This window comes from Lepus europaeus, chromosome 11 (assembly GCF_033115175.1).
Source record: "Lepus europaeus isolate LE1 chromosome 11, mLepTim1.pri, whole genome shotgun sequence".
In the NCBI taxonomy this organism is placed as follows: domain Eukaryota; kingdom Metazoa; phylum Chordata; class Mammalia; order Lagomorpha; family Leporidae; genus Lepus; species Lepus europaeus.
Window position 1 is genome coordinate 105,732,502 of NC_084837.1, and position 67,721 is coordinate 105,800,222.

Sequence of the window (67,721 nt, forward strand, 5' to 3'; positions counted from 1 at the left end):
GGGCTCTGTGTGTGTGTGTGTGTGTGTCTGGGGATTTCAGCTTAACCAGGCTGGCCTTTGGGTAGGACTAGGGGTCCCCCTGGGGAGACAGGAGGGGAACAGGAGTGGGGAGCCAGAGGGTCCAGGGCCCTTGTTTAGGGGGAGCTGAAACCCAGGAGCTGAAAGCTACAGCAAGGAAGGGGCGATACGTTGGTCTTCAAGAGCCAAGTGCGGTAGAATGAAAAGTTAAGCTTCTTTTGATTAAAAAATTGAAATTCATGCATAATTTTTTCAAAACACACATTTTTATGAACTCTTTGAAGGCCCCTCATATGCATGGATTTCAAAAAGGCCTTGAATGCTGGACTAGTGCTGTGGTGTAGCAGGTAAAGCCACTGCCTGCAATGCTGGTATCCCATATGGCCACCGGTTTGAGTCCCGGCTGCTCCACTTCCAATCCAGCTCTCTGCTAATGCACCTGGGAAAGCAGCAGAGGATGGCCCAAGTGCTTGGGCCCCTGCACCCACGTGGGAGACCCAGAGGAAGCTCCTGGATCCTGGCTTTGGTCTTGCCCAGCCCTGGCCATTGTGGCTAGCTGGGGAATAAATCAGTGGATGGAAGATCTCTCTGTCTCTCTCTCTCTCTCTCTCTAATTCTTTCAAATAAATAAAGAAATCTTTAAAATAAAAGTTTTTGAACCAAAATAAACTTATCTTTTAATTTCACTTTCCATGAACTTTAAGAAAATGCATCTCTCCTCTATCTTTTTGCAAGCGCTTGAGCAGTCACCTGCTGCCTCCCAGGGTGCGCATCAGCAGGAAGCTGGAATCGGCAGCAGAGCCGGGGCTCCGACCCAGGCACTGCGGTAAGGCTGCAGGCCTCGCTGCGGGCAGCGCCGGCCCCTCCACACACCAGCACGCCGGCTCCTCCCGTATCACAGCGCCTGAGTGCCAGCGCCTGACGCCAGCTTCCTGCTGCTGGAGACCCTGGGAGGCGGCCGTGATGGCTCAAGCAGTGGGAGATTTGGATAGGGTTCCTGGCTCCCGGCTTTGACCTTGGCACAGCCCTGGCTGTTGCAGGCACTTGGGGAGTGAACCAGCAGATAGAAACTCGCTTGTTCTCTCTCTCTCTCTCTCTCATCTTTCTTTTTCTTTTCTTTTCTTTTTTTTTCTTTTTATTTTTGACAGGCAGAGTGGACAGTGTGAGAGAGAGATAGAGAGAAAGGCCTTTCTTTTTGCCGTTGGTTCACCCTCCAATGGCCGCCGCGGCTGGCGTGCTGCGGCCGGTGCACCGCGCTAATCCAATGGCAGGAGCCAGGTGCTTCTCCTGGTCTCCCATGGGGTGCAGGGCCCAAGCACTTGGGCCATCCTCCACTGCACTCCCTGGCCACAGCAGAGAGCTGGCCTGGAAGAGGGCAACTGGGACAGGATTGGTGCCCCGACTGGGACTAGAACCCGGTGTGCCGGCGCCGCAAGGCGGAGGATTAGCCTAGTGAGCCGCGGCGCCAGCCTTCTTTTCTTTTTAAAAAAGATTTATTTATTTATTTGAAAATCAGAGTTACACAGAGAGAGAAGGAGAGACAGAGAGAGAGAAAGGTCTTCTATCCACTGGTTCACTCCCCAATTGGCTGCAACAGCCGGAGCTGCACTGATCCGAAGTCAGGAGCCAGGCTTCCTCAGGGTCTCCCATGTGGGTGCAGGGGCCCAAGGACGTGGGCAATCTTCTATTGCTTTCCCAAGCCATAGCAGAGAGCTGGAGCAGAAGTGGAGCAGCCAGGACTTGAACCCGTGCCCATATGGGGGCAGTCTTACCCACTATGCCACAGTGCTGGCCCCTCTCTCTCAGCTTTCAAGAGAAAACAAAACCAAACCCAAGTGAGTGCAGGAAGGGGGAGGCCCTCCATGTGTTGGGGGTGGTGAGTGCCCTCAGTAGTGGTGGCACACAGCCCCCTCTCTCTCCTACTTTTTGCCTGCACCCCAGCCTGTCCCCTACCTCCCTTCGATCTGTGGGCGCCTCGCCTTTGTCTTTCAGCTGGAAGTTCTGGCCCATGGAGGACAGCACGCCCCAGCACCGAGAGGCTAACTCTCTCCCGCCTGAGATGCACGGCCTGGACAACATGGGGGCCGAGTTCCTGGAGAGCCTGGTCTGCTCCCTCCCCGATCCCTGGGCTTCCTCTGCCTCCCGGGCTAAGCGGGGAGGCCTTGGCTCTCTGCCTGACTTCACCCTGCCTCTTCTTCCTCCTCACCCACGCGTTGGCCCCCCTGCACAAAGCGACCCCCTTTATTCCACTCGCTTGCTGAGCACCTACTTTGCGCCAATACAGCCTGCCCGAGTCTAGAAGGTCGCGGAAGGTCCCAAGGTGGAAATGACCTTTGAACTGGGATCCAAAAGGTGGCTGGGGGTGGGTCTCTGGGGCAGGCTCAGCCTCTGAGGAGGGCAGGGTCGAGGCCACCACCCACAACTGTGACACCACCCCCCTTCACCGGGCCGCGCACGCACAGACTGCAGGGTGACGAGGCAGCCCTGCCTGGGCCCCTCCTCAGAGGCTTGGCTGTAAGCCAACCAGCCACCCGGAGTCACAAGTGCAGGGTGCGTCTGGCACGGAGCCCTGCACACAGTAGGTGCTCAAGGCAGGATCTACGGAATTTGGTGAGTCACCCTGCGTGACTTCTGGTGCAAAAGCTCACTCTCCCTCAGCCCACTTGGCAGGTGCGTAGGGCGGCCAGGGTCTGTCCCCTCCCTGGGCCATCAGCTCTGATGGCTGCTGGTGGCTTTAGGAGGAAGGCCAGCTCCCGAGCCGAAACGTGAACCGTGCAGAGGACGGCAGCAGCTGCCCGAGCAAGGCGGGGCCGGAGCCCCTCTCCCGATGGTGGGTGCAACAGGGGGTGCTTTGGGGGATGGGAAGGGGGCACCTGGCTCCTGACAGATGTGGGGGGGCTCTGAGAACCTTTGCTGAAGGAGGGGGCCTGGGGAGGGGTTTACTCAGCACACACGGGCAGGTGGGCCGTGCTGACCTCTGCCTCCTTGGTCTTTACTGCTTTTAAGCAACCAGAATGAGATTCCATTGGGATCCCCAGTACGGGACCCTGGACCAGCGGGGTCTCTCTCCCAATACCCCCAGTGCCTTCTACCCCAGCCCATCTCTGGGGCACCTCAGGGAAGCTCGAGACTCTGAAGGCTCCTGGGCTGGGGTCTGGGGCCACTCATGGACCCTCCCCTCCCCCACGCCCCAGGAAGAACCTGCAGCCAGGGCTGAGAGCCAGGAACTTCTGCTCGGAGCATGTACGGCTGTTGCGCTGGATCCTCGTGGGCCTGCTGTGTACTGGTGAGTACGGGCAGGCCCCCTAGGCACAGACACCTGCCCCAGCCAGCCTCGCCCCAGGCAGGCTCATTCACACACCTGACCCGCTGCAAGGCAGGTCTGCAGGGCCCTGCCTCCGTGGAGCTCCCAGGCCAGGTACTGAACACCAGGTAGGCCAGACTGGATCTTGTTCCCAAGATATCCCAGCTCATCAGCAAGATCTGGGGACAAATATTCCCACACAATGTAGCCAGCCATCTGGGAGCACCTGGGGGGTTGTGTGTGGTGTGTGGGGGGGTGTTCAGGGAGGACATCCTAGAGGAGGTGACCTTTCAGTTGCATGGATTAAGTAGGAGGTGGAGGGAGAAGAGAAGAAGGAAGATGGAGACACCCCCCATGCCCTCTCCCTGCCCTGCAGAGGAGTCACAGGAGCGAAGTGACACTTGGCAGGGTGTGGATTTCGGTCACTGGAAGATAAAGGTCTAGACAAGGAGGTGTCAGGAAAGGGGGCAGGAAAGGGTAGGGGGATGGGGGAAGGAGCGGATGGGGGCCGCTTCCTGGTCCCTCCCAGCTTCCTTCTGGAGAGCCTGCGGGTTCTCAGAGAGACAGGGCCGGTGGGGTGTGGCCCAGTGGGCGTGCAAGTGGAGCCCGAGCAGGGGTTATTCGGGGAACTCCCCCACAGCCGCAGGGCGAGCGGACAAGACAGGCACGTCTGCACGCTGCCAGGGGGCGTGGCCACCAAGTCCAAAAGTCTCAGAAGGGAGGAAGCTGATGGCGTCATTCTCAGTTTGGGGCCGAGAAGTCTGGGAGGCGCCGGTACACGTCCCTGAGTCCAAGGGCCAAAGATCCTGGTGTTCTGATGTCCAAAGGTGGAGGAGAAGAGAATCCTATGGAGAGAGGGAGAGGGGAAGGGAGAGGGAGAGATCTTCTACCCATTGGTTCATTCTACAAATCAGAGCTGTGCCAGGCTGCAGCAAGGAGCCAGGAGCTTCTTTTGGGTTTCCCACGTGAATGCAGGGGCCCAAGCACATGGGCCATCATCTGCTGCTTTCCCAGGCGCATTAGCAGGGAGCTGGATCACAAGTGGAGCAGCTGGGACTCGAACCAGCACTCATATAGGATGCTGGCATCACAGGTGGTGGCTTAACCCACTACACCACAACACTGGCCCCTCCAGTCTTGCTTTGATGCCAGGACTCAATCTGACTCAGGAAATTGCCCCTTGCAGTGTCGCCCTAGACTTTGTTCAGTTTCAGTGCCCAGGGCCCCTCTGGCCCTCCTAATGTCTTCGCTGTGTGCTCCCTCTCACAGGGAGGCCCTGGGTATTCTCTCTGGGCCTAGGCATGCTAGAGAAGTGAACCTGATGTTCTTGGTGCTTCGTGTCTGAGCTGTGGCAGTGGCTTCCTCACCGTAGGAAGGCTCTCTCCATGGACCCAAAGATCACCCTGGCACCAGCAGACAAACTGGGTGGTCTCAAGTCCTCAATCTTAGGGGAAGAGGGTGCCTCCTGTCCATCATTCCAACCAAAGTCCCAGGGAAGCCTCTGATTGGCCTAGCTCTGGTCACATGTCCATCCCTGAGCTGTGCTGGGAGCAGGGGATGTGGTGCTCACCAGGAACAGGAAAGCCCTGTGGCCCTTCCTCCCTAGACTTCTGGGTGCCCACCTGAGGCTCCGCCCAGGAGGCAGGACTTGGGGCTCCCTCTACTCTCTGCTGTCTCCTTAATTGTTTTTGGGCAGAAGCGAGAGTGTCTGAGCCGCTCACAGGAAAGAAGGGCGAGGGGGAAGTGGGAGTCCCAGGGAGAAGCCGGGCACAGATTTCCACCTCAGCGTGGGGCCCAGGCATCCACGCGCGACCCTCCTCCAGGAGGAACTAGCTTCGAGGCCCCATAACTTCATACTGTCCAGCCTCAGCATCCCCCTCACGTGTGGTCAGCACTTTAGAGTTTGCAAATCCCGGTCACACGCGTTGTGCCAGGCAACCGGCTATCACTTTAGACATGGTAAGGACGGTGTTCTCAGTTCCAGACGAGGAAACTGAGTCTCAGAGGGGCCGGGCTGCTCTCCTGACCCCCCCTTGTGTGGGGTGGGGTGAGGGGAGCCGGCGGAGTGGGGAAGGGGGCGGCTGCAGGGCTGGGGCGGGGATCTTCCTCCCTGATCCCTTTGCTGGGGGGGCATGGTGTCTTCGTCCCTGATCCCTTCGCTGGGGGGGCATGGTGTCTTCCTCCCTGATCCCTCGCTGCCTCCCCCCAGCCTATGCTGCCTTCCTGCTCATCGCCTGCCTCCTGGACTTTCAGCGGGCCCTGGCACTGTTCGTGCTCACCTGTGTGGCCCTGGTCTTCCTGGCCTACAGCCTGCTGAAGAGGCTCCTGGGGCCCAAGCTGAGGGCGCGCGTCAGGCTCCGCGGCCATCGTCGCCTGAGCCTCTGGTTTAAGAGGTGAGTGAGGGCCCCTATGTCAGCTCCAGGCTCAGAGCCAGGCCTTGCCCTGCTGCACGGCTCGCTGCTTGTCTTCTGCGGACCCAGGCCGGGGTCGCGGGGCGGCTTCCGACGCAGCAGACGGGGGTCCTGATGGGGTCTGCAGTTCTTGCAGGGTCTGGGGCGGCTGAGAACAGGGCTCAGCGGATGGCTGCATTCAGGGATCCCAGCCCAGCCAGGCAGGTTGAGCACACCACAGCACCCCCCTCAGGTCGCCTGGGACAGGTGTGCGGCCCCACAGCGCCCTCCCCCCCGACCCCGACTGTGGCTCAGTAGGGGAGACTGGGGGTCCTTGGTGCCAGGATTCCCAGTCTGCCCCAAGGGGGTTCTGACACAGCCAGCCCTGTCCCTGGACAACAATTCAAGATATCCTGATGCTCAAACAGGATTCCTTAGAGCGCTCGGAACCTCGGGGATGCACGGGGCAGGAAAGGGAGCCCCTCTCCCCGCCACTGCCACCAGGCAGCTCGGAATGTATGCATTTTATAAACTGAGGTTTGCAAAAAAGTTATCTGGGCAAAAAGGTTTCTGTGGCTTAAGGAAGAGTCTGAGGGTCACCAATCCACTGCACACCCTGTTTTGTTGGTGAAGAACTGGTGACCAATGATGTCCCACGACAGGGTTGGATTGGGGGAGGGCACAGTTGTGTCTCCAAGGTGACACCAAAGACCTCAGCAAAATGGCTTGAGCCAACTCATGGATGGACACATTATACATGCTATTTATACAGACACTGACTTTGACATTTGCCTTCTGCTTGTGAGAGGTGAAAGTAGTGATTTATTATTTAATTTTTATTAATATAAAGACAACAGATTTCAGGCATTTCAGAGGAACAGTTCTTTTTTTTTTTTTTTTTTTTTTTGACAGGCAGAGTGGACAGTGAGAGAGAGACAGAGAGAAAGGTCCTCCCTTCGCCGTTGGTTCACCCTCCAATGGCCGCCGCGGTAGGCGCGCTGCGGCCGGTGCACCACGCTGATCCAATGGCAGGAGCCAGGTGCATCTCCTGGTCTCCCATGGGGTGCAGGGCCCAAGTACTTGGGCCATCCTCCACTGCACTCCCTGGCCACAGCAGAGAGCTGGCCTGGAAGAGGGGCAACCGGGATAGAATCCGGAGCCCCGACTGGGACTAGAACCCGGTGTGCCAGCGCCGCAAGGCGGAGGATTAGCCTAGTGAGCCGTGGCGCCGGCCAGAGGAACAGTTCTAAGAAGATAGCCATATTTCCCTCCCTCCCTCCCTCCTTTTGTCCCTCCCCCAACCCCCTTCCTTCTTTCCTTTTTTCCTGTAACTTTTGCAAAAACATAATTGCAATCTTCTCTGTAATCACGGTTTTAATGGACCACTGACTGTAATATTCAACAGGCAAAGAGTAGAAAGACCAGTACCACAGGAGTATAAAAAATGGCTAAAAACAATAATCAAATGTCTGTTTCATCTCTACACATTTTCTGTTTTCTATATTAACTATCACATATCAGAGAAAGCGTATGATATTTGTCTTTGTGGGACTGGCTTATTTCACTAAGCATAACGATTTCCAGCTGCATCCATTTTGTTGCAAAAGACAAAATTTCATTCTTTTTTGTGGCTGAGTAGTATTCCATTGTGTATATATACTACATTTTCTTTATCCAGTCATCCGTTGATGAACTTCTGGGTTGTTTCCATATTTTAGCTACTGTGAACTGAGCTGCACTACACATAGGAGTACAAATAACTTTCAATGCTGATTTCATTTAGTTTGGGTAAATTCCCAGGAGTGGGATGGCTGGGTCACATGGTAGATCTATTTTCAGATTTCTGAGAAATCTCCATAGTGTCTTCCAAAATGGTTGTGCTAGTTTACATTCCCATCAACAGTGTATTAGGGTACCTTTTTCCCCATGTCCTCACCAGTACTTGTCATTTGTTTATTTCTGTATGAGTCCCATTCTAACTGGGATGAGCCGAAACCTCATTGTGGTTTTGATTTGCATTTCCCTGATGGCTAGTGATCCTGAGCATTTTTACATGTGTCTGTTGGCCATTCGTTTGGGGTCCTTTGAAAAAATGCCTGTTCATGTCCTTTGCCCATTTCTTAACTGGGTTGTTTGTTTTGTTATTGTTGAGTTTTTTGAGCTCCTTATAGATCCTGGATATTAATCCGTTATCAGTTGCATAGTTTGCAAATATTTTCTCCCATTTTGTCACTTGCCTCTTCATTTTGTTGAGTGATTCCTTTGCAGTGTGGAAGCTTCTTTTAGCTTGATGTTGTCCCATTTGTCTATCTTTTATTGCCTATGCTTCTGGTGTCTTTTCCAAGAAGTCTTTGCCCATGCCAATGTCTTGCAGCGTTTCCCCAATGTTTTCCTCTAGTAATTTGATTTTATCTAGTTGTAGGCTTAGATCCTTAGATCCTTGTTCCATTTTGCATTAATTTTTGCATAAGATGTTAAGACAGAGATCATTTTTCATACTTTTTTTGCTAGCACCATTTGTTGAAGATAATGTCCTTTCCCCAGGGATTGATTTTAGCTCCTTTGTCAAAGATTAGTTGTTTGTAGCTGTGTGAATTAATTTCTGGGGTTTCTATTCTGTTCCATTGGTCTACATGTCTATTTTGGTGCCAGTACCCCCACAAAATATGGATTTGTTTTGATTATAATGACCCTGTAATATGTCTTGAAATCTGGTATTATGATACCTCTGGCTTTGATTTTTATGTTTAAAATTGCTTTAGCTATTTAGGGTCTCTTGTATTTCCATATGAAGTTTAGCATTGTTTTTTTCTAGTTCTGAAAAGAAGGTCCTTAGTATTTTTATTGGGATTGCATTGAATCTATAAATTGCTTTGTGTAAGATGGACATTTTGATGATATTAATTCTTCCAATCCATGAACATGGAAGATTTTTCCATTTTTTGTGTCTTATTTTTCTAAGGTTTTATAATTTTCACTGTAGAGGTCTTTCACATCCTGGGCTAAATTTATTCCAAGGTATTTACCTTTTTTGGTAGCTATTGTTAATGATACTGATCTTACAAGTTCTTTCTCAGCTGTGGCATTGTTTGTGCTTACAAAGGCTATTGATTTTTGTGCACTGATTTTATATCTTGCAACTATACCACACTTTCTTTTGAGTTCCAATAATCTCTTAGTAGAGTCTTTTGGTTTTCCTATTTATAGGATCACATCATCTTCAGGCAGAGATAATTTGACTTCCTCCTTTCTAATTTGTAGCCCTTCAATTTCCTAATGGCCCTGGTTAAAATTTCCAGGACTATATTAAATAGCAATGGTGAAAGTGGGCATCCTTGTCTAGTTCCAGATTCGTGGAAATGCTTCCAATTTTTCTCCATTCAATATGAGTTTGGCTGTGGGTTTGTCATATATTGCCTTGATTGTGTTGAGGAATGTTCCTTCTATACTCAATTTGATTAAGGTTTATATCATGAAAGGATGATGTATTTTATCAAATGTTTCCTCTTTATCTATTGAGATAATTATATGTTTTTTATTTTTCTGTTTGTTAATGTGATGTATCATATTGATTGATTTGTGAGTGCTGAACCATCTCTGTATGCCAGGGATCAATCCCACTTGGTTCAGGTGAACAAGCTTTCTAATGTGTTGTTTGACTTGATTGGCTAGTATTTTGTTGAGGAGTTTTGTGCTCATCAGGGATATTGGTCTATAGTTCTCTTTCTCTGTTGTATCTTTTTCTGGCTTTGGGATTAAGGTGTTACTGGCCTCATTCAAGGAGTTTTGGAGGATTCTTTCCCTTTCAATTCTTTTGAATAGTTTTAGAAGAATTGAAATTAGTTCTTTTTTAAAAGTTTGGTAGAATTCAGCAGTGAAGCCATCCAGTCCTGGGCTTTTCTTTGTTGTGAGGGTCTTTATTACTGATTCAATTTCTATCTTGATTATTGGTCTGTTTAGGTTTTCTATGTCTTCATGACTCAATTTTGATAGATTGTATGTGTCTAGGAATCTATCCATGTCTTCTAGATTTTCCAATTTGTTGGTAAACAGCTGTTTGTAGTAATTCCTGATGATTCTTTTTATTTCTGCAGTATTCTTCGTTACACCTCCATCTTCATCTCTTATTCTATTGGCTTGGGTTCCCCACCTTGGTTAGTTGTGCTAACGGTGTATCTATTTTGTTTATTATTTTTTTAAAAAATCAGCTCTTCATTTCACTTATCTTTTGTATATTTTTATTTCAATTTTGTTTATTCTCTAATTTTAATTATTTATTTTTTAAAAGATTTATTAATTTATTTGAGAGTCAGAGTTAGAGAGAAGGAGAGGCAGAGAGAGAGATGTCTTCCGTCTGCTGGTTCACTCCCCAATTGGCTGTACCAGCTGGAGCTGTGCCTATCCAAAGCCTGAAGCCAGGAACCTCCTCTGGTCTCCCATGCCCATGGGAGGGCCCAAGCACTTGGGACATCTTTCATTGCTTTCCCAGGCCATAGCAGAGAGCTGGATTGGAAGTGGAGCAGCCAGGACTTGAACTGATACCCAAATGGGATGCCAGCACTTTAGGTGGAGGCTTTACCCACTACACCACAGCGCCAGCCCCTAATTATTTCTTTCCTCCTACTAATGTTGGATTTGGTTTGTTATTGTTTTTCTAGCCCCTTGAGATGCCATGTTACTTCATTTGTTTGAAGCCTTTCTAATTTCTTGATGTAGGCACTAATTGCTCATAACACTACTTTTGCTCATACGTTTTGACATGTTGTGTTGTCATCTTCATTCAAACCTGGGACTTTTTTGATTTCTTCTATGACCCTATGTACATAATAAACTATGTACCCATAATAGTATTCTGGATTGACAGTTTTTTATTTCTTTTAGGACTTAGACAATGTCTCTCCATTCTCTCCTAGCCTGTAGAGTTTCTGATGAGAAATCAGCTGTTAGTCTAATTGGGGTAACAAATACCTCTGAAGGTAATCTCGTATGTCTCTTGTGCACATTTTAGAATCTTTCCTTTATGTTTTGCTGTTGAAACTTTGACTAGAATGTGTTGTGGTGAAGATCTTTTCTGGTCTTGTCTATTAGGAGTTCTATGTGCTTCTTGTACTTGGATGTCCATATCCTTCTCCAAATAAGGGAACTTTTCTGCTATTATTTCACTGAATAGGCCTTCTAATCCATTCTCTCTTTCCACTTAAGGAACTCCTAAGATCTATATGTTGGGTTGTTTGATAGTATCCCATAAATCTAGAACCCTATTTTCAGTTTTTCTAATTTCTTCTTCTCCTTCTCCTTCTTCTTCTCCTTCTCCTTCCTCTTTTTCCTCTTCCTCCTTCTCTTCTTCTTCCTCTTCTTCCTCATCCTTGTCCTCATCTTTGTCTATTTCCAAAGATTTGTCTTCTAGCTTGGATATTCTCTTTCTGCTTCACTGAGTCTGTTGCTAAAACTTTCCACTGTTTTTTTTGTTTGACATATTGAATTGTTCATTTCTAATATTCCAGTTTGCTCTCTCTTCAGTATCTCTATCTCCCAGCAGAATTTTTCATCCATGTTGTATATGGATTTCTTTAGCTCATGCATTTGTTTCTCTGTGTTCTTGAGTAATCTTACCATCTTTCTTTTGAATTCCATTGCAGGCATGTTGTCAACCTGTTCATCTTCACATTTGAATGTTGAAGTGCTGTTGGGTTCCTTTTGGGGAGTCATATTGTTTTCCTTGTTCATGTTTCTTGTATTTCTACATTTATGTTTAGGCATTGGGGAAACACTTGTAGGTTTCCTCTTTGGAATATGTCTCCATGGCTTAGTGGAATATCTTCAACGGATATCCAGAGGCGTGTGCTGGGTGGGGCCAGGGAGCTCCAGCCAGTGCTCAAGGGCGGGGCGAGTCCAGGGTGGTACCCAAGCTGAGTGTGTTAGATCTCTGTCATGGCGGGGGCAGGGTATGCTCACATAGCGGCTGGCGTGATCACAGCCCCAAGGTGACGCAACCACCCAGGCTGAGCCCACAGTGCCCAGCACCTCACCCACTCAAGTGCATGAACCTCACAATGGATCTGCGTGGTCCTTAGTGTGAGTGTGAACCCTGAGCCTCTGCAGCCAGACACAGAGACTGCCCAGAGACCCAGCCACACCCTATCGCGTGTGCATGCCCCATCACACAGTCACAGAGCACAGGTCTCCCAGAGTCCCAGGGAGCAGATCTACTCCCAGCCCCACAAGCCTCCCCGGTGTGTGAAGGCATTCCCAGAGACAGCTGCGTCATCGAGAGGGATTGATCGGTGCTCTGCCTTGGCAAATCGAGTCTGGGAGCCTTGATAGGGTGAGGGGAGGGGAGCGCTTCATGGGCCTGAGTAGGCACCCTGCCCACTTCCAGGCCAGGCTCAAAGTCAGTGGGGACAGTGAATTTATCCCTCCAATAAGATCTCCCAGTTGTGCACCGACCACAGCAGCCTCTGCTCGCCTTATTAACATGGTGTTTCTTCCCTGCTGGTTGCAGTGTGCCTGCTCCAAGGATACACTCCCCCCCCACACACACACCAGCTGCAGGAGTGCCGGTGGTGTCCTGACGCTGCCGCATGGCTCTGTGGTCCCCACTGCTCCACGGCATTTTCTTCTTTTTGTAGAATTTCCATAGCAAGCTTCTCTCCAACTGTCCCCCGGGAATGCAGCTTCTCCCCTTTTTTCTGTTTTCTTCCTGTGGTCAGAGTCAGCTCGTCTTTTCCCTACTCAAAAGTATTTATTTTTGCAGTGATCAAAATTGCAAATGAGGAATCATGGCTAGTGGTTTTCCACTCAAGGGATTGATAGGAAGTTTTGTTTAGAAAAACGCCTGCAGGTCATCCGGGCTCATAGCAACTAAAACGTTTTTGATTCAAAGGTCACTGCCAATAAAGTAAAAGACCGCCCACAGAATGGGAGAAATCATTTGCAAATCATGAATTTGATAAAGAAGTTGTCGCCAGAATTACAACTAATAACACAGCTGGAAAATGATAAAACAGTTTCAAGACAAAAGCATAGAAGAAAACCTTTCTGACCTTGACTTAAGTATCTACTTCTTTTTTTTTTATTTTTATTTTTTGACAGGCAGTTAGACAGCAAGAGAGAGAGAGAGAGAGACAGAGACAGAGACAAAGGTCTTCCTTTTTCTGTTGGTTCATCCCCCAAGTGGCCGCTATGGCCGGCACACTGCGCCAATCCAAAGCCAGGAGCCAGGTGCTTCTCCTGGTCTCCCACGCAGGTGCAGGGCCCACTGCCTTCCCGGGCCACAGCAGAGAGCTGGACTGGAAGAGGAGCAGCCGGGACAGAACCGGCGCCCCAACCAGGACTAGAACCCGGAGTGCCGGCGCCACAGGTAGAGGATTAGCCTAGTGAGCCGTGGCGCTGGCCAGTATCTACTTCTTAGCTACAAAACCAAAATCAGAATCCATTAAAGAAATGGATAAATTGCACTTGGTCAGAAGCACAAACTGTTCTTCCAGGTTGCTATTGAGAGAATCAATGGATGAGCTACAACCAGGGGGGAAGCCTTGCAAATCACGTATCTGACAAAGGACATTATCCACCATAGATAAAGACCTCTCAAAACTCAGTAGTAACAAAAGCAACTCAATTTAAAAATGGGCTCCAAGTCCTTGGGTTCATGCACCCAAGTAAGGAGACCCAGAAGAGACTCTTGGCTCCTGGCTTCAGATCGGCACAGCTCCGGCCACTGTGGCCATCTTGGGAGTAAACCAGCGGATGGAAGACCTCTGCCTCTCTGTAATTCTTCCTTTTAGATAAATAAATAAATCTTTAAAAAATTTAATTAAAGCAGATGCATCAGTGGCAAGGAAGCGCATGCTGAGAAGTCCAAATCAAGGCCGGCACCACGGCTCAATAGGCTAATCCTCCGCCTTGCAGCGCCAGCACACCGGGTTCTAGTCCCAGCTGGGACGCTGGATTCTATCCCAGTTGCCCCTCTTCCAGGCCAGCTCTCTGCTGTGGCCCAGGAAGGCAGTGGAGGATGGCCCAAGTGCTTGGGCCCTGCACCCGTATGGGAGACCAGGAGAAGCACCTGGCTCCTGGCTTCGGATCAGTGAGATGCACTGGCCGCAGTGGCCATTGGAGGGTGAACCAACGGCAAAAAAAGGAAGACCTTTCTCTCTGTCTCTCTCTCTCACTATGCACTCTGCCTGTCAAAAAAAAAAAAAAAAAAAAAAAGTCCAAATCATTTGTCATTAGGAAAATGCAAACCGAAACCATAAAGAGATACAGCTACATGCCCATTAAAAAGCTGGAATTCCAAGGACCAACCACACTGCACACCAGCAAGGGCCGGGAGGAGGTGTGAGTCTGACATACTGTAAAAGCATACAATCACTTTGGAAAACAGTTCTGCGATGTTTTTCTTTTTCATTTTTTAAAAAAGATTCATTTTATATATTTGAAAGGCAGAGTGGCAGAGAGAGAACGAAAGAGAGAGATCTTCCATCTGCTGGTTCCCTCCCCAAAATGGCCATGACAAGCAGAGCTGAGCCAGGTTAAAGCCAGGAGCTAGGAACTCCATCCAGATCCCCTATGACGGTGGCAGGGGTCCGAGCTCGCGGGCCATCCTCTGCTGCCTTCCCAGGTGCATTAGCAGGGAGCTGGATCTAAGGAGAGAAGCCAAGACTCAAATCGGCATTCTGATGTGGGATGCCCGCCTTGCAAGCCCCTGCTTAACCTGCTGGGCCACAATGCCAGCCCTCGGCTATTTCTTAAAGAATGAGACCTACCGTATGACCCGCCTATTGCACTTCGAGGTAGGTCCCCAGGAGAAGTGAAAGTGTGGCCCCTGCAAAGACTCGCTGGTGCTTGCTTGAATGTTCATAGCAGCTTTACCTGCAATAGTAAAACCTGGAAACCACCTCGATATCCATCCAAAGGTGACTGGGCAGGTAGGCGGCGGCATCTCCACACAACGGAATACTGCTAGGCAATGAAAAGGAGTGAACTTTTTTTTAAAATTTATTTATTTGACAGGCAGAGTTAGACAGTGAGAGAGAGAGACAGAGAGAAAGATCTTCCTTCCGTTGGTTCACTCCCCAAATGGCCGCTATGGCCAGCGTGCTGTGCCGATCCAAAACCAGGAGCCAGGTGCTTCCTCCTGGTCTTCCACGTGGATGCAGGTGCCCAAGCACTTGGGCCATCCTCCACTGCACTCCCGGGCCACAGCAGAGAGCTGGACTGGAAGAGGAGCAACCGGGACAGAATCCGGTGCCCATAGGAATGAACTCTTGATGCAAGCAAAAACCTGGAGGAATCTCAAAATAATTCCACGGGGTGGAAGAAGTCAGAGTATGTGCTATTCAGCTTTGTTTAACATCCTAGAAAACAGAACCGTTGTCACCTGGGGGTTTGGGGAGAGAGAGGGGATTACAGGAGGACACAAGGACACTTTGAGGGTGATGGTTCCCCGTCTTGAATGTGGCGATGGCTTCAGAAGCACATGTTTATGTCAAAGCTTGTGAGACCTTCCAGGTGTGAGGGTAATACATGCCAGCCGTATCGCTAACGAAGCTATTAAACACCAACAAAAGCAAACTCCCAAAGCATACCTTTTAGTGACATCCAGAAACCTAGCAGGTAGGTATGCAAATGGCGCAATACAGCAAACGCTGCGCACGTGGATCGAGGTGATGGGCGCTTGGTGACAACCAGCCAGGCACCTGTCTCTCAGCACTCGACCCAGTACCTGGCACCTAGTAGGTGCTCGTGCACAGTCATCAGTACCTTGTGAGTCGACAACCAGGTCAGGCTGGGCCCTCAACACCTGATCCCCCAGACCCGAGCTCTCCTACCCTGCCTGCGGCCCCTCAGATAAGCAAACTCCAGCCCTGGGGACCAAGCGGCTGCCGTCCAGGTCAGATCAGTCCTTGGTCTTGGGCACAGGACTCACCGTCTGACTGACCTAACTGCTTCAAGGCATTTGGGAGGCAGGGCTTGTGCCATCCCAGGTCAGAGACTGGGCTGGGTGTCCTCGCTGAGAGTCCCCACGTGTGCCCGCATGGAAAAACCAGCCACACACCTGCTCCTGTCTCATCACCCCAGCAACTGTGGGGAGCTTACTTTGGCCAAGGAGGGGACTTGACTCAGAGAGGCTAGGGGGCTGCCTGACGTCACACAGCGAGACTGGCCCTTCCCAGCACAAAGCCCCAGAGCCTGTGCTGTACTCCCTCCCTGTCTCGGGTCCCCGGCACGTGTGTGTGTGTGTGCGCGCGCGCGTGTGACCCAGGGTGACGGCTGCCTGCCTCTCGCCGCAGGTGTCTGGCCCTGGCCGCCGCCCTGGCCCTGGTCCTGTGGCTGTGTCTGGACACCTCCCGGCGGCCTGAGCAGCTCGTGTCCTTTGCGGGAAGCTGCGTGTTCGTGGCCGTGCTCTTTGCCTGCTCCAAGCATCATGGCGCTGTGAGTGCTTCTTGCGTGCTGGGGGCTGGGAGTCTGTGCGTGCCTCTCCCCACCCCCCCTGAGCTGGGGCAGAGGCTCCTGCCTGGGGTGGATGGCTGTGTTTGGGGACTCCCAGGAGGGAGACTTCCAGCACAGGGGCACTGCCTGGAGAGGTGGGGCTGGGGTCTTCTATCTCCTTGGCAACGTGTCCTCCATTGGCCCAAGCCTGGTCCTCAGCCCTGTGGCTCAGGAGCCATTCCCTCTCCATCCCAGAGATCCTGGGGCCCTGGATGAATGCCTGACCCCCCCGTCCCCCCAGGCTGCTCTCAGACCAGCAGTGGAAGCAGCAGCACCAGGGGCTTGTTAGATACCTGTTCCCAAGCCCCACCTGGTCCTCCCAAGTCACAAAACATTTCACCCTGCATTTCAAAGGCCCTCGGGGTGCTGCTGGCCGCTGGGGGCAGGGGGCTGCCACCTCGCTCTGGTTCTGCCTGCCTCTGGGCTAAGCAGCGGTCCTGGAGTTGCAAGACCCCAGCCACAGCCCAGCCCCGGGGAGCTAAGGGATGGCCTAGTGCTGAGGAGGGGGCACAGCAAGTGGGGTCAGGGCACCGGCAATAGCAGTCAGATGGCAGGGGCCTCGGGCAGTCAGAGGCCTCACTGAGCCGGGCCCTGACAGGCTGTGCCCACGTCCCGAGGCGGGGCACGCTCAGGGCCGGCCACGCACACACGGTCCTTGGGGAGCTGGGCCCGTTGCTGCCCAACATGGGGCTGCTTCTGCGTTCCAGAGACAGGCAAGCCGCGGGCAGTGGGCCCAAGGCCCTGGCCAGGCCCAGCGCCAGCAGCCCTGTGTTCCCTGTGCGTGCCCCGGGGGCTGCGCTCAGTAGGACACCCCCCCCTCTCTCGGCAGGTGTCTTGGCGGGCCGTGTCCTGGGGCCTTGGGCTGCAGTTTGTGCTTGGACTCTTTGTCATCAGAACGGAGCCAGGATTTATTGCATTCCAGTGGCTGGGCGAGCAGATCCAGGTGTGTGCGGGGCCTGGCTGCCCAGAGCAGGGGGTGCGGGGGAAGCCCTCGGTAGGGGCGGCGGGTTGTGGTGGGGAGGAGCAGACCTGGGACCCACACCAAGTTGGGGGCTGGGGGCCGGGCAGAGCGGCAGTGGCTTCCCTTAGGCCTAGGAGCGGGTTTGGTATGGGGAGGGACCTCTTGGGGTCCTGGGGCCCATGGCATTTGGCCTGTAGTGGTCATAAGCAAGTTGGAGTTAAAGCGCCTTAAAAAACTGAAAATTATTTATGCTGTGTATGTCTCAAACTGTTTGCTGGAGGTATTTTTTTTTGTTGTGTTACAATAAATGTAACATCAAATTTACCATTTTAACTGTCTTTAAATGTCTTCAAACTGATAACACTGTTACGCAACCATCATGGTTTCCTTTTTTTTTTTTTTTTAAAGATTTATGTATTTATTTGAAAGGCAGAGTTACGGAGAGGCAGAGAGAGAGAGAGAGAGAGAGAGAGAGAGAGAGAGAGAGAGAGTTTTTCCATCTGCTGGGTCACTGCCCAAATGGCTACAATGGCCAGAGCTGTGCCGATCCAAAGTCAGGAGCCAGGAGCTACTTCCAGGTCTCCCACATGGGTGCAGGGGCCCAAGCACTTGGGCCATCTTCCACTGCTTTCCCAGACCACAGCAGAGAGCTGAATCAGAAGTAGAGCAGCCAGGACTCGAACCGGTGCCCATATGGGATGCTGGTGCTGCAGGCGGTGGCTGTACTTGCTATGCCACAGCGCCGGTCTCCTTCATCATGATTTACTTTTTTAAAATTAATTTATTTATTTGAAAGTCATAGTTACACAGAGAGAGGAGAAGCAGAGAGAGAGAGGTCTTCCATCCGATGGTTCACTCCCCAGATGGCAGCAACGGCCAGAGCTACACCGATCTGAAGCCAGGAGCCAGGAGCTTCTTCTGGGTCTCCCATACGGGTGCAGGGACCTAAGGACTTGGGCCATCTTCTACTGCTTTCCCAGGCCATAGCAAGAGCTGGATCCGAAGTGGAGCAGGCAGGTCTTGAACCAACAGCCTTATGGGATGCTGGCACTGCAGGCCAGGGTGTTAACCTGCTGTACCACAGTGCCGGCCCCCATCATGATTTACTTTTTTTTTTTTTTTGACAGGCAGAGTGGACAGTGAGGGAGAGAGACAGAGAGAAAGGTCTTCCTTTGCCGTTGGTTCACCCTCCAATGGCCGCTGCGGCCAGCGTACCGCGCTGATCCGAAGCCAGGAGCCAGGGGCTTCTCCTGGTCTCCCATGGGGTGCAGGGCCCAAGGACTTGGGCCATCCTCCACTGCATTCCCGGGCCACAGCAGAGAGCTGGCCTGGAAGAGGGGCAACCGGGACAGAATCCGGCGCCCCGACCGGGACTAGAACCTGGTGTGCTGGCACCGCAAGATGGAGGATTAGCCTATTGAGCTGCGGCGCCGGCCATGATTTACTTTTAAAAAACTATTTGAGAGGGGAGATAGAGAGAGAGAAAGAGAGAGAGAGAGAGAGCGCGCACGCAAGTGTGTGCGCACTCTGATTTGCTGGTTCATTCGCCAAATGCCAGGACTAGAGCCAGGAGCCTGGAACCCAGTTCGGATCTTATACACGAGTGGCCGGAACCCAAGCAGTTGAGTCATCACGGCCACCTCCTGGGGTCTGCGTTAGCAGGAGGCTGGAATCTGGGGCTGGGCATCGAACCCAGGCACTCCCGCGTGGGCTACGCGAGGCATGTTAGCGGCAAGGCCGACCACGCCCACCCTGTGATGTACCCTGTAAAATGTAAATGGTTGAAAACCCAAGGTCAATCCTGCCTCACCCCTCTCACTGCTTGCATTTGCTGGAGCTCCATGTGGGGTGCAGCAGGCCTGGGCTCCCCTGAGAGGAAAACGCTGAGAGTTGCTGCTCCGGTCCTGGCCCCATTTTAGAGATGGGAACATTGAGGTCTGGACAAAAAAAAAAAAAAAGTGAATTGTCTCAGCAGTCACGATGCCAGTTGAAGACCAGAACACAGAGCTTCTGTAGATGCACACCAAGGCCAAGAGCCTGGGACGGGGGCAAGACTGGGGAAGGCTGTGCCACTGGTTGTCTGGGACAGAGCACACAGTGTCTCATCTTGGAGAACGTCTCTCAGATTGACCAAGCTGTCTCTTTTGCCGGAAGTGGTCAGAGGAACAAATGCCCGTGGTGCTGCGCCCCCGACACCGGCCAGCTGCCTGGGCCTGGCCGCCCTCGCTGAGCTGGGGGAAGGCACCGCGGCAGGCCAGGCACCTGCTCACCCCAGCCTGGGTCTCAGGCCGTGTGCGGTGTCCTCGCTGCTCCCGGCTGGCCCTCACCTCTGGCTCGGTTTGCTGTGTTTTCCTTCCAGGTCTTTCTCAGCTACACGGAAGCCGGCTCCAGCTTTGTGTTCGGCGAGACCCTGGTCAAGGACGTCTTTGCCTTTCAGGTCAGCTCGACTCCGGGTGCGAGGGGTGTTGGTGGCCACTGTGCAGAGGCCTCCGGCTGCCAGTGGTGAGCCGAGCCAGGTGGCAGGCATGGGCCCCGGGGGCCTGGGAGGGGTTCAGCGAGGTGTCAGCCGAGTGATAGGTTCTGGCTATGTTTTGCAAAATCTGCGAAAGAGAGTATTCCTGTTTCTGTTCTCTTAACCACGAACCCCAACTGATAGGATGCCGGAGGTGGGAACAAGGTATAGGGGCTGGGGGCAGGGGCCCGGCTCCTGTTGCCACCTGAGCCCACTCCATGCTGTAGGGACTCTGGGCCCACGCAGGGCTGTTTCCAGGAAGCCTCGGTCTTTTTTTAATTTTTATTTTATTTTTGACAGGCAGAGTGGACAGTGAGAGAGAGAGACAGAGAGAAAGGTCTTCCTTTGCCGTTGGTTCACCCTCCAATGGCCGCCGCGGCCGGTGCACCGCGCTGATCCCAAGGCAGGAGCCAGGTGCTTCTCCTGGTCTCCCATGGGGTGCAGGGCCCAAGCACTTGGGCCATCCTCCACTGCCCTCCCGGGCCATAGCAGAGAGCCGGCGTGGAAGAGGGGCAACGGGGACAGAATCCGGTGCCCCGACCGGGACTAGAACCCGGGGTGCTGGCGCCGCTAGGTGGAGGATTAGCCTGTTGAGCCACGGCACCGGCCGAAGCCTCGGTCTTAAATGATCCTCTCAGGGTGCCCCTCCTTTCATGCCCCTCTTAGACCACCTCCACCAGGAAGCCCACTTGTATTTGCACTGCTGCCAGCCATAGCTCCATCTTCCTAGGCCCATAGTCTCTTTTCTCTACCTCCCTCTTTTCTTCCTTCCAACAAAAATTATGCACAAATACTAAAGGGGAAATTGGGAAAAAGTTACTGTGCTGTCTCCAAGACCTGGTTGTCCATCAGGGGAGCCCCAGCCCTTGACTTACAACATGGCAACTCGGGCCGTTGTGAGGCTGCGGATGGAACTGCTCGAGCACCCAAAGGCATTTGTTAGTAAGCACTCGGCCCACCTGACACCCATGGGCTCACTCCAGGCTCAAGCTCTCTACTTCCAGAGGCTGGGCAGAGAAAGAGCGGGGCTCCCACCCCACCCCACCCCCCAGGAGCTGGGTCCAGCCTCCTGTCACTGATGCCCTGGCACCAGGGAGAGACAATGCTGCTGCCCGCCTGGCCCATTGACCACATTCTGGTGTTCTGGAGGTTTCTGCCTTTGGTCATGACTCTGCCCCTGTCCCCGGAGCCTCCCGACCCAGAGGGCTTCCAGCCTAGGCCACAGCCTTGGCCAAAGACTTCTGGGCTGGGACCAAGCCCGGTCATGGGTCCAGCCCCTCCTCCTGACTGCTGACCCTGACCAAGGAGCCTGGGTGCCTGCGTGACCAGCAGGCTCCCTGGGGCGTGGCCAGTGCTCCAAGTGATAACGAGGAGAGGGAAGGGACTGGGTCCTCCCTTCGCAGGAGTCTGCTTGGCCCCTTGACCATCATCAGGTTTTCTGGGGCTGGGTCTGTGTCGGGAAGATTCTGTGTCAGCCACCCCCAGCCCAGGACCCCGAGCACTGTCCCCACCAGGGCCAGGGGCTGCTCCCTTCACACGTGTATCCCCTGGGTTTCCACCAGGGCAGTGAGAGCCACTTCCGGGCCAGAGCTTCTCAGGCTGGGGAGACAGGCACAGCATGGCCCAGAGCAGGGAGTGAGGCGTGGAGGGAAGGGCCTGGGGCGGGGAGAGGTGGTCTGTACCATGGGACATGGAGGAAGCCTGGGGGAGAGGTGGCTTTGGACCGGAAGTTCAGGGCCTAGACAGATAGATGGGGGGACACGTGGTACTGGGCTGAACGTGGAGGTGACAGCCGGCTGGCCAGCTCCCAGGGCACAGCGGGGACTCTGTCTTCAAGTTTTTTTTTTTTTTAAGAAGTATTTATTTATTTTAAAGGCAGAGTTACAGAGAGGCAGAGGCAGAGAGAAAGAGAAAGAAAGAGAGGTCTTCTATCCGCTGGTTCACTCCCCAGATGGCTACAACGGCCAGAGCTGCGCCAATCTGAAGCCAAGAGCCAGGAGCCAGGAGCTTCTTCCAGGTCTCCCAAGCAGGTGCAGGGACCCAAGGACTTTGGCCATTTTCTACTGCTTTCCCAGGCCATAGCAGAGAGCTGGATTGGAAGTGGAGCAGCTGGGAGTTGAACTGGCGCCCATATGGGATGACGGCACTGCAGGTGGTGACTTTACCCACTAGACCACAGTGCCGGCCCCTCAAGGGTCTTAACACCAGGCTGAGACATCTGGGTTTGAGCCCCAGTAAATAAGGAGCCCACAGGGACCAGCCTGAGGCTTTGGGACAAGTGTGCACAGTCAGTGGGAAGATCACAGCCGGGTGGAGCCAGGGTGCACCTGGCAAGGAGGCAGCGGCCATAGGCCAAGAAGTCTTGGTGCTCACAGGAGCCAGGGCCTGAGTGACCCACGTGGAGCTGGTCGCTTGCTTCTGCACTGATGGCTGGGGCTGCCTCCAGCTATTTGAGGTCAAGCCTTGGATGTCACTTCTCTGTCTTATCTTTCCCTTCATTTTTTAAAAAATAGATTTATGTATGTATTTGAAAGACAGAGATACAGAGATAGAGAAAGAGGCAGAGAGAGAGAGAAAGAGAGAGAGAGAGAGAGAGAGAGAGAGAGAGAGAGAGAATCTTCCATCTCTGGGACACTCCCCAAATGTCCACAACACCCAGGGCCAGGCCAGGCCAGGCCAAAGCCAGGAGCTCCATCTGGTCTCCCACGTGCATGGCAAATGAATGAAGTGAACAAACGGTGGTGCTGTGGCCCCTGGGCAGTCCCTCTGTGCCTGCTGGGAGGCTGGGCTAAGCGTTGGGCTCCCCTACGGCTGGCCTTGCTCTCTGGCCTCGTAGCAGGGCTAAGCTCATCTTTCTGCAAACCTCCCCAGCGCCAAGAGCCGGACACGGGCTGTAAGCGAAGGCCGTGGCCATTCGTGACTGCTTCGTCCCCTTCTGCCCCAAGATTTGCGTGGAACAGGGAGGTGGGGAAGCGCAGGAAATCACCCTGGCAGCCGCCAGTCCTGGAGGAGGAGTCTGTGCCAGGCCTGTAGGGAAAATACGGGGGTCTTCAGGAAGTTTCTGAAAAATGTGTGTCATGACAAAGCAAGGCATGGAGTGAAAAAACCTTCGGTACCGAAATAAACTGACCTTTGACTTCCGTTTCCCCCGACTTCCTGAAGTCCCTCACACTGTGATCCCCCACTCAGGGTGGGCATCAGAGCCCTCTCCTTAGGCCTTGCCCTTGACTTGAGGGCGTTTGCTTTCTCCCTGATTTAGAAGAAATGATATTCCTTAGGACTGTTTGGTTACACAACTTACTCGCAACTTGATTTAAACTTCATTTATTTATTTATTTATTCATTTCTATTTAGTTGAATGGCAGAGTGGCTGAGGGAGATCTTCTGCCCACCAATTTCCTCCCCAAATGCCAGCAACAGCTGGAGCTGGGCCAAACTGAAGCCAGGCGCCCACACGTGGGTGGCAGGGCCCAAGCACTTGAGCCATTACCTGCTGCTTCCCACGGTGTGGATTAATCTTTTTTTTAAAGACTTATTTATTTATTTGAGAGGCAGAGTGACACACACACACAAAGAGAGAGACAGAGAGAGACAGAGAGAGAGAGAGAGATTTTCCATCTGCTGGTTCACTTCCTAAATGCCTGGAGCAGCCAGGGCTGGGCCAGTCCAAAGCTAGGAGCAGGGAACTCCATCCTGGCCTCCCACATGGGTGCAGGGGCCCAAGCACTCTGGCCATCTTCTGCCACCTTCCCTATGCCAAATTTGGGCAGGGAGCTGGATCAGAAGTGGGGCACCCTGGTATGGAATGCCGGTAATGCAAGAAATGCCCCAGATGGATGTTAGCAAAAAGTCAGGTCATACATGCAGCCTGGGACATTCCAAGATGGAATGTGGGTGACCCGGGCGGCTTCTTAGCACTGTGCCACAACACCCACCCCTGCAGCTTGCTGTAAAGGGAGGAGAAGGGAAGGGCCAGGCGGAGCTGGCAAAGGCTGAAACCTGGCCCAGAGCCTCCAGGCTCAAAATCCTTGACCCTGAGTCTCTGCTGACCCCTGGGTGTAAGTTTCTCTCAGTTCCGGGTTCCCCAAGACCCCAGCAACACGACATGCTCATTTCTACAGCAGGCCACCCAGAACCAGGATTCTTTTTGGGTTTGAAAAATGCTGGGGCAGAGCAGGCACTTGGCACAGGGATTAAGATGCTCTTTGGGGAGCTGGTGCTGCCTGCGATGCCGGCATGCCATGGCAGACACTTGTTCGAGTTCCAGCTACTTCTCTTCTGATCCAGCTCCTGCTAATGAGCCTGGGAAAGCAATGGAGACAGCCCCACGTGCTTGAGTTCCTGCACCCAAGTGGGAGACCCGGAACAAGCTCCTGGCTCCTGGTTTCAGCCTGGCTCAGCCCTGGTCATTGTGGCCACCTGGGAAGTGAACCAATGGATGGAATATTTGTCCCTCCATCTCTCTGTAACTCTTTTAGATAAATATATCTTTAAAAAAAAATAAGACACTGCTCGGAACGCCCATATCCCCCATCAGAGGGCCTGGGCTCACTCCCAGCTCTGCTCCTTATTCTAGCTTCCTGCTAAAGTGCACCCTGGGAGACAGCAGGTGACGGCTCAAGGTGGGTCAAGGTGGGCCCCTGCTACCTATGTGGGAGACCTGGATTGAGTTCCTGGTGTGAACTTACCCTGGCTATTGCAGGCATTAGGGGAGTAAACTAATGGATGAGAGATCTGTCTGCCTATCTTTCAAATAAAGAAATGAATAAAAATTAAAAGAAAACCTCCAGGGCAGAATTTGGATTGGTTGCCGTGGGTCACGTGACCATCTTTCAGCCAATCACTGAGGTCATAGCTTGGGATATTGCAGATGGAAGGACTGGGGTCTTGTGTGCTCACCCTTGAAGGTTGAGTGGAAGCATCCCTTGCAATATGTGATTTAAAAGGAGCATTTCTTAGGGGAAGGCAGCTCTGGTAGCCCCCATATGGAAAACAAGGCAGCCGGCCCCTGTAGGGCCTGTGAGTAGCAACATTTGCAGGGCTCCCTTGTGCACCAGGCGAGTGTTTGGGGCTCCAGTGTAGGTCAGGGCACTGGTGACAGCACACCTGCCATAGGAAACAGCAATGGCAGGGATAGGGAGACCAATGATAGACAAGAGAGATCTTCCATCCTTTGATTCATATTCCAAATGCCAGAGAGAGAGAGAGAGAGAGAGAGAGAGAGAGAGAGATTCCCATTAGCTCAAGCACGAAGTCCAGTGTGGGCTCTTCTTGGCAGGCTCAGAGCATAGCCTGAACTAGAACCCGGAAGGATGAGCATAACTTTGTCCCATCCCGGAGCCCGTGAGCCGGAGGAGGAGGAGGGTGGTTTCCCAAAGAGCAATGAAAGCTTTGTTGGCAAAGAAGCAGGAGAAGGGGCGCTGGGTGTCTTAGCTGCAGCCGCAGGGCCCCTCCCCTCTCCTGTCCCGGCGGGGTCCTCTCCCTCGCCAGGTGAACTGCTCCCTCCTGTCTTCCTCCACTTCTGGAGTGTACCTGCTTGTAGCGCCTCCCCCCCAAGTCGCCCCTTAGACCCGTGGATTCCCAGGCTGTCCGGGCTGGCAGGGGCTCCGATCCCGCATGGCCCAGGGCCTTGGGAGCAAAGCTGGCATTAAACCCCCCTCACCAGGCCTCCGGCCACGGGGTGTTTCCCTCCTGGTTCTTTAAGTCCAAACCAGTGGCATCATGTCTCTCTTCCACATACCAAAAGCACCCCGATCATTTCAAAACATTTCAAAGGTGGCAGAAGACTTAGAGATTGGACGTGGAGTGACGAGAGAAAGAAACGAGGTGGGGTGTGCATCAAGCATCCTCGGCTTCCCGGCCGAACACTAGCAACCTCCTGGCCCCCCGAGGCAGGGTGGAGGCAGGGCGGGGTGGAGGTGGGGCAGGTTGGGGGTTCTTGTCCTCTGGACCAATTCCTGGTCAGTGGCTGGCCGACGGCGTCCTTAGCAGAGCCAGGCCAGCTGAGGGGGCGCTGAAGATAAAAGACATGCCCCAGGGCTGCAGAATTCTTGTTCCATAAAGACTCACTCATCACGAAATGTCACTCACACCCACCTGCACGTGGGCAGGGGTCTCAGAAGATGTGTGGACATGAGGATGATGAAAAAACTATGCATGGATTTCAAAATTGCCTTGCACCAAAATAAGTATCTTTGAATTCCATTTTCCATGAACTTTTTGAAGTCCCCTTGTGAGCATGTCTCTCTCTCTCTCTCTCTCATGCACACCCTCCAGATGGGTTAGCTTTGCTGGGTGCCGAGTTGAATGGGAGTCTCAGGCTTCTCCCCATCCCCTCCATGAGCCACTGTGCCTAGACACAGCCGCTGGACAGCTTCAGCCTGGTCTAGCCCTCGCTGAACTCCTGCACATGTTCGGAATCCAAGGTGCTTCCTGCTGAGCTGGGGACAGCCGATCTGCAGGAAGCAGAGCCTCTCCCTGGGGACTCTCTAACCCTCAACGTGGCCGGAGCCTGGAGCGCAGTGCAGGGTCACACGGCGGGCCCCTGGCTGGGTCAGCTTGTCTGTTGCCCTCGGCCAGGCTACAGCAAAGCCATGGCAGGACTTACTGTACTTGGCTCTTGCGTGAAAGGGATGGTCCAGGTCCATCTGGGCTGCTGTAATGAAAGCCATATGTGGAGTGGCTTAGAAACAGAAGGGTGCTTCTCCCAGTGCTGGAGGCAGCATGTCCAAGTTCAAGGTGCTGGCATGGTCAGATCGGGCTGAGCATGGAGCAGGTGGGGGACTCTCTCAGCCCTTCTTAAAAGGGCACTGATCCCATTCATGTAGACCCCCCCCCCACTTTGTGATGCAAATCACCCCTCCCAACAAAGGCATCAGGAGGGCCACAGACATCATCTGAGTGCAGAGAAACAAGCCACCAGCACTGCCACTCAGGGTCCTGGCAGCGCCTGGCAGCCTTCCTGGGGCCAGCAGGTGCAACAGGTGTGTGGCGGGGGGCAGGTAGCCCGCCCCTCATGGTCTCCATGGAGACAGTTACCGGCACCTCAGCTGCTTTGAGGATCAATGAGTCAGCACACACTGGGCACCTGGCCCATAGTGGGACCTCGTAGCAGGCGCGTAGTAGGACTACTGCGTGGCACTTCCTTCCCTTCCCCACAGCAGCACTGCCTTGGGCTGCTGTTGTCTCAGGTGCTGCAGGCCCCAGGGCTGCTTCCTGGGCTGTGAGGTCACACTGACCACACAGACTTCATTCAGGATTAAACGTCCCACTTTAGAAAAGTAGGGGTTGGGGCCAGCGCTGTGGCATAGCAGGTAAAGCCTCCACCTGCAGTGCCAGCATCCCATATGGGCACCGGTTCAAGTCCTGGCTGCTCCATTTCTGATCCAGCTCCCTGCTGTGGCCTTGGGAAAGCAGTAGAAGATGGCCCAAGTCCTTGGGCCCCTGCACCCACTTGGGAGACCTGGAAGGAGCTCCTGGCTCCTGGCTTCGGTCTGGCCCAGCCCTGGCCATTGTGGCCATCTGGGGAGTGAGCCAGCATGTGAAAGATCCCCCTCTCTCTCTCTGTAACTCTGCCTTTCAAATAAGTAAGTAAATCTTAGGAAAAAAAGTTGGGGGGTCTTCTCTCTTCTGTCCCCTTTTTTCTCCCCAATCACCATATAATCCCAAAACACAGCTTCCCTTCCGCCAAAAATGCCCAACTCACAGCAAATCTCCATTGGTCCCAGTTCTGCAGCCGGGTCCTGCTGCACCCAGCACCCTCCCTCCCAGCCTGGCCCAGTCCCTGCAGTGCTTACGTGACCAAAGAGGCTGCACGGACTAGATGGCACCGGTCCGTGCTGCTCTCCACGTCTCACTCCCCGGCGGTGACGTCAACCCGCCCACGCTGGGGCTCCTCCAGGAGGCAGGAAGCCGTCACGAGGCAGGAAGAGGACTTTGCAGTCGGTTCCCTGTCAGGGGACGTCCCTGGGGGCCATGAAGCCGGTGACAGATGTGCAATGAGCAAGGCCAGATGCGCGCAGGGCCAGGAAGGGAAGACCGCCCTGCGGGGTTCAGCTCTCAGCCCCAGTGGAGGTACTGGGGGCTGTCCGGTTCCCACCAGGGCCCAGCCTGCGAGCCCCGTTCATTTTCAGCTGGAGCCTGAATGCGACGCAGGACTCTGCTTCCCCTGAAACAAAGCCAAGCCTGCCCCGAGCCCTCGGCTCTCTCTGGGCGCTCCCCTCGGTCTCCAGGGACCCGCAGGCGGCTGAGCCCCACCATCTGTCCCCCGCTTCCTTTTCAGAGCTCTCTGATGCGACACGGCCCACCCCCTCCTGAAAAGCGGCCCCTCCGCTCCTGTCACCCCCTCTCCTGGATGTTCCCCAAACTGCGGCTTCAGCCCCCTTCACGGCTCCTCCTGCAGTGACGCTGACCCCAGGGCCCTGTCCTTAGCCTCCGGGCCTCGTCCTTGGAGGGGAAGTAGGCAATTCCACAGTCCCAGCACATAAGGCCCTTGGACTGTCTGGGACCACAGTTGCCCCCCGACTTACAATGGGGTGCGTCCAGAGAAAATGCCTGGAGCCCCTGACCTCCTGGGCTGTCCAGCTCAGTGGCACGGGGCACTGCAGAGCCCCGGTGGTGTCCCCTTGTGACCACAAGTGGTGCCACTGCCCCAGCATCACCAGGGAGGACCGGACTGCACAATGCTAGCTCAGAGAAGATCCAAGGTCAGAGTGCAGAGCCTGGTTGCTACTAAATGCTTTGATGCCACTGGAGAGTCGGAATATCTTTAAAGTGAGCCATAACGTTCCCAGCTGCTTTTTTTTCTTCTTTTTTCAAGATTTTTTTTTTTTTTTAATTTACTTGAAAAGCAGAGTTACGGGGTAAGGGAGACAGAGAAAGATCTTCCATCCATTGGTTCAATGCTGAAATAGCCACAAAGACCAGGGCTGGGCCAGGCCAAAGCCAGGAGCCAGGAGCTTCATCCAGGTCTCTCACGTGGGTGCAGGGGCCCAAGCACTTGGGCCATCTTCCGCTGCTTTTCCCAGGCCATTAGCAGGGAGCTGGTTTGGAAGTGGAGCAGCCAGGTCTCGAACTGGTGCCCATAAGGGATGCTGGCACAGCATTGAAGGCTGCAGCTTTACCTGCTATGCCGCAGGGCCACCCCCTGCCCCACCCCTCCCCACCCAACTTCTTTCTGCGTGACTAATTATTTTAAAACTGTTTAGCACAGATAAGACACGAACAGAGCAAACATCCCACTGTACAACAGGGCACAGGGGAAAAACGAACCCCTCTCCCCCGCCACCAAGGCACGCAGACCCTCCCCCACTGCCCAGGGCACCTGCTGCGGGTCCTTCCAGTGTTACCCTGTGTCCACTTGAGATCACGTGTGGTGCCCTGCCTGGCCCCGGAAGTCACGCCACAGCAACCTGGAAAGTGCAGCCCCATTCTCACTGCTTAGGTTACCAAACTAGGCTGCGGCTACAAGACATGTCCGATCCTGGGGGTCTGCCAGGATCGGTGGGATTGCCGTGAGGAAGCAGCGCTGGGGTGGGGAGGGAAGGGGGCGTGAACTCCTGGAGTGCTGGGTCTTAGAGTGGAGGCGGCCTGTGGCCTGTGAGGCCTGGCCTGGTAGTGGGAAGCGGGGTGACAGGAGGAGACGCTGGTACCAGGTAGACGACAATCCCCTCTTTCCGCCCAAGGCCTGGCGAGAGGTTAAGGCCAGAGTCACAAAGCAGGGACTGGGTTCAGGGAGGAGGGGGCAAGTGTGCAAGGTGCTAGGCCCTGAGCTAGCTCCCTTCACTCTCACAGCAACCCTGTTTTAGACACAAGGATTCAGGAGGTAGGAGCAAGGCCATGGTGCAGGCCCATGGTGCTAAGGAGTTGGGGAGTGTGGCTAGGTGGGCAGGGCTGAGGGAGGAGCAGGCAGGACCGAGGGCCGCCCACGAGGCCCCGTGTCTCCAGGGCCCTGCCACCTTGCCTGCCTCTCACCTGGGCTCTGCTCTCTTTGCTCACAGGTTCTCCCCATCATTGTCTTCTTCAGCTGCGTCATGTCCGTCCTCTACTACGTGGGCCTCATGCAATGGGTGATCCTGAAGGTAAGCTCCTGAGCCCAGGCCCGGCTCTGCCAGAGCCACCTGCTCCCAGGGTCCACACCCTCCCAGAATCCCTTGCTCCTGGGGTCCATACCATCCCAGAATCCTCTGCCCAGAGTCTGCATCCTGTTAGGCCTCTCTGTTCCCAGGGTCTAAACCCTCCCAGAGTTCCTCGCTCCTGAGGTCTATACCATCTCACAAGCCTCTGCTCCCAGGGTCCACACCCTCCCAGAATCCCTCGCTCCTGGGTCCATACTATCCCAGAATCCTCTGCTCCCAGAGCCCACATCCTATTAGGCCTCTCTGCTCCCAGGGTCCACACCCTCCCAGAATCCCTTGCTCCTGGGGTCGGTCCATACCATCCCAGAATCCTCTGCTCCCAGAGCCCACATCCTATTAGGCCTCTCTGTTCCCAGGGTCCACACCCTCCCAGAGTTCCTCGCTCCTGAGGTCTATACCATCTCACAAGCCTCTGCTCCCAGGGTCCACACCCTCCCAGAATTCCTTGCTCCTGGGGTCCATACCATCCCAGAATCCTCTGCTCCTAGAGTCCACGTCCTTTTAGATCCCCCTGCTGCCAGGGCCCACTCTCTCTGGATCCACTACTCCCAGGGTCCATACTCTCCCAGAATCCCTTGCTCCTGAGGTCTGCACCCTCCCAGGCCCCATACCCTCCCAAAGTCTGCTGCTGTCCAAAGACCCTTTCACAGAGCCCTTGCCACGAAACTAAGGAGATGTGGCGCCAAAATCCAGTGCAGTCTTTGTGAGGGAACTGGCTACATACAGCCTTGGGGCTGCCCCAAGAAGGCGAGAGGGGGATAAAAAAATTCTACCAAAAAGACCTGGAGAGGCCAAAGCAGTGACCACGCTGGCCAGAGACTCTGCTTGTTCACATGTCAAAGCCTGCGCTTAATGTTCAAAAAATTGCCACACAAAACCCGGATGTGGTGCCCGGCCCTGGACAGCTGTGGACTCAGTAACAGGCTCTGAGCTTTTAGCCGAGGGGGCTCAGAACCCATCAGCGCCATGAGGTGCTGCCAGCAATGCCAAGCCAGCCCGTGGTTATGTTGCCGGGGCCCGTCGCTCAGCGAGGGAGGCGACTGTGTCGCACCCAGGGGCCATGACAAAGGGAACCGTCAGTGAGCCAGGAAAAGGCCCCAAAGCACACTCCCCACAGGAGGGTGGAGGAATAAGGCCTGGGAAGAGGAAGTTACAGGGTGGGGCATGGGGGTGGGGGTGGGGGAGGCTGTCTCTGAAAACCTAGATGAGAGACCCTGGGGATGGGGGCGCCTGGGGGCTCCCAGCAGAGGTGAGATTCTGGGGGCGCAGGAGAGGTTCTGGGGGTGCAGATTGCATCTTGACCGGAAGGAGGAACGGCTAATACAGTGTTTCCCAAAGCCCTTGCCCAAGCCTCTAGCCCCACCGCGTGCCAGCAAATGTTACCAGGTGTGAGGGGCTCGTGGCCCAAAGATTCGGGGAGACTGGGCCAGATGCCGCACTTAACACGCCCAGGCAAAGCCGGCATGCATCGGTCACCCCCGAGGGGTGTGTGGGCACTCGGCAATTCTCAGATATGTCCAGCCGGGGATGCGTCTGGCCTGGCGACGGGGCGTGCGTTGAGCAGCTCTGCTCCACTGACCAGAGCTCTCCCCGGTGGGATCGGTGGCCGTGGGAAACGGAGGGGGCCCCTGGATGCAGGTGTGGAAGGGGAAGGTGACTGGGTCTTCTGGGGTGATGTGGGCCAGGGGACCCGCAGCAGAGCCCCACAGGCTGGGGGAATCTGTGAACACCAAGAGCTTATTTGGCTCGTGCCAAGAACTTGGACCTGCATTTAGCAAGGGCCTCTGAGCTGCGCGGAGGGCCAGCGAGCATGGGAGATGGGGAGAGGAGGTGAAGTGGGGCCCACTCGGCCTTTTATCAGGAGCTCAATCCCGCAACATCCAAGGGCAGAGTCACCTCTGAGTCACCTCGCACAGGCGCCCCCACGGCAGGCCAACTTCAGCATGAGTCTGGAGGGGCCTTCCAGCCCTGGGTGGGGGGGGAGGTCCTGCATGGGCTGGGAGGGGGAGGGGAGGCTTGGAAGCGCTTCCGCCCTCTCTCCGAGCTGGGCCTTACCACTGCCAACTCGCCAAATGCACTCTGCTTCCTTCCAGATCGCGTGGCTGATGCAGGTCACCATGGGCACCACGGCCACCGAGACCCTGAGCGTGGCAGGAAACATCTTCGTGAGCCAGGTGGGTGCTGAGGCCTCCCTGTCCCCCACTGGGGCTCACGGGCTGCCCCTGCAGCTCGGATTCAGATCCAGAAAGAGCCCGGAAGGTCACCAAAGGCTGCTCACCTGGGGACGCTCCATCGAGGGTCCACTCGGAGGGGCATTGTCCAACACCTCCCACCAGGCCACCCTGAGCTGCCTCCGTCAGCCCAGAGGCTCTCAAATCCCACAGGTGGAGCCCAGCGTTCTCATTCTCCTTCCAGGTCAAAGTTCTTTCCACTACATCCACTACATCATTTGGCCTTTTTTTTTTTTTTTTTTTCCTTCCCCTCCTCTGTCAAAATGTATTTTCCAAAGTAGATGCGACTGAGGGCGCCCCAGTCTGACTCTCTCACAGAAAGCTTGAGCCTCCCAAGGCGGGGACCCCGGAAGCCGTGGCAGCGTCTGTGCTGGCCCAACCGCCTAATGTTTGCGTCACCAGGAGGCACGCTTGCCAAGGGATGGCACACTCCACAGCCAGTCTAGGAAACTTTGCAAAACATTGGCATCTTTTTTTTTTTTTTTCCTAAGATGCAGCCGACGTCTTAACAAGTTGTCCCCAGTCTAAACTTCCTGAAGACGTCCAACATGAGCGCAAAGAGGGAAAGAATGTTAAAAATACAGAGAATTTGTAACACACATACAGAGCAAATGTAACCGACGTGTGTGCTGAGGGAACATCAATTGGAGGTGATTGTGACACTGGGTGCTGCGAAGCAGCCCCCAGGTAAATTCAGCCGAGGCCCCGCTGCTGGCCAGGTTGACCTGGGTCTCCAGCCTCATTGCCTGCAAGGGGAGGCTGCCTGCTTCCTGGGCCCCCTTCTCTTCACCGTGCACACTCCCTCCCTCCCTCGAGCACCCGGGCCCCTGCTCTGCAGTGCCCTGTCCTGGATGCCTAAGGGCGCATCTCCAATTTGACAGCCAAACATCAGGAGGCCTCCACTCCCCCACTCCTCGCAGCTGCAGGTCCTCCTGTGGCGGTGAGCGGTGCCAGTGACGGTGCCGGCTTCCACAAGGCTGCCGTCACACCCCCACCCCCACCCCCACCCCCACCCCCCAAGCCTCTCACCTCCCAGCTCCTTTTCCAGCTTTCGTACACCTGCCCCAGGGACGTGAAGTAACAGAAACCAGGCCATGCTGAGTCCCCTTAAACAAGCCTGCTCCTTCCCCCCCAACACCTGCGCCTCCAGGGCTCACCTGCCCCTCCACCTGGTCTGGAGGCAGCTCTGCCAGCTTCTCCCCGCCTCAGGGCCTTCGCTGTTTGTTCTACCTGGAATGGGCTGTGCTCCCAAACTGTTAGCTGGCTCCTGGGTGTCAGATCTCGGCCAAGCCTAACCAAGTCACCCCTAAGAGAGGCCTTGGCTCTCAATTGTGTGTTTTGAAAATGTATTTAAATGTGAAAGAGAGACAGATACTGTCGGCTGATCCACTCTCCAAATGCCTGCAGCAGTAGGGGCTGGGCCAGGCCAAAGCCAGGAGCGCAATGGCTAAGACACCAAATACTCAAATACTCCATTTCAAATGCCCCCTCATCACTCACAGCCTTTCTCCATTGTCTGCATGGCTTTTATCTCCGGCCAAAGGCATTGCTTAGCTGCTTGGATCCTGATTATCCATACCCCTTGGAGTCCCTCCTAGCTCCACTGCACCCGGGACATAAACCCTGTGGGGGCAACTCCAAAACTTCATTAAAAGTTCAGGCCTGGGGGCAAGTGTTCAGCCTAGAGGCTAATGTGCCAGTTAGCACACCCCCTCCCACATCTGAGTGCCTGGGCGCCATTCCCGACTCCCGACTCCGGCTCCTGTCTCCAGCTTCCTGCTAACGCAGACCGTGGGAGGCAGTGGTGATGGGGCAAGTACCTGGATTCCTGCCACTTAACACAGGAGGCTGGATGAAGTCCCCAGCTCCTGGCTTTGGCCCCAGCGGGGGGCCGTTGTGGACATTCGGGGAGCGCTCTCTGCCTCTCATGTTAAGGACAGCCACAAACACTCGGAGCTGCCGCCCATCCTTTTGCAAGGGCAGGGTAATACTCCACCTCTCTCTGAGTCCGTTTGCTCTGCTGGGATTGGGGGTGGCCACGTGTGTCTCAGGGGTGTGCGCGTGACGAAGGGGAGGTGCTTGGTGGGGTGCCAGGCCCCGGCAGGTGGTGGACAGGTGGCTGGGAGGGGCATTGTTTGACTGAAGTGGGCACCGCTGAGGCTCAGAGAGGCTCTGCCAAAGACAGGTGCTCACCCCACTACGGGCTTTTTCCCATGGGACCCCCAGCACTGTCGCCTGCCCCTCCTGGGGTTGGGGGCAGTTTGGGGGTGGGCGGGTGCCTGGGCACATCAGCTCTGCCTGTTTGAGTTCTCTCCTGTTTGCAGACCGAAGCTCCTCTGCTCATCCGGCCCTACCTGGCAGACATGACCCTCTCCGAGGTCCACGTGGTCATGACCGGAGGCTACGCCACCATCGCCGGCAGCCTGCTGGGCGCCTACATCTCCTTTGGGGTAGGTGGACCCCTCCCTCTGCCTGCCTGTGCCAGGGACCTGAATCCACCTCTAGGGACCCCCATGCAGCTCCTGGCAGAAGCAGCCCTGGCTTTCTCTCTTGGGGCCTGAAGCCCGGGGTTCCGCACTGGTAGGAGGAACAGGGCCGGTGGGCGAGCTGCACGGGGCTCGCTCTGGCCTCTCAGGAGGCTACCAGTCAGAGTCCTGGTGTTTCACTTGCTGAGCACCTACCAGGTAGCATGCAAGGGTTTTGTTGTGTGTTTTTTCTTTTCTTTTTAAAGACTTAGAGGCCAGCATTGTGGCACAGCAGGTTAAGCTACCTCTGGTGATGCTGGCACACCTAGGAAAGCAGCACTAAGTGGCCCAAGTGTTTGGGCCCCTGCCACCTGTGTGGGAGACCTGGACGGAGTTCCAGGCTCATGGCTTCAGCCTGGCCCAGCCCTGGCCATGTGGGAAGTGAACCAGCAGACCGAAGATCTCTCTCTCTCTCTCTCTCCCTCTCTCCCTCTCTCCCTCTCTCCCTCTCCCCCTCTCCCCCTCTCCCCCTCTCCCCCTCTCTCCCTCTCCCCCTCTCCCCCTCTCCCCCTCTCTCCCTCTCTCCCTCTCTCCCTCTCTCCCTCTCTCTCTCTCTCTCATTCTGCCTTTCAAATAAAATAAATAAACCTCTTTTTGTAAAGATTTATTTGAAAGGTAGAGTGACAAAGAGACAGAGATTTTTCCATCTGCTGATTCAACCCAAGCCTGGGTCTGTTGGGTTCCCAAACTCATGCTCATTTCTCCATGCACTACACTGAGGTGGGCCCTGGAGGCCTGCCCTCCTCCTCCTCCTCTTCCCCCTCCCCCCTCCCCCCCTCCCCCTCCTCCCCCCTCCTCCCTCCTCCTCCTCCCCCTCCCCTTTTCTCCCCTCCCCCTCTCCCTCCACAGCCATCTGGCCAGGCACCCCCAGTCTGGAGTTTTAGAGGCCATGGCTGGCTTACACCTCATCTCACCAAGCCCAACAGCAGGTGCACCCCTTCCCACCCCACCACCAATAAGTTGTCTAGGAGAAAAATTAATGTTTTAAAAAATGGGAACCCCAGACTTTGTTTCTGAAACTTTTTTGTAGTGGAATATTGGGGGGGGGGGGGCATCCTATTTCAAGGCTCGGGGCCTGCGCATTTCTAAAGGCTGCTCCGGGCCCTGTTGCTGATTACAAGACCAGCTCTGGAGGCTGCCGGCATTCCTGTCATCACCTCGAACTTGACACTGGGAAATCTCTTTCACAAGCTGGCTTAAAACCCAGCCTCCAGCAAGAGCCTAGTCCAGCCCTGGGCAGTCTGGCCTCCCCTTGGATGGAGCCTGGGTACCCACTTGCCTTTAGCCCCCCCAGAATGTTGGAAGCAGTGTGGATCAGCCATGTGGCCCTGGGCATCAGGTTTGGAAGTGCCAGGCTGCGACCACAGCTGAGTCCAGGGGAACCACCTAGCCCCACCTTCTTTCTCCCCTCTTCCCCTCCTGCGTCGGGATCTGAAGCTCTCGTCTGCCCCCACCTGGCTGTGGGCTGCCACCGCATCACCCCACCTCGATCCACTGCCCAGCCATTCCCTCTCCCTCTACCCAGTCCTTTGCCACCTGCTGCTGGTCAGTTTCCCATGGTGTCCATGCCTACAAGGGATCTTCACAAAGTCCATAGAAAATATATGCAAGGGTTTCAAAATAAATCGGCACCCAAAATAAGCTTATCTTGGAATGCTATTTGTCACAAAGTTTTTATTTTAAAAGATTCATTTATTTGAAAGGCAAAGTTACAGGTCTCTCTCTCTCTCACACACACACACACACACAGGGAGAGACAGAGAGAGAGAGAGAGCTAGCTAGCTTTAATTCACTAATTCACTAGTTCACCCCTAATGGCTGCAACAGTCAGCGAAGGCTGGACCAGGCTGAAGTCAGGAGCCAGGAACTGCATCTGTGTCTCCCACGTGGATTGTAGGGACCCAAACACTCGGGCCACCCTCTGCTGCCCTCCCAGGTGCATTAGCAGGGAGCTGGACTAGAAGCGGAGCAGCCTGCACTGGAACTGGCACTCCCATCTCAGCTCTACATGCCCTGGCCTAACCTGCTGCGCCGGAACACCTGCCTGTCCACACATTTTTACCAGTCCTGCCTACTGCTTCCTCTTCACTGTCTTTCCCAAGGGCTCTGAAGAAGGCCCCGCTCTCCCTGCCAGCCCCTGGACACGGGTCTCTGTACTCTGGCTCTGGGGCCACCGTGGCGGGACACCCAGATGTGAGCTTCACACTGTGCACACAGGGGCAGATGACACTGGGGACTCGGCCCCTGTGTGCCCCAAGGGCAAAGGCCAGCCCCAAGGACAAGGTCTGTGAGAGCCTGAGCAGGGCCGCATGAGAGTCTACTACTTAGTCTACACATCTGTGAAATGGGTAGAATTACAGCTTGTCCCACATCAGTATAAGGATGGAAAGCAGTAATGGGCAGAAAACACTTAACATGGCGTTGGAGAGGAAGTTGGTTTTTTTTTTTTTTTTTGGACATGGGAGAGGGCTTCAGAAAGTTCACAGAGGCTGGCGTTTAGCCTAATGGTTAAGATTCCTGTGTCCCATATACCTGGGTTCAAGTCCCAGTTCTGGCTCCTGGCTCCAGCTCCCTGCTAAAGTGCTCCCTGAGAGGCGGAGATGTCGGCGCTGGTAGGGGGGCTCCTGCCTCCCATGTGGGAGACCCAGATTGAGGTCTGGGCTTCCGGCTTTGACCTGGCTCAGCGCCAGCCGCTGCAGCTGTTTGGGGAGTGAGCCAGCAGCTGGGAGATCTCTGGCCCTCTGCCTCTCGAATAAATAAATAAATAAATAGACATATTTTCAAAGTTCACGGGAGATGTGCGCTCTCTTTCCATGCCACTTTTGTACAAGCTTCTTGAAGTCCCTCCACAGTAAGTGCAGAAATCAATCCGGAAACTGCTTTGAAGTTACTTGGATTTAAAATCTGCCCTTCATTGTTTTCTTAAAATGGATTTTATTTTTATTTTCATTTTATCTGAAAGAGACAGAGATAACGTCCATCCACTGGTTCATTCCCCCAAATGCCTACGACAGCCAGAGCGGGGCCAGACTGAAGCCAAGAGCCAGGAACTCCATCCGGGTCTCCTGCGTGGGTGCCAGGGGCCAGTGCTTGATCCGTCACCCGCTGCCTCCCAGGGTGCACATTCGCAGGGAGCTGGATCCAAAGCAGAGCGGTCAGGACCTGAAGCAGGCCCCACTGCTGCCCTGGGCTGCCCTCCTTGGCCCCCAACATTTCCTCGGCCCACCCCCAACCCCCACTCTTCCCCTCCTAGATCGACGCTGCCTCCCTCATCGCTGCCTCCGTCATGGCCGCCCCCTGTGCTCTGGCGCTGTCCAAGCTGGTCTACCCCGAGGTGGAGGAGTCCAAGTTTAGGAGCCAGGAAGGCGTGAAGCTGACCTACGGGTAAGCGTGGCGGGGGCCCGTGGCGGGGGGCACAGGTGGAGGCGCCAGTGGCCCTTGTCTCCGCCCATCACCGCCTTCCAGCGAGCCCTGCCCTGGCTGGGGCCTCCCTCGTGTCCTAATTTCCAATCTGCGGCCAGCAGGAAGCAGGGGACCGGCCAAGGCCTGGGAGTGAGGTCTGGGGCAGGAGCGTGTCTCACAGGCAGGCTCACGCAGAGGCCCTGGGCCATGTGCCAGGCCGCAGCTCAGCCCACGGGGGTCACCGAGTACCCAGCAGGTTAGCTGGTGCCTGAGCAGGGGACACCATGGCAACGCCAGCATTGTTTACAGTGTTCCCGGGGCTGTCTTTACAAAAGGGAAAAGAAACGTAGCTTAACCCGCCCGAGGGGCCTCCAAAGTAGGGAGTTAAAGGGTAAGTGGAGGGGTGGGTGGTGAGCCTGTGGCTGTGACTGCAGGTAGGACGTCCGCACCCCATGTCAGAGGACGTGGCTTCAGCACCCCGCTGCGGCTCCCGACTCCAGCTTCCTGCCAGTGCGCCCCCTGGCAGGTGATCCCTCCAGCCACCGGGTTCCTGTCACCCCTGTCAGAGACCGGAATTGAGTTTCTCACTCCCGGCTTCGGCCTCGGGAAACGAACCCGCAGACAGGACTGCGCTCTCCCTGTCTCTCTGCCTCTCAAATCAGTATATTTTTAAAAAATATTTATTTATGTATTTGAAAAGCAGAGTTACAGAGAGAGAGAGAGAGGGAGAAAGAGAGAGAGATCTTCCATCTGCTGGTTCACTCCCCAAATGGCTGCAATGGCCAGAGCTGGGCCAATCCAAAGCCAGGAGCCAGGAGCTTCTTCAAGGTCTCCCACATGGGTGCAGGGACCCAAGCACTTGGGCCATCTTCTGCTGCCTTCCCAGGCCATAGCAGAGAGCTGGATCGGAAGTGGAGCAGCCAGGTCTTGAACTGGCACCCATATGGGATGCTGGCACTGCAAGCAGCAGCTTTATCTGCTACACCACTGCTCCTGTCCCCGTAATTATATTTCTAAAAGGTGAATTCACACGGGCACAAAATATTTTTGAAATCTGTGCATACGAGGGGCTCTTCAAAAAGTTCATGAGAAATGTGTATTACCAAAAACCTATGCATGGATCTTAAAATTTTTTTTGCACCAAAATAAATTTACCTTTGAATTCCATTTTTCCACAAACTGTTTTGAAGGGAAATGAAGATAACAGTAATACATACATTGTTACCTCATGTATCCAAAATATTGTCATTTTATCATGTGACAATTTAAAGAATGATGAATGAAATATTTTCACATTCTTTTTTTGTGCTTATAACACAAGGCAGTCTGTTCTAGCCTCCTTTCTTTCTTTTTCTTTTTTTTTTTTTAGATTTATTTATTTATTTATTTGAAAGCCATAGTTACACAGGAAGAGAAGGAGAGGCAGAGATAGAGGTCTTCCATCCGCTGGTTCACTCCCCAGTTGGCCACAACGGCCAGAGTTGCACCGATCCAAAGCCAGGAGCCAGGAGCTTCCTCCAGGTCTCCCACACGGGTGCAGGGGCCCAAGGACTTGGGCCATCTTCTACTGCTTTCCCAGGCCATAGCAGAGAGCTGGATTGGAAGTGGAACAGTCAGGTCTAGAACCAGTGCCTAAATGGGATGCCGGCACTGCAGGCAGCGGCTTTATCCGCTATGCCATAGTGCCGGCCCCAGCCTCCTTTCAGAGGTCGAGAGCCGCACGGCACCCATGGCTTCTGTCACGGCAGTGCCGCACAGGGAATCTGGGGCTGCCACTTTTCTGTCCTGGGGTCTCCCAGGGCACCCAGGGTCCTCTCCTCCTGAAATGCTCTGTCCAGGGCGCCTCCTGGGGCAGTAGGCTGGGGCCCCTCGGTGCTGGCGGGGACCGGCCGGTGGTGATGGCTCTCCATGCCGTGACAGAGACGCTCGGAACCTCATAGAAGCGGCCAGCAGCGGGGCCGCCATCTCGGTGAGGGTCGTGGCCAACATCGCTGCCAACCTGATCGCCTTCCTGGCCGTGCTGGACTTCATCAACGCTGCCCTGTCCTGGCTGGGAAGCCTGGTGGACATCCAGGGGCTCAGCTTCCAGGTGCGAGTCCGGCCTCCGCACCGGGCACGGCCGTAGAGGGGTGGCCGGGGGTGGTCCTGCGGGTGGCGGGCGGCCGCTGGAGACCCTCCCTCCTCTCCTCTCGCCCTCCTGCCCGCAGCTCATCTGCTCCTACATCCTGCGGCCCGTGGCCTTCCTGATGGGCGTGGCCTGGGAGGACTGCGCCGTGGTGGCGGAGCTGCTGGGCGTCAAGCTGTTCCTGAATGAGTTTGTGGCCTACGAGGAGCTCTCCAAGTACAAGCAGCGCCGCCTGGCGGGGGTCGAGGAGTGGATTGGCTCCCAGAAGCAGTGGATCTCGGTGAGTGGCCTTGGCCGAGACACACCCTCCCAGGTCTCTCCTCCTGGCCCAGGAGACAGCTTCCTTGGGAGGCTGATGTGCAACCGTGGATCCTGGGGCCAGCTGTTGCACACCTGGTCTCTTCAGCTGGACAGCAGGGGTGTGACACCTGCTACATGAACCCCACCAGAACACATGCGGGCATCCAGAGATCTGGGCGGGCAAGTGAGATAGGGGACCTCACCACCACGCCACTGCTAATACATCGGGTTCCACCCAGGGTTTGGCTGTTTCTGTGAAATGTTTATATTTGGGGTCCGGTGCTATGGCGTAGTAGGCTAAGCCTTCAGCCTGTGGTGCCAGCATCCCACAGGGGGGCTGGTTTGTGTCCCGGCTGCTCCACTTCCCATCCAGCTCCTTGCTTATGGCCTAGGAAAGCAGTAGAATATGGCGCAAGTGCTTGGGCCCCTGCACCCATGTGGGAGACCAGAAGGAAGCTCTTGGCTCCTGGCTTTGGATCGGCTCAGCTCTGGCCATTGCAGCCATTTGCAGAGTGAACCAGCAGATGGAAGACCTTTCTCTCTGTCTCTTCCTCTCTCTGTCTGTAACTCTGCCTCTCAATAAATACATAAAAATCTTAAAAAAAAAAAAAGAAAATGTATGTATGTATTTATTTGAGAGACAGACAGGTAGGCAGGCAGGCAGACAGAACTCCCATCTGCTGTTCACTCCCCAAATGCCCACAAGAGCCGGGGCTGTGCAGGGCAGAAGCTGGGAGTCAGGAGCTCCATCCGGGTCTCCCATGTGGGTGGCAGGAGCCCAAGCACCTGAACCACCATCACTGCCTTCAAAGGTCTCATTGGCCGGAAGCTGGAGTCAGGAGCCAGAGCTGGGTGTAGAACCCGTGTGCTCTGATAACGGCCACGGCCATCTGATATACCCACCCAGAAATTCATTTTTTATTTTTAAAAAATGAGTTTATAAATAAAAAATGATTTTATTTATTTATTTTTTATTTGAAAGGCACAGTTACAGAGACAGGGAAGGAGAGACAGACAGAGAGACAGAGAGAGAGAGAGAGAGAGAGAGAGAGGTCTTCCATCTGCTGGTTCACTCCTCAAATGGCCGCAAAGGCCAGGGCTGGGTCAAACCAAAGCCAGGAGCCAGGAGCTTCTTCCAGATCTTCCATGAGGGTGCAGGGGCCGAGCACTTGGGCCATCCTCCACTGCTTTCCCAGGCCACAGCAGAGAGCTGGATCTGAAGTGGAGCAGCTGGGACTCCAACCTGCACCCATACGGGGAGCCAGGGAGCCGGGGAGCCGGCACTGCAGGCCAGGGTGTTAACCGGCTGTGCCACAGCGCCGGCTCCAGTTTATAAGCTCTATAAAACTCTATAAAACTCTGTGCAACCCTCCTAAAGGAGCACAAGCTCTACTGCCTTCATTTGGAATGGAAAAATCACCTGTGTGCTCAGCACGCTAACATCTATTGTTCTTTTATATGTTTTCTTGTACTCTCTGAGAGCGCTTACGGAGTTGCTATCCTGTCATAACTGTACTGCAAGTACTTTTAAAAAAGGTGCCTCTGTGCCCGAAGCATCCTTCTGGGGGCTTAACCGATGCCCTGCTGTTGGAACATTCCAATGACTTCCGTCGAGATGGCATCTTGTGCCCAGGTCCCTTCCTGGGAACTTACCCAGATGGGCAAGCTGACTGAGTCACAGGGCCTGGGTCCCCGTGGTTGCTGACGGTGGCTTTCCCTGCCACCAGCTGTGCTGGTGAGCGTTTGTTTCGCCACACACCACACAGCACCCAGCAGCCTCCGTGGACAAATGAGGGTTGCAGCTTCCACCAGCAAATGAGAGCGTGTTGCTTTCGTGTGCATTTCTCGGGCGGCTGGGAAGTTTTCACAGGAAATATTTCCTTTGCAATGATCTCTTTAGATTGCAAATGAAAAAAGGAAAGTTGGTATGGAGTTTGCGGCACAAGTCCCCCCTCCCTCCCCTTCCTTACCCTCTCCTGTGGTCTCACCCCTCTCAGTCTAACAGGGCACACAGCCCTTCTTGATCTCTTTCAGTGGGCTTCATTCCTTCAACAACTATTTGTTGAGACCACTAAGGTGCCAGGTTCCCTGCTGGGTACCCTGAATAACAAAAGGGGGCGTTGGGGAATTAGACTGACCTCAGAAGGCTTATATCCACTGAAAGACACAGGCAAAACATAATAAAGCAAAGGAATTTTTAAAAACCCCACAATTTGTGTAAGTACTATGAAGGAAACAACAAGAAACAGTAGGGATAGGAAGGTCTTTGGTGGCTGGTCTGATCACAAAAGGCCCCCTGAGCTGTGATTCTTAGGCAAAGACTTAGAGGGAGGCATAGGGACCAGCCGGGAGAAGCTGGGACCATTCTGGACAAACGAAGAGGCATGTGCAAAGGCCCTGAGGTTGAAAAGCACGGGGTGTGTTTAGAGCACTGAGAGGAGATAGGTACGGCTGGAGCAGATGGTAATCGTAGACACAGTGCCACAGGCATTGTAACACCATCGGGGCTGCTGCTACACGGAGCATGACTGTGGGTGAGCGAGCAGGGGAGCAGCTGCCTTATTATTTTTTTAAAATAACATTTGTAGGAACTCTTCATGTTCTAAAGGCATGAACGCTTCTCTGTTTTCTACTTATGTCTATTCAGGGTCTCCCCACCCCAACCCCCGCCCCCGCCAACCCCTCTGTGGGGGACCTGGAGGAAGCTCCTGGCTCCTGACTTTGAATTGGCCCAACCCTGGGCATTGCAGCCATTTGGGGCGTGAACCAGCGGGTGGAAGACCTCTCTCTCTCTCTCTCCCCTCTCCCTCTCCCTCTCCCTCTCCCTCTCTCCCTCTCTCTCTGCCTCTGCCTTTCAAATAAATAATCTTAAACACACACACACACACACACCCCCAAGGATTAAGCAAATGCCGAAAAGGAAATGGGTGAAAAGCAAGGGAGGGCAGGTGAGAGGTTCCCCCACCAGGGGGCGCCCTGCTCGCTCATCTTGTGTCTTCTCAGGTCAGGGCGGAAACCCTCACCACGTTTGCTCTCTGTGGATTCGCCAACTTCAGCTCCATCGGGATCATGCTGGGAGGCCTGAGTGAGTGCCGGGGCCTCCTCCCGTCTGGAGACTTGGGGGCCCCTAGGCCCCCATTGTCCCCCTTGTCTAGGGCAGGGCCTGGGTCCTCCCTGCTGGAGGTGGCCCAGGAAGTTACACCCTGGCCTTGTAGACCAAGCCTGGCTCAGGGGCCTGGGAGAGAGGGAGTGCGGTGCCTGCCGGTCCTCTGAGCCTTGGCCTGCCTGTTCCCACGCCCGGTCCTCTGAGCCTTGGCCTGCCTGTTCCCAGGTAAGGGCCGGGCAGGCCTGGAAAGGGGGGTGGGGGTGGGGTCTAGAGGGGAAGAATCCGCACAGATCTCAGCTTTTTACAAACAACAACTGCTTGCAGGTCCTCCTGACCATAATCAACCCATTGTACAAGGAAAGAAACTGAGTCTTGAAGCTAAGTGACAGCCCACATCACTCAGATACTAAGTGGCTGAGCCTAGATGAGGGGACTTCCAAACGTTTGTGGAAAATAGAATTAAGAGATAAACTGGGGGGTGGGGGGGCAAGCATTTGGCCTCGTGGTTAAACCTCTGGTTAGGAGCCTGCGTCCCACATCAAAGAACCTGGATTCAGTTCCCAGCCCCGGCTCCTGACTCCCTCTTGAAACCTGGATTGAAATTCCTGGCTCCCAGCTTCATGCACACGCACACACACACACACTCACACACACACACAGAGCAGGTGTGCGGGGCCCACGGCTGGCACACACGCACAACACACACCCATGGCCGTCATGCATGCGTATGCACACTCACACACACAGAGCAGGTGTGCGGGCCCATGGCCGTCACGCACACACACACACCCACAGTCGTCACGCACGCATATGCACACTCACACACACAGAGCAGGTGTGCGGGCCCATGGCCGTCACGCACACACACACACCCACAGTCGTCACGCACGCGTATGCACACTCACACACACACAGAGCAGGTGTGCGGGCAATGGCCGTCACGCACACACACACACACTCACACACACACAGAGCAGGTGTGCGGGGCCCACGGCTGGCACACACGCACACACACACACAGAGCAGGTGTGCGGGCCCATGGCCGTCACGCACACACACACACACTCACACACACAGAGCAGGTGTGCGGGGCCCACGGCTGGCACACACGCACACACACACCCATGGCCGTCACGCACGCGTATGCACACACACACAGAGCAGGTGTGCAGGCCCACGGTCGTCACGCGCACACACACACACCTACGGTCATCACGCGCACACACACACAGAGCAGGTGTGCGGGCCCATGGCTGTTACGCACACACACACGGACACACGGGTTTGCGGGCCCACAGCCGTCACGCACGCGTATGAACACTCACACACACACACAGAGCAGGTGTGCGGGCCCACAGCCGTCACGCACGCTCACACACACACAGAGCAGGTGTGCGGGCCCATGGCTGTTATGCACACACACACACGGACACACAGGTTTGCGGGCCCACAGCCGTCACGCACGCGTATGCACTCACACACAGAGCAGGTGTGCAGGGCCCACGGCCAGCACACACGCACACACACACCCATGGCCGTCACGCACGCGTATGCACACACACACACAGAGCAGGTGTGCGGGCCCACGGCCGTCACACACGCGCACACACACACACACACGGCCGTCACGCACGCGTATGCACTCACACACACACAGAGCAGGTGTGCGGGACCCACAGCTGGCACACATGCACACACACACACCCACGGCCGTCACGCACGCGTATGCACACACACACACAGAGCAGGTGTGCGGGCCCACGGCCGTCACTCGCACACACACACAGAGCAGGTGTGTAGGCCCACGGCCAGCACACACGCACCACACACACCCATGGCCGTCACACACGCTCACACACACACAGAGCAGGTGTGTGGGCCCATGGCTGTTATGCACACACACACACGGACACACAGGTTTGCGGGCCCACAGCCGTCACGCACGCGTATGCACTCACACACAGAGCAGGTGTGCGGGGCCCATGGCCAGCACACACGCACCACACATACCCATGGCCGTCACGCACGCGTATGCACACACACAGAGCAGGTGTGCAGGCCCACGGCCGTCACACACGCGCACACACACACAGCCGTCACGCACGCGTATGCAGTCTCACACACACACAGAGCAGGTGTGCGGGGCCCACAGCTGGCACACATGCACACACACACACCCACGGCCGTCACGCACGCGTATGCACACACACACACAGAGCAGGTGTGCGGGCCCACGGCCAGCACACACGCACCACACACACCCATGGCCGTCACGCACGCGTATGCACACTCACACAGAGCAGGTGTGTGGGCCCACGGCCGTCACACACGCACACACACACACACACGGCCGTCACGCACGCGTATGCACTCACATACACACAGAGCAGGTGTGCGGGGCCCACAGCTGGCACACCTGCACACACACACACCCACGGCCGTCACGCACGCGTATGCACACACACACACAGAGCAGGTGTGCGGGCCCACGGCCGTCACGCACGCTCACACACACACAGAGCAGGTGTGCGGGCCCACGGCCAGCACACACGCACCACACACACCCATGGCCGTCACGCACGCGTATGCACACTCACACAGAGCAGGTGTGTGGGCCCACGGCCGTCACACACGCACACACACACACACACGGCCGTCACGCACGCGTATGCACTCACATACACACAGAGCAGGTGTGCGGGGCCCACAGCTGGCACACCTGCACACACACACACCCACGGCCGTCACGCACGCGTATGCACACACACACACAGAGCAGGTGTGCGGGCCCACGGCCGTCACGCACGCTCACACACACACAGAGCAGGTGTGCGGGCCCATGGCTGTTACGCGCACACACACACGGACACACGGGTTTGCGGGCCCACAGCCGTCACACATGCTCACACACACACAGAGCAGGTGTGCGGGCCCACGGCTGTTACGCACACACACACTGACACGGGTTTGCGGGCCCACGGCCGTCACGCGCGCGCGCACACTGCCAGAGCCCAGAGCGCGTGCGGCCAGGGCAGAGCGGCCGCAGCCCCCTCACTCCCTTCCTCCCGCAGCGTCCATGGTCCCGCAGCGGAAGAGCGACTTCTCCCGCATCGTGCTGCGCGCGCTCTTCACCGGGGCCTGCGTGTCGCTGGTGAACGCCTGCGTGGCAGGTGAGTGGCGGGCTGGGGGCGGGGCGAGCCGAGGCTGGGGCGGGGCGCCGGGCTCCGCCCACCGCCGCTCTCGCCCCGCCCGCAGGGATCCTCTACGTGCCCCGGGAAGCCGAGGTCAACTGCACGTCGCTGCTGGGCACGCCGCTGGGCAGCAGCAGCTTCGAGGTGTACCAGTGCTGCCGCGACGCCTTCCAGAGGTGAGCGCCCCGGGACGGCTGCGGGGGCCCCGGGCCCCCGGAGAGGGCTCGGCACCCGGGGCAGGGCGCAGAGATGGCATGGCTGCCCTGAGGGGGGAGAGACAGCCAGATCTGGGAGCCAGGGCGGACCAGAGACCCGGCGCAACTTCCCCAAGGCTGCACAGCCGAGCCAGGCCTGGAGCTCACCCCCTGCCCTCTGCTTCCTTCTCAGCCTGGAGTTCAGCCCCGGGGCCCTGGACAACTGCTGCCGATTTTACAACCGCACCGTCTGTCCCTAGCCGGGATGGAAGGACTCCTGTGTCTGCGCCTCCCCTCCCCGGGCCCCTGTGCCCGTGGGGAAGGGGCGATAGGGGCAGCAGGCCGTGGGAGGACATCTCCCGCTCCCGGCTCCCATGGCCCCAAACAGGGAACCAGGAAAGCTCAGGGTCCCCTCTGCCCCCTGCCTCCCCCACACACCCCAAGCCTTGTCCCCTCATCTCCCTGTCTCAGCTTCTGCCTCCCCTCCAGGAAACCCCCTCCCCCTCGATATTTCCCAGAGTGGTATCTGTGCATCTCTGTCCCATGCTGCCATGGTGCGCTGGTTTGGACTAATTAAAGTTCCGTAAGGGTGGAGGGTTTTTTTTTTTTGGGGGGGGGGGTTCCATTTTTACATGGGCTTGTCCAGGCTTGATGTGGCTGTGCTAAGCGGTGCTTTCCAAATGGACTTGACCATAGGCATCCTTCTGACGGAAGCATCTCTGCGTGGCAGGTTCCGTGGAACACGATTTGGGAACCACTGGGTACCATCCCAGCTGCCTGTCTCTATGCTGTCCGGGGCAGCAGCAAGTGCTGCACAGCCCACGCGGGGGCGCTGTTGCGATGCTGTAGTGGCTGCACCCTGGGAGGCTGCCGCTGTCACCTTCTCCGCAGGGCTTAGGTAGCTCCCTAGAGGGGAAGAGGAAGAGGAAGAGGGAGGATTTGCACCCAGGCCATCCAGCCACAAGCAGTGGTGTGTGGTCTCTGCCAGGTTTGGTCATCGTCACCTGCCTGCTCCTACTTCCTTCCTGCTACGGGCAGCCCTGGCCTGGCACGGAGCGTGAGCCCTGGGCAGCAGTCACGTGGTGTGGACTCAGTGGGCCGGGTCCTCTTTGGCTGGGCCAGAGTCTTTAGTTCCAGTGGGCACTGGCCTGGCTCCTGGTGACCTCCCACAGGCTGACGTGGGTCCCTGTCCTTAGCTCTGCACAGTGGAGGCTTGGCCTGACCCTGTGACTAGCCCCTTGCCTCGCTCTGTGCAGCCCCCACTGTGCCCCTGCCCCCTGCTCCGGCTCCTGTGGGCCATCAGCAGGTGGACTGCGCAAGCCCCGCCCAGGACCGCCCCCAAACCCTCCCTGATTACCAGTTAGTCTTGAGGACTCCCCTCGACCTCCCACCCATCCCATGGCCAGTGGCCTTTCCTGAGGGCCTGGGAGCCCCGGGGGGGGGGGGGGGGCAGTGTTTGGCTCAGCAGCTAAGACCCTGCTTGGGACACCTGCACCCCATGACAGAGCGTCTTGGTTCAAGTCCCGACTCTACTTCTGATTCAGCTTCTGCTAATGCACACCCCAAGAAGGCAGCAGATGACGGCTCACGGATGTGGGTCCCTGCCACGCGTGAGACCCAGATGGGGCTTTGGGCTCCTGACTCTGCCTGGCTGTGGAGGGCATTTGGGGAGTGAACCAGTGTGTGGAAGACCTCTCTATGTGAGTGTGTCTCAGCCTTTCAAATAGATCGATAAAGTTAATTTTTAAAAGATTTTATTAATTTATTTGAGAGGTAGAGTTACAGAGAGTGAGAGAGAGAGAGGTCTTCCATGCGCTGGTTCACTCCCCAAATGGACGCAATGGCCAGGAGCTTCTTTCCCATCTCCCATGCAGGTGCAGGGGCCCAAGGACTTGGGCCATCTTCTACTGCTTTCCCAGGCCACAGCAGAGAGCTGGATCGAAGAGGAGCAGCCAGGACTAAAACCAGTGCCCATAGGGGATGCCGGCGCCACAGGCAGAGGATTAACCTACTGTGCCATAGCGCTGGCCCCTAAAGTTATTCTTAAAAAAAAAAAAAAAAAGACCGTAACCCCCTTGAACAGAATTCTCAGGCTGGCCCTGAGAGGCGCTGACTGGATGTTTGTGGTACTGAACGGCCACACTTAAGAGCCAGGCGTGTGCCTTGCCACATCCTTTAGGGAACAGACGGATGGAACCACAGCCTCTAATCCTACAGTTGCAGATCTCACCTTCTCCACCACCCACACACCGGGAGGGTGGGACTCAGACACTGCTCGGAGATAGCAGGTGCCCAGGCTGAACTGCGCTCCAGGCGACAGGTGGGTTGGTGCAGACACCCCACCCACCCACCCCTCCCACCGCCCTGGCAGGCATCACGAATCAATCACAGTACTCCTCTCACTGCATCCATCTAGAAGGGGCTTCTGAATCCACCTGCGCTCAGGCCCGCGTGAGCCTGCCTAGGGATTAGTTGTGCCTTTGCAGGAGGAGAAAATTTGCTACCCCTCTGGTCCATATGCTGCCGTTGATTTAATGTCGCTGGCCTCGCGGCAGGTGTGAAGGGGTCTGGTGTATGCCTACCTGCAGGGAATGGTGTCTCCCCACACTCTACTCACTGCCCCGCCCCCAGCCAGTGCTGGCCGTTAGCGGGTGTGGCCTCAGGAAGGTGAGTGGGTCACAGGAGTGGAGCCCTCGTGCGTGGGATGAGTGCCCCCTCGCCCCTTCCACCACGCGAAGCTGCCAGTGTGCAAGCCAGCCTTCCCTCCTGCCCGCATCCTGACCTTGGATCTGCAGCCTGCAGAAGGTGAGAGATGAATTTCCGTTGTCTAAGAGCCACCCAGTTCCTGGTATTTGGTTACAGACAAGACCCCACCCTCGTGATCTCATCTAAGCCTAATTATCTCCCAAGGCTCCATCTCCAAACACCACACACTGTGGGGGCGGGGGGTGGGGATGACTGCAGGATTCGGTCCACGGCCCCACCCGCTGTGTGCCAGGCTCGGATGAACCTGAGGCTGGAACCTGCCTCCGAGGACGGGGGCTGGGAGGGGACCCCCTGAGTGAGAGCAGGGGTGGCTGCTGGCAAGGAGACCCTAAGAGGATGGGACGACCCCAGCCAAGCTTCTCGGGTGCCCCTTGGCGGCTTGGCCAGTGGCATCTTTGAGGCTGTCCGTGTCTTATGAAGCGAAAACAAGGCCAGAGTGGGGTGACACAAATTGCATTTTCTGTCAGTGTCAGGTCTGAACACGGAACACACTGCAACACTGGGGTGTTCACAAGATGATGGCAGGACTTTTTTTTAACCTCAAGCCCAAGTTAGAAATTTCTAATTTTTAAAAAAGATTTATTTATTTGAAAGACAGAGTTACAGAGAGAGAGAAGGAGAGAAAGAGAGGTGGTCCTCCATCCGCTGGTTCACTCCCCAAATGGCCGAAGTCGGGAGCTTCATCTGGGTCTTCTACATGGGTACAGGGGCCCAAGGACCGGTACCATCTTGCACTGCTTTCCCAGGCACATTAATAAGGAGCTGATTGGGAAGTGGAGTAGCCGGGACTCGAACTGGCTGCCCAGATGGGATGCTGGCATCACAGGCTGCGGTTTTACTGGCCACGCCACAGCGCCGGCCCCTAGACGTATTACTTTAAATCAGGTTCTGGTGCTGAACTCCCCCAGGTTCTGTGGCTGCCCTACTGGACACACGGCTCCTTCTCCTCCTGCTGACCCCAACACAGCCCTGAGCACCTGCTAAACGAGTTGAATGGGCTTTGCTCATGGAGGGGCGTGTATGACCCCGGAGCTGTGTAGACAGACCCTTCCCCAACATCCTGGTTCCCGAAGGAGGCAGTGGCTGGGGAAGACAGCAACAGCCTACCCTGGGGACAGCGATCACTCCAGGGGCTCTGTGTGGATGTGGGTGAGGTGAAGGGAACAGCCTGGATGCACGGCAGGGGATGAGGTCCCCACAGCATGGCCCATTGCAGGTCCTGGGGCCAGCCCCAACATGCCCTGGGCCAATACTTTTACAGAGACTGAAAGTGGGTCATGGGGAGACAGCAGTGAGGGCGTGGGAGGTACGCCCGGCCTGCTGCCGTCTGCCGAGGACAGATCCTAGGACTCCCTGAAGACTCCCACATCCAAGGCCGTCCCAGCTCCTTACATAGCATCAGCATAGAATTCACGCACTGCTCCTGGATGCTTTAAATCATCTCAAGATGGCTTATTACGCCTAACGAAAATAGAGGCTGTGCGGCATTGTTTAGGGAAAACTACAAGGAAAAAATCTGTGTTTGCTCAGATACCATTTTTTTTGTAGGCTATTTTGACCCACTGTTGGTTGCATCCATGGATATAGAGAGCCAACTGTGCAATCCTCAGTTCTTTTTGTTCTTTAAAATGTATTTATTTGAAAGGCAGAGTTATATATAAAGGGAGAAAGAGAGAGAGAGAGAGAGAGAGAGAGATATCTTCCATCTGCTATTTCACTCCCCAAATGGCTGCAACAGCCAGGACCCAGGAGCTTCTTCCAGGTCTCTCACATGGATGGCAGGGGCCCAGGTACTTGGGCCAGCTTCTGCTGCTTTGCCAGGCCCATGAGCAGGGAGCCGGATTGGAAGTGAAGCAGCTGAGACTTGAACTGGTGCTCATACGGGATGCGGGCATCACAGGCAGTAGTTTAACCTGCTGCACCACAACGCCGGCCCCCACAATCGTTGGCTCTTCACTGTTAAAGTCAGGAACCATAAAGTTAGTCTATAGTGCTGTGAACGTTTCTGGACTCATAGTTTGTGGTTACATACCTACCCACAGACGTGGCCCACATGAGCCATTGTCCACCCTTGGCATAGCTCTGTCCTCAGTACTTTCTGAAAGCTCTGCAAACCCCTGTCTCCTCAGAGGGTTTGCCCTGCCTTTCAGATTCTCTTGGGAGAGCTAGAAAAAGGCAGGAAGGCTGTTTCTGGCACCCACGAAACCTGGCCTTTCACCTGATGGCATGCTTGCAAAATTGCTTGGACCACAGGGGGATTCCAAATAATGCATGCAAGTACTCCTCTGTCAGCGGGGCAGAGGGTGGCTCCCACCCCAGAAATGTGGACTGCATGTAGTGACTTGGCTGCGAAGAGTACGATGATTCATTAAGGTCCTCAAGATGAAATTGTCCTCAATTTGGAGTGGGTCCCAAACCCAATGAACATGCCCTTTCTAAGAAAAAGGAAGGGACACTCAGAGATAAGAGGACACTTGGAGAAGTCCTCATGGAGATAGAGGCAGGGATCAGAGCTTTGCTTCCACAAAGCATGAACTCCCGGAGCCACCGGAAGCCAGAAGAGCTGCAGATGGCTTCTTCCTGGAGGGGGCATGGCCTGCCCTGCAGGCTACAGACCTGTGTTCCCTGAAGTCACCAAGTCTGTGGTTGGTGGCTGTGCTGGCCCCAGGACACAAATGCAGGGGTCTGAGATGGGTCCTTGGCATGGGGAAAGAACACTGGGGAAGAACTCATGCAACTCGAGACAAAGTCTGGAGTCCAGTTAAGAGCGTGTAGGTTGGCTCACTCCTTGTGACCATGGTACCATAAAGTCTGCCCATTTGGGCTGCTATAATAAAGCACCATAAACAGAGTAGCTTTTTTTAAAAAAAGATTTATTTATTTAATTGAAAGGCAGAGTTACAGAGAGGCAGAGGCAGAGGCAGAGAGAGAGAGAGAGGTCTTCCATCTGCTGGTTCACTCCCCAAATGGCCACAATGGCTAGAGCTGAGCTGATCTGAAACCAGGAGCCAGGAGCTTCCTCCTGGTCTCTCATGCAGGTGCAGGGGCCCAAGGACTTGAGCCATCTTCTACTGCTTTCCCTGGCCATAGCAGAGAGCTGAATCGGAAATGCAGCAGCCGGGACTCTAACCGGCGCCCACATGAGATGCTTGCACTGCAGGCGGTGGCTTTACCCACTTCGCAACAGCACCGGCCCCCCTCCAGTCCCTTTAACAGGGGGCACGGATCCCACTCATGAGAACTCCATCCTCCTTTGGATTCAACATATGAATTTGTGGGGTGGGGAGTGGGGCACACATTCAGACCATAGCACACAGGAATGTAAAATAACTATAGGGGAAAATGGGTGTGGGCCATATAGGACTTCTATTGTTTCTTTTTAGAGACCTGACCTATTCTAAGATGTAAAAGTTTATTTTCGAAACTCCAAGAAGGAGGAAGAAAACGTGTGAGCCCACGGCTGCAGAGGGACGTGTAGCTCCGCCCTGCACGGCTCCAGGACCACACCTGTGCTGCAGGTGTCCTGTCAGCAGCCCCAAGGGGTCAGTTCGCTCGGGTGCTGCCAGATAGCTAGCCTTGAGCAGCAGCTGCCCGGAGGAGAGCTTGATTTGCTTGTGCGGGGGCGGGGGTGGGGTGGAGGTGACTATGGGAAGGGAGTGGTCCCTAAAGACACCACCCAGCACGGGAGCCACTTGCCAGGGCTCCAAAGCAGGGGCTGGCGGGGTGTCCAGGATGGAGGAAAGGGGAGACAGGGTCCCTCCTGCGCTCAGCCAACTCACATCTGCATCCACTGTGTGTTTGAGGCTCTGACTGGTCCCCTAAAGCTTCCCTTGTCCCTGGAGCATCCTCTGAAAAGCTCAAGGGGTAAACTGTGTCAGGTGCTCTGCGCCTGTACCTGTGTCTCCTCCTGCCCAAGTCCTACGCTCTGGGGTCCACAGGCACCCTCCAAGGTCTGCACATTGCCAATGGGCTACATGGGTCCACTCAGCCCCTTCTACCCACAACCCCGCTCTCGTCTCGGCTTTCTCCCTCCCTTTAACCCAAGCGCATGCCTTCAGCAGAACACGAATTGGTCCTGAGCCCTTTCCAACTGTGTGAAGAACATCACCTGCTCGAAATGACTTCGGAGTCAATTAGTGAGCCGCGAGTGTGGGCGGGACCCGAACACGGCTTGCGCATGTCTGCCCCTCCCCGTACAGCTGCTTCTGAGACTTTCTGCACTGTTGACATGGATGGTGTCTGTCATCGTGTTTTTATGTCTGAATCATGGGATTCAGCTTCTGTGAGTGATTCACCGATTGAACCCGCACCGATTGCCTGACCCAGGGCAAGCCAAGTCTGCGTTCTTGCCAATGGTCTCGCAGCTTCTCGGGAAAGAATATGAATTATAAAACCCAGAAACAGAGGGCTGGGAGCTGAGTCACCACAGTGGGGCTCTGCTTGGAGCTGACCTCATTCCCCCTCTTCCTGCAGTCTTCATGTTCAGCTTTGCTCTGGATTCAATGACAGCAGAATTCTTTCCAGAAATTTCCACTAACCTGAGCTAACGAAAAGGACATGGCCTAGGACAATCACTTTGCTAACCACCCCTACTCCCTGCACCACCCCTCCCCCAGCCACATTGTACTTAGAATTAAGTGGTCATTTATCAAGTGCTTAAATCCTACCAAGGACAACCTTGGGGGCTGGTGCTGTGGTGCAGCAGGTAAAGCCACCGCCCTGTGGTGCTGGCATCCTATGTGGGTGCCTGTTTGAGTCCAGGCTGTTCCACTTCTGGTCCAACTCCCTGCTAATGTGCCCGGGAGAGCAGGGGGAGATGGCCCAAGTGCTTGGGCCCTGAAGCTCCTGGCTCCAGACGGACCTAGCTCCAGCCCTTACAGCCATTTGGGAAGTGAACCAGCAGGTGGAGATCTCTCTCTCTCCCTCTTTCTCTGTAACTCTGATTTAAAAAAGAAACACTACTTCTTGGTGCAACCCAGTGTGCATTAGAGAGCTCTACTTCTTGGAATGTTCTTTTATTTTCTACTGTGCATCAAAAAGGGTTTCCCGTTGACCTCGGCTTGGCCATTCCAGGCATCCAGAACGAGTCTCATTTCACGTGTGTGTGCTGTTGTCTATTTCCCAAAGTAATGCTTGCTGTTTCTATTGAAAGGGTCAGATCTTGCAGGTGCCTTATGGGAATGTTCTCTCCACTTCTGCATATGCCAGCCCTGCAACCATTTGACGATGGGGACCATCCAGGCTTCCCCCCTCTGAGCCGGGAACCCTGAGTTCCTTGGGTTGTTCCCCACATAGAACATAGCAGGGTTTCGACACTTGCCCCAGACCTGATTTGTAGTTCTGCGTCCATGTGCAGACAGAGCGTGAGTCAGGAGCAGCCAGAACACAGTGTGGTAAATATGATCTCATGGGTGTAACCGAGATGAGGTGATGGGACTGAAGCCTGCTGCTGGCCTTGGGCGTGGATGCACGAGAGGCAGCCTCAGGGGGCTGAGGAGCCGGGGCACTCCACGCCTGCCTCACACCTGCTTGCCCCTGAGGGCCTGCGTGCAGGGTGACACTCAAGGAGGGGTTGTGGCAGTGGGAGGCAACGGCCGCGCCCAGATCACAAAAGGGACCAGACATGGGGTGGGTGGGACCATGTCTACAGGGACATCCTCCTACTCGGCTGTCCGTTCCCACAGGTGCAGGGGAATTGCTGCTTTGAACCAAGTCCCAACAAAGATGAGGCATGGCGAGGTGGGGGCGACCAGGCCCACAGAGACTTGGTGGCTGGGAGCAAAGGGGAGGGCGGCCCCTGTGGCATCCCCCCTCCCCACGCTGGAGGACTAGGACTCTCAGGAAAGGGTCTGGAAGGAAAGCCAGCTCCTGTATGGACCCCTGGCTCCACTCTGCCTAAATATCCCAGTGAAGAAACACAGGCACCAGTGACGAAGGCATCAGCATGGCTAGAGTTTCTTTTTGCTGGCTTGTTTGTTGTTTTAAGATTTGTTTATTTGAAAGAGTTACAGAGACAGAGGAGAGAGAGAGAGAGAGAGAAAGAGAGAGAGAGAGAGAGGTCTTCCATCTGCTGGTTCACTCCTCACACGGCAGCAAAGGCCAGTGCTGGGTCAGGCCGAAACCTGGAGCCAGGAGCTTCCTCCAGGTCTCTCATGCAAGTGCAGGGCCCAAAGACTTGGGTCATCTTCTACTGCTTTCCCAGGACATAGCAGAGAGCTGGATAGGAAGTGGAGCAGCCAGGACTCGAGCCAGCACCCATATGGGATGCTGGCACTGCAGGCAGTGGTTTTATCCGCTACACCACAGCTCCGGCCCCAAAATTTATTTTCTTTACTTGAGACACAGAGAGAGCCCCTATCTGCCGGTTCTTCCCCTAATGCCTGCAGTGGCCAGGGCTGGGCCAGGGCTGGATCTGAGAACCAGAAAAATCAATCTGGGCTCCCACAGGAGTGGCAGGGACCCAGCTGTGGACCACCAGGGTCTGCATTGGCAGGAAGCTGGAATCTGGGGCAGAGCCAGGACTTGACCCAGGCGCTCTATGAGATGTGGGCATCCCAAACCATGGCTGAACTGCGAGGCCAACCCCTGCCCTGAAGCAGCATGTTTGTCTCTTTCCTGCAGGATTAACCATGAGCTAAAGGGACCAAGACATTATTAATCAGGCGCCCGTCACCCTTGGCACCCCTGGTCCTCGGGGAGCTGGGGCTGGTGCATTCAAAGGGAGCCCTAAGTAGGACAACTCACTCAATTCTGAATCTGAAATATACCCCTCACCAGACCTCAAGAGGAAAAAGAATCCTGATACACGTGCATGGGCCAACAGGAAATCAACCTAGTTAAGAGCAGAGAATTGGAGCTGGTGCTAGGGTACAGTGGGTTAAGCCACGACCTGAAGTGCCGGCATTCCTTATGGGCACCGGTTCAAGTCCTGGCTGTTCCACTTCTGATCCAGCTCCCTGCTAAGGCACCTGGGAAAAACTGTGGAAGATGGCCCAAGTCCTTGAGGCCCTGCACCCATGTGGGAGACTCAGATGAAGCTCTTGGCTCCTGGCTTTGGCCTGGCTCAGTGCTGGCTGTTGGAGCTATCTGGGATGTGAACCAGAAAATGAAAAACCTCTCTCTCTCTCTCTGTGTCTTTCCTCCCTCTCTCTGCAACTCTTTCCAGTAAAATAAGTAAATATTTTTAAAATAATAATAAAAAGAAAACTTCGCTCTGACATTTTACATGACAATGCTGGTTTTATAGCCAACCACAGAGGGTTGTCAATGGCATCTCAGGTCTGCCAGGGAAAGTCGTGTCACGGCCAAGGCCACTCCGTCCTGTCAGGAGGGGACTGGATACAGCCTCAGGAAGCAAGGAGGGAGGGATATATTTGCACAAACTGCTGCCCAGGCTTGTGAATTTCCCCTTAGAAATTGCAGTTGGGCCCAATCAAGGACTGCAGGTACCCAAGTGTGTCTGTGCACCACAGCCCCAGGTTCAAGTTCAAGGGCAGCCCTGCGGCTTATTTGAACATCAGCACCGCCAAGGGTCCCAAATCCACAGTGCTCTGCCCTAACTGTCTTCTTGGACACATGCACGGGGAGAGGAAAGAGAGTCAGACAGCCAAACCCCAGAGTTTTCTGACTGAGCTTCCTGACAAAAGAGGACCAGGCACAGAAGGAAACAGCGAGGCAGGCTCCCAGAAGCAAGAAGCAGAGAAGAGGCCGAGCCCACCTGCTGGGTAGAACCTTCTAGCACACACTGACCTTGTTGCCAGCAGGGGTGGTCACCCCGTCTGCCCAATAGATCCCCGAGCGCACCCCGTGGAGAGCAGCGGCAGGTAGGGGCAGCTCCTCCCCCCCCTGCCAAGAACAGCAAATGGTTCCGGAGCAGAGAGCAAGCACTAAACGGCCCCACAGACGCTGTTGGGAACAGATCCCATCCTTGTACAGGCCACGGGGCTCGTTGACTTCTCTCTGAGAGCTGCTGCTAAGACAGGAGGCAAGGATCAGACAGGACAGGACGCACACACGGACAGCACACGCTCTGGGCAACGTGTGTCCAACAACTCCATGGTCCTCAGAGGCCCCCGTGAGCCCAGGAGGCTGCCATGAGGGCTCCAAGCGACACTTCTCTGTCTCATTCCTAGAAAAAAGAGTCATTTTTGTCACAGGACACAGGGGTGTGTTCGCTTGGGGTGTCACCAAATAATGAGCCCGACGTACCAGGACAGGTAGGGGAGGCAGTTTTCCCAGGAGAAGCAGTTTGCCGGGGCTTTTATAGCAAGGGCTAGGGGCATGGCCAGGACGTAGGAAGGAGGAGGGGGCGGGTTCTTGCTGCTCACAGCATACAGCTTTCATACACTGCGGGTTCAAAAATCTTAGGGGCCAGTATGGGAGTGCAGCAGGTTAAGCCAACGCTTGCAACACCAACATCCCACATAGGAGCTGCTCCTCTTCTAACCCAGCTCCCTGCTAATGCACCTGGGAAAGCAGTGGAAGATGCCCCGAGTCCGGGGCCCCTGCACCCACGTGGGAGACCTGGATGAAGCTCCTGGCTCCTGGCTTCAGCCTGGCCAGCCCCAGTCGTTATGGCAATTTGGGGAGCGAACTAGCAGATGGAAGACCTCCCTCTCTCTCTCTGTCTGTCTCTGTAACTCTGCCTTTTAAATGAATACATTTTTAAAAAATCTGACTCAGACTGATCTCTTGCAATTTTTCTTGTCTGTGGTGGTCCAACCCCCACCCTGTCCCCGCCCCGCACCACCTGCCCCCCACTCCACACTCCCCCCTCCCCGAGTACAGCATTGAAGATATTCCTGGAACACCCTCTGGAATAAACAGTGTCAGGTTCTCTGCCTGTGTTCCTGTGCCCAGCTCTGCCCCAAACCTGGGCCCTGGGTTACAGTGTAGGCATGGGAATCTCACTTGGTCAACAAAAGCTAGCTTAGATCCCTTGAAACTTCCTTTCTCAATAAGGCAATGTCTGTGCCTGGGGAGGGGCTCGGTTTCAACAGAGGAGCAGGGGGCTGCTGCTGTGGTGTAGCGGGTAAAGCCACTGCCTGCACTGCCGGCATCCCATATGGTGGCGCTGGTTCGAGTCCCGGCTACTCTCTGCTTCTGATCCAGCTTCCTGCTAATGACCCTGGGAGGCAGCTGTTGATGGCCCAAGGACTCCAGTTCCTGCCACCCACATGGGAGACCAGGATGAACTTCTAGGCTCCTGACCCTAGTCTTGCTATTGTAGCCATTTGGGGAGTGAACCAGCAGGTGCAATATTGACCTCTCTCCTCTCTGTCGCTCTGCCTTTCAAATAAACAAGCCAACAAATCTCAAAAGACAAAAAAGGGTGGGGGGCAATGTACAACCAAGACAAGGGTTACCAAGGGCTTATGTTTGAGCCTGATGAAGACAGTGATGGGGGTTCCCCCAGTTGTGGGGTTCTGACCCCTAGCTGGGCTTAGGTTCTTAGCTCTAGGGAGAAAAGGACTCATGGAGGAGATGTATCCAAGGGGAGCAGGAAAGCAAGGCTTATTGAAAGAGAGTGCCCACTCAGACATGAGTGCAGGTAATCTCTCTTCCTGCTGCTGCCCCCACCAAGGTTAGGGCCATGCTTTTATAGGGTGGAGGATGGCAGCTGGGGTGGGACCTAATTGTGTATTCAAAGGAGGTGGAGTTTGGATGGGGCTTGAGTACTGCTGGTTTTTCCCTGTCCTTTTTTTGGGGGGAATCTTGGAGGTGGCATGGTGTCTCCATGGAGGGCTGGAGCTCACCTGTGGTCATCTCTGGGAAAGTGTGAAGCCAGGAGCCAGGAGCTTCCTCTGGGTCTCCCATGTGAGTGCAGGGGCCCAAGCACTTGGGCCATCTTCTACTGCTTTCTCAGGCCATAGCAAAGAGCTGGACTGGAAGAGGAGCAACCGGGACTCAAACCTGCGTCCATATGGGATGGGGAGGATTAACCAAGTGAGCCATGGCGCCGGCCCCGAGTCCCTGAGTTTTGTTTCTAGCTCTGGCTCCAGTTTCCTGCTAACACAGACCCTAGGAGGCAGTGGTGATGGCTCAAGTAATTTGGGTCCTTGAACTCACATGGGAGACGTAGACTGAGTTCCCAGCTTCTAGCATTGGCCCCAGCCCAGCCCTGGCTCTTGCAGGCATCTGGGGAGGAACCAATGAATGAGAGCTCTGTTTGCTTCCCCCTGCCTCTTAAACAAAGGTTTCTTTTTTTTTTTTTTAAAGATTTATTTATTTTACTTGAAAGTCACAATTACATAGAGAGAGAAGGAGAGAGAGAGAGAGAAAGTCTTCCATCCGCTGGTTCACTCCCCAGTTGGCCGCAACGGCCAGAGCTGCGCCAATCCGAAGCCAGGAGCCAGGAGCTTCTTCTGGGTCTCCCATGTGGGTGCAGGGGCCCAAGGACTTGGGCCATCCTCTGCTGCCTTCCCAGGCCATAGCAGAGAGCTGGATAGGAAGTGAAATAGCTGGGTCTCGAACTGGCGCCCATATCTGATACTGGTGCTTCAGGCTAGGGTGTTAACTCGATGCACCACAGCTCCAGCCCCAAATAAATAAAGTTTTAGAAAAGCACAAACAAGTCAATTGTGTGATATAAGTATTCTTATCTTCATTTTCCCACTGTAAAATTCTTCTGCAATGCAGAGAAGTGAAGAGGTTGACTTGAGAACACACAGCTGCAGGGCTGAGGTTCCAACCCATTCCGTTCGATGTCACTCCCAGACACCTAACTACCCTACGACATTGGTCTCCTTGTTAATCTACCAGTGGACAAGTATATGTATAAAATACTTTATTATTATTAAATTTTTACTTCTTTATTTGAGAGACAGAGGTGATTTCCCATCCGCTGGTTCACTCCCCAAATAGCTGCAACAGCCAGAGCTGGGCCAGGTTGAAGTCAGGAACCAGGATCTCCATCTGGGTCTCCCACATGGGCGCCTTGGAGCCCAACCTTTTGTGCCATCTTCTGCTGCTTTTCCCAGGTGTGTTAGTAGGGAGGTGGATCAGAGGCAGAGCACAAGATCAGCCAGGACTTGAACCAGGATGCCAGTGCCACAGGTGACAACTTAACCCACTGTGTCACACTGCCTGCCCCGTGTCTGCAAATCCATCGACACTGCCCCCAATGAGTTGCCAGGTCTGTGTCCTCATGCCTAGTTAGTTAGGCGGGCTGTGACCATTTTGACCAATAGGAGGGTCCTTCAAAAAGTTCATAGACAGCAGAATTAAAAGAAGTCTAATTTGATTCCAAAGATTTAATTAACTTATTAATTAAATTGATTGACTAGTTGATGTATTAAATTCTATTTATTTAAGTCTATTTCATTTTTCTGAGGAGGGGGCCTCAAAGGCCAGGCAGCTTTGGCCTTGTTCACTGGGGGACACTCCCTTCTGGCACCCTGACCCGCCACGGAGACGGTCTCACCCTCCTGGGGCTGCCGTGCTGTGAGCCAGCCCCAGCCACAGAGGCGGGTACCACGTGGTAGGCACTGGGCCAGCAGCCCCAGAGCGGGCCAGACTTCAAGTCTTCCCAGCCCAAGTGCTGGGGATGAGTGAGGAAGCTGCTGCATAGCTCTGGCATGGGGGAACTGGGCCGGAAGTCAGGGAGGTTAAATGAGCAGGAAGATATCCCCCCAACTCCCGCCTCTGCAGCTCTGCACTGTAACCCCACCCCTGCCACGCCAGTCTAGGATGCCCACTTTCCCATGATGCACCTGGGTCTCGTCTGGACCAGGGAAGGAGGAGATGCCATGATCGAAGTTAACACACACGAAACCCTGCCCAAGCTAAGGGACCACCCACCACCCCATAAAGGGAACTACTGCACAGGGAGTGACACTGTTAGCTTCTTGCCCTTGCTGGTGGCCCTTCTTTCCCCGTCTCTCATGTTCTCTCCTCGAAGGCATCTCCCTGGCCCTCTCACGGTAGACACCTCTCTTTGTGTCGCCCCCACCCTCGCATGAATTTCCTTTCACTCTCACTTTAAATAAATCCTGCTCTCATAGTTGCACTGTATTTATACCTCTGCCTTGAATTCTTATCTCCTGTAGGGGCAAGAGCTTGGAATAAAAACCAGGAAACGTATTCCCGTAAGAGTTCCAGTCCTTTGAGTCTTCCCAGCTGAGACCTGAGATGTCACAGCAGGGAGCCAAACCATCCTTACTGTGCTCTGTCCAATGCCCACGGTGGGACAGGTGCCATGGCGCTGCAGGCTAAGCTGCTGCTTAGGGTGCCCACGTCCCACATCGGAGGCCTAGTCTGAGTCCTGGCTACTCCACTTCCCATCCAGCTCCCTGCAAACACGCTTGGGAAGGCAGCTGCGTTGGATTCCTGACTGGTGGACTCCAGCCTCCTGTTGTGCCCCTGGGAGGCAGCAGATGACGGCTCAGCTACTAGGGCTCCCGCCACTCACAGGAGAGACACACTGAGCTCTGGGCTCCGGGCTTCGGCCTGGCCCAGCTCTGGCTGTTGTGGGCATTTGGGGAGTTGACCAGTGGATAGAAGCGCTCTCTCGCTCTCTCTCTCATCTCTCTGCCTTCCACATGAAAAATAAACAATTTTAAAAAAGCAAAGCAGCGATGGCACAGAAGCCGTGGGAACACCCCACCAGCCCCCAGCTGCAATCTCCCTGCTTCCAGCAGAGGGGGCGGGTGTGTTGCCTGTTGCGTCCGCAGCGCCCCCTGGCCGGCGGAAGATCGGCTCCGGGCTTCAGCAGGCTCGTGGCCCACACACCGCAGCCGGAGGCCGAGGCCTGCGAGATCTGCGTGGCTGTAGACTGCAGAGCCCCAGGCCCAGGTGCCCCTGCCGCTGGGAGCCTGCCCTGGGCCGGTGACAGAGGCTCTCTTCCCTCCTGGGTTTCCCCCAGGAGCAGCACCCCCAGCCCGGCTCACCAAGGGGCGGGGTCCCCGAGAGTCCTCAGTTTCCTGCCTCTGGCCCCACTTCCTTTTCTCCTTCCATTCAAATCAAAGCCCCGCGTGTGCGTGATCTTTAAAATCCCTTAGTACTTGAAGGTTTCTCCCAGTAGCAACATTCACAAAGGAACATTCCAGCAATTCCCTCCTCATCCCAGAGTTCCCTCCCTCTCTCGTCGGTCCCTTGCTCCGTAGTGTCTTCCCATCACCACTGAGATTCTCCTGAATTATTGATTTAGGATGTCGCCTTTTTACTCCCCATTAGGGAAGATAAAGCAGGAACACTTTTATCCCAGCCCTCGCCCTCATTTTCTGCCCATTTTCCTCCCAAAATGGGAATTCCACACCCTTTGATAAAATCATAATCCATTAATGTGTGTTTCTGCCTCGTTACAGCTCTGCTGAGCACGGATAATGGAATAGCACACTGTAATTACACTTTCTTGCTAGCACATCTTGCCCTTCCGCCTGGAGATGGCAACAGAATTCGCAGTCTACGGTTACAAGGTTACAAGACCGGCCATTATTTAAAGACCATTAAGAAAGAACGTCCCCAACTCAGTGGCGACTCCCTTGTTTGCACTTCACTATCAGAAATGGGAAAATATTGTGTGTCTTCCAATCCTGATCAGATGGTGTTTTCTCGTTTATGTTGGCTTAGTTTTCTTTGTCAGGGTCTTTGTCTTCCTGGATTGTCTAAGAAAATTGTATATATTTTTCAAAAGCCAGAGCCCTGAGATCTCCTTTCGGCCGAGTCAAACACACCAGTTCCATCTCTGACTGCCTTGCTGGCTAGAAGTGCTCCTCTTTGCTGTGGTTGGAATAGGACATGGCGCCCAACTCGCTCAGACAGGGTGTTTTTTTTTTTTTTAAATTAATTAATTAATTAGAGAGGTAGAGTTACAGACAGAAAGAGTTCTTCCATCTGCTGATTCACTCCCCAAATGGCCGCAACAGCATCGATCCGATGCCAGGAGCTTCTTCCAGGTCTCCCATGCAGGTGCAGGGGCCCAAGCACTTGGGCCATCTTCCACTGCTTTCCTAGGCCACAACAGAGAGCTGGATTGGAAGAGGAACAGCCAGGACTCGAACCAGTGCCCTTGTGGGATGCTGGCACCATAGGCCAAGGATTAACCTACTGCGCCACCAGACGCTGGCCCCTGGGCAGGGGTTTAAAATCCCAATTGGTAAGTTAAAAGCAGGTGGAAACAGATGGAAACTTGATCCAATGATGGTGCTTGGGAGGCGGGCCTGTGGGGAGGGACTTAGGTCCTTGGGGCTGCTGCCCTGGGAAGGTGCTTCTCACAAGGGGTTGCTTATAGAAGCCTGAGTGGGGTCAGCCCCTCTTCCTCTCTCTCCCTCTCTCCCCTCCTCTCCCTCACTCTTCCTTCCCCTTCTCTCCTCCCTCTCCATCCCCTCCCCCCCGCTTCCCGGCTCCCAGTGACCCTTCATCTTCATGCACGCTACCATGCATCTGCCACCCTCACCAGATGTCCAAACCACGGAGGCCACCTGACCTTGAACCTGAACCTCCAAAACTGTGAGTGCAGTGGGCATCTTCTCTCTGTGAAGCTGGTCCCTCCTGGTGTTTGTGGACTCACCCCCTCTTGGAGGCCCTGGCTCCTCTTCTCCCCCTGGTCCTCTGTGGGCCTGCTGGCCTGCGACGTCTCCCCCAGCCCTCTCCTATGTGGACAGCCTCGTTTGGGGCTCCCTTGCCTTTCTCTTTCTCGGGTCACTCCATGTGAGGAAGCACACACAGGTGAGCAAGTTTTGTGGGAAGGTCTTCAGTCTCCTGGCACACTTGGCTCACAATTTGGTAAGGAATAGAACAGGGCTGGGAAGTGTTTCTCTTCTATTGGAGACTTTGCCAGCTGAATTCTAGCTCCTGACGAGTCTGATACTATTCTGTTGCTTGGTGACCTGTATGTGAACTGGTTGGTTTTTTTTTTTTTTTTCCTTTCTTTCTGGAAGTTTTTAGAACCGTGTCTTTATGCACAGTATTGTAACAGATCTTACTCTTTTTTCGTTCCTTGTACTGGAGAATTATATGGGTCTTCCAATCTGAAATTCCATGTCATTGACTTCTGGGATGTTCTGTATAGTTTCTTTGATAACCTCTTTTCTTCTGTTTTCTCTATTCTCTCCTATTTTTTGAACGTTTGCCCCTCTGGATTTATCTTCTAATTTTCTTATCTTCTATTGTGTATCCCATTGTGATTTTAAAAAAAGACTTATTTATTTAAAAGGTAGAGAGAGAACAAGAGAGAGAGAGAGAGAGAGAGAGAGAGAGAGAGAGATAGTGAGAGAGAGAATATCAATCTTCCATCTGCTGGTTCACTCTCCAAATGGCTGCGACAGACAAGGCTGGGCCAGACCAAAGTCAGGAGCTGGATACTCCACCCTGGTCTCCCTCGTGGGTGTCAGGAATCCAAGGACTTGGGCCATCTTCCACTGCCTTCTCAGGTGTACTAGCAGGAAGCTGGATCAGAGCTCAGTAGCTGGGACTTGAACTGGCACTCCCAAATGGGATGCCGGTGTCACAAGTGGTGGCTTAACCAGATATGCCACAATGCTGGCTCCAGTTTTAATATTCAAAGACTCTTTCCTTGTGGTTAGATTTTTCTTCTCTTTTTAAAAAAATTTTTAAAAAATTTTTATGTATTTGAAAGGTAGAGTTACAGACAGAGGGAGAGACAGAGAGAGAGCTTCCATCCACTGGTTTACTCCCCAGATGGCCACAACTGCTGGAGCTGGGCCAATGCAGAGCCAGGAGCCAGGAGTGTCTCCTGGGTCTCCCACGTGGGTGCAGGGGCCCAAGGACCTTAGCCATCTTCCACTGCCTTCCCAGCCCATAGCAGAGAGCTGGATCGGAAGAGGGGCAACCGGGACTTGAACTGACGCCCTTATGGGATGCCGGCACTGCTGGTAGAGGCTTAGCCAACTACACCATGGTGTTGACCCCTGACATCTTTGTTTTAAGGCATTTCTCTCTCTCTCTCTTTGCATTGTCTCTGGAACCTCCATTCCATTCTTTTTGTTTGGTTGGTTTTGATCTCTGTCTTCCATATTGGAAGCTTTCTTCAAATCTATAGTGGTCCCTCATTTTTTGATCAGTCTTAAGGGGTCCCCGAAAGCTGTTTGAGTGGGGAAGAATAAGGTTTAGCAACCAGCAGTCTCACCATAGGAACTTGGCTGTGACCATCTCTCTTTTTTTTTTTTAAGATTGGTTTATTTGAGAGAGAGAGAGAGAGCTTCCATCTGCTGGTTCACTCCCCAGATAGCTATAACAGCCGGAGCTGTGTCAATCCAAAGCCAGAAGCCAGGAGCTTCTTTTGGGTCTCCCATGCAGGTGCTGGGGCCCAAAGACTTGGGCCATCTCCCACTGCTTTCCCAGGCACATTAGCAGGGAACTGGGTTGGAAGTGGAGCATCTGGGACTCAAACCAGTGCCCATATGGGATGCTGGCTCTGCAGGCAGCAGCTTTACTGGCTATGCTGCAGCACCGGCCCAGCGACCATCCCTTTCACTGATACAACTCGGGGTCAGGATCTGAAGATCTCTCTGCTGAGCATCTTCCAGTCTCCCACCTGAGGGGAATACACAGGGCAAGAGCATTGTGGGGGTGGAGTGGCACCAAGGGGAGGAGGGGGCACCCACACTTAGTTTGTAAACTTCATGGAATCTCTCAAATTCAGACGCTTCCTGCTAACGTACCTGGGCAGGCAGCGGAAGGAGGCCCAAGTCCTTGAGTGGGAAGGAGTACTTGAGAGATGCTCAAGCCAGGTAAAATCACCGGGTGAGAGCCAGGAGCACATGGGATTGACACGGGCAGCACTGGGGCTGAGTCGCACTTCATGGGACAGAGGTAGCAGATGACACGACTCATTGAGATGTTAACTGCGTATGTTTCTCTCCCTAGTTCTTTCTGTTCATTTATTTATTTGAGAGGGAGAGAGAGGGAGAGGGAGAGGGAGAGGGAGAGGGAGAGGGAGAGGGAGAGGGAGAGGGAGAGGGAGAGGGAGAGGGAGAGGGAGAGGGAGAGAGGTCTTCCATTCACTGGTTCACTCCCCAGATTCCTGCCACAGCTGGGGCCTGGTTGGGGCTGTTAGAAGATGGGAGCACCAGCATCCAGGTCTCCCAAGGACTGAACCTGAGCGTCACCGCTGCCTCCCAGGGTCTGCATCAGTAGGAAGTGGAGTCAGGAGCTGGAGCTGGGAGTGGAACCCAGTTGCGGGCGTCTTCACCGCCAGGCTGAACGCCTGCCCCTCCTCTGGCTTTCTCAAGCAAAGTCAGTTCCTTGGTATTTCCTCGCCTTGGGTATTTTTGGGGATCAGAACATAGAAGCAGCTGGAAGCCAGTGGATTGTCCTGTCCTTTGTGATAACCTTGACTCGTTATAGAGATCCTGTGAGGTGTCCCGGAGGGGGAAGGAAGAGAGGGCGGGCCTCTGACAGCAACAAGAAGGAAGAGGGAGAGATTTTCACCCTAGAAGGGGAAGGGGCAGAGTGTGATGAGAGCTGGCAGGAGTGGGGAGAGGTCCCACCCCCCGATGCTAGGCAGTGTCCGGAGGTGACAAGGCCTGGGACCCTCAGGGAGGGTGGGTCTCGAGTTGAGAGCTTGTGCCCCTCCCCTACAAGTCCCACATCCCAGAGGGAGCCCCAGATTGGCACAGCCACCAGGCCCAAGGTGCACAAGGCCCGGGCCCTGATGGGTATTGCCACAGCTGCTGCTGGGACAGCAGCTTCCCCGAGGCCCTGACACTGCTTAAGGCCCTGGGACCTTGACAAGAGGTGGAGGTTGGGGGAGGGAGGCTCAGTGGTGTGCCTGGGATTGGACTTCTGGCCAGCTCACTGGGATAGTGGCTTGAAGTCAAATTTGAATCAACTTTGGAAAATAAAGAAATGTGCCAAACGCCTACATCTCTGCAATCCCTCCGGCGGCTCCTAACCACACCCCTACTGCCATGCCCAGCAGCAGGCCTGCGGCTCCCAGCCCCATGTAACCCACAGTCTGGGTATTTCATGTACCCTCTCCCAGGCTGCCCACACTCGTGCTCCCCCGACAGGGAGCTCCCAAGCTCTCCAGCCACAGTTTCTGCTAGAACAGGAGGTGGGGAAGAGGGAGCCCCATTCCCGAAAGGGGGAGGAAGTTAGCACTGTCCTCTG

At 54.9% G+C, this 67,721-nt stretch overlaps 1 protein-coding gene across 1 annotated transcript; it reads left to right on the forward strand.

Annotated features, from left to right (window-relative positions):
* Nucleotides 1-2,026: 2,026 nt before the first annotated feature.
* SLC28A1 (solute carrier family 28 member 1) lies at nucleotides 2,027-47,467 on the forward strand. Its single transcript, XM_062204839.1, has 17 exons — nucleotides 2,027-2,122; nucleotides 2,757-2,848; nucleotides 3,213-3,304; nucleotides 5,532-5,715; nucleotides 16,002-16,143; nucleotides 17,030-17,143; nucleotides 19,521-19,598; nucleotides 29,672-29,752; nucleotides 31,903-31,983; nucleotides 34,365-34,490; nucleotides 37,819-37,949; nucleotides 39,888-40,056; nucleotides 40,175-40,372; nucleotides 43,396-43,477; nucleotides 46,570-46,668; nucleotides 46,754-46,865; nucleotides 47,077-47,467. The coding sequence occupies exons 1-17, from the start codon at nucleotides 2,027-2,029 to the stop codon at nucleotides 47,141-47,143; spliced, it is 1,944 nt and encodes a 647-aa protein (XP_062060823.1). The 3' UTR covers nucleotides 47,144-47,467.
* The last annotated feature ends 20,254 nt before the right edge of the window (nucleotides 47,468-67,721 follow it).

Bases quoted from the DNA above. Each gene is read 5' to 3' on its own strand.
- SLC28A1 (XM_062204839.1), top strand. From the start codon at position 2,027: ATGGAGGACAGCACGCCCCAGCACCGAGAGGCTAACTCTCTCCCGCCT. The intron at 19,599-29,671 runs GTCAGCTCGACT...CTTTGCTCACAG, and splicing joins AGGACGTCTTTGCCTTTCAG to GTTCTCCCCATCATTGTCTT. The intron at 37,950-39,887 runs GTAAGCGTGGCG...ATGCCGTGACAG, and splicing joins GGCGTGAAGCTGACCTACGG to AGACGCTCGGAACCTCATAG.